The sequence below is a fragment of the Lycorma delicatula genome, chromosome 8 (assembly GCF_047948215.1).
Source record: "Lycorma delicatula isolate Av1 chromosome 8, ASM4794821v1, whole genome shotgun sequence".
Taxonomy (NCBI): domain Eukaryota; kingdom Metazoa; phylum Arthropoda; class Insecta; order Hemiptera; family Fulgoridae; genus Lycorma; species Lycorma delicatula.
Genome location: NC_134462.1, coordinates 21,100,796 through 21,172,884, shown reverse-complemented (window position 1 = coordinate 21,172,884; position 72,089 = coordinate 21,100,796). Strand labels below are relative to the sequence as shown.

Sequence of the window (72,089 nt, the reverse complement as noted above, 5' to 3'; positions counted from 1 at the left end):
AATTTCAAAGCTACATCGCTTTGATTCCTTAACCGCACCTCGAGATGAGTGAGCAGGTGCATTGTCAGCAAGAAGACGAACGTCTTTGGTGATCATCCCGCGCCGTTTTTTGATCAGATCATCACGCAATTTGTTCAGCAGTGTGCAGTATTAGGCAGTAATGATAGTATGACCCTTCTCCAGGTAGTCTGTTAAAATGACTCCACGACAGTCCCAAAAAAAAGACAGCATGACCTTCCCTGCAGATCTTTGCACCTTAGTCCTCGCTGGGGGCAGGTGAGACGATGTGCTTCCACTCCTTTCTCATCTCTTTGGATCATATTGATAGATCCAAGATTCATCCACAGTTACCAGGTGACCAAAAAAATCCTCTTCGTCTTGCTCCAAAAGATTCAACACCTCCCTTGACAGGTCGGGCCATGTTTGTTTTTGAAAAGGAAGTACTGAGTTCTACAATGGCAGCGACCTTCGAAAGATCAAGAAACGCTGGGAGAAATGTATAACTTTGGATGGTGTCTATGTAAAGAAGTCATAAGAATAACAAATAAAAATTTATTTTCTATCTCGATTGTTTTTTAGTTATAATTAAAACTTTACGAAACCCCCCCCCCCCACCACATATCAAATTTTGTTAGGTATTTTTTGTCAAGTATTTTTTAATGAAGTTCTTTTTCCATCGATCTTATAAGATTAATACTATCGATATTATTGATGTATCATTAATTGAAGCTATAATGGAATTATATATTTTATTTCACGTGAATTAGATAAACTATTTATAAAAAAAAAAGATGCGAGTAAATTAGTAAATTGCGGATAAACCATCGAAGAAAACTCGTCTATTAAATGCATTTTTTTTTCAAAAAGTCAAAATGTAATAAAAACTATTGAAAACAAGACATATCTTGGAATTCTCAAATTTTTAATTTTAGCTGAAATCCAATTCAGCTAAAAGACCTGGATTTTGATGGAATACAAATAAATATATTTTTTTTTTTAATCAAAATCCAATAAATTTTCATAATGTAAAACGAACATAATATTTTTTTCAAACCTTTTATAAAATCAAAATTCATCCTGACCTTGACACACTCGGAAGTTATCAGTTACATTTATGTGTATTTGTTTTAACCGTTTACCGATAATATTGTTTATTGTACTATTGTTTAATACTTCTTTAAACACCCACATTATTTAGTCCCACGTACGCTGTTTCAACTTATCCTAGAAAATTATTCCGTAAGTGTATTTTATAAGTTTCCTTTTTTAATACGTCATAGAATCTTTCCATCTACGGAAAAAATCAATTTTGTAATCTTAAGATTATTATTAATGTCTTTTTGTTTTCTCTCTCTTCTTATCATACTTTACAGACATTTTCTTTTTAAGATATATTTTTACGTTTTAATCGTTAATTTTTAAAATTAATTTATTTATACCGAATATTTCGTGTCCGGATGATGATAACGCGAAAGCGTTTTTTGCCAAGATAAAAAAGAAGAAATGTAAGGGTATACAGTAAAAAGGAAGTTAGTATGAACATCACATATATATTTCCATCTCTCTATTTTTTAACATTTCTTTTATGTATAAATCATTCATTTTTATAGCATGGTGAAATCATCACTTATTCATAAATATTATATGAATTATGATTTCATATAATACTTGGTTGGTTTCATACAATGTCTTTCTGGTTTTAAATAAATAATTTTTTTAATAAACATCAAAACATTTTGTATTGCTTTATATTCTTCAAATGAAATAATTTTGTTTTTTAGAATTTTTTAAAACATATCCTTAAAAAAAAAGAATTCCAAAAAATGTATTATTCAATAGATCAAAACATATTTTATTTTTGAGTAATATAATTGCGATCTATTTCAGAATACTACGGTCATGAACCCATAAACGAATTTTTATTAAAGTCTTAAATATTTTTATTAGTTTTCAAAATTTAAATTCTCTTTCGACTAATTAAATTTTTTGATAGTTAAAGTACTTTTTTTTAATCTAGTACTGCACTACAGTGTACAACGATATGATATAATAAAATTACATATAAAGTATCATGAAAAATAAAATAAAAATTTAATAATATAGTTTTTTGAGTAATTTTTTAAGAAATAAAAGTAAAAAAACCGGCAAAGGATTTTTCAAACGTTCCTGAATTTACCCTTAACAGATTTTTATTTCAAATACGCCAAGGGTTTTTAAATATTACTGATTTGATTGTGCAAATATTTAGAGTACAATTGCGAAAGATATCAAAATGTTCAGTAAAAAATTTGATTTCCTTGATCAAATGACGTTTTTACTCGAAAAATTACGTAATATTAAAAGTATAATTGAGGAAAAAATCAATATTCTTAGTAAACAATTTTTGGGATTCCCACTCGAGATCTTGTCCAAATGATGTTGTTTATTATCAAAATTATACGTATTTTTACTTCCTTGTACGAAGTAAAGGAAGTATTGTGATCGCGAAAAATTTCTGTTTTCAGATGTCAACGGAAATATCCATTTTGACCTTCCCTGAATCCATTTTTACTAGTTTTGACGTGTCATCTGTACGTACGTATGTACTATGCATGTACGTGTATGTACGTACGTACATAAGCATCTCGCATAACTAAAAAACGATTAGCGTAGTATGTTGAAATTTTTAATTTAGGACTGTTGCAACATCTATTTGTGCACCTTCTTTTGATTGGAATCGACTGAACCAAAAGTGTCCAAAAAGGCCCAAAATCCAAAAACTTTAGGTTTTGGAATTTTTCTTAATTGCAGTAATTAGCTCTCATTGAAAGCTTTTCAACGATCTAACATAAGTGATACTTATTTTCATTGGTCCCAGAGTTATAGCCAAATGAAATTTTAATTAATGAAATATATGGATCTTATAAGGGGAAGGCACATCGGTTTGAATCAGACTTCATCTTATTTTTTTTTAACTTATGTTTTTTAATTTAAATATATTGATTTATTAATAAAGTATTAACCTCTGATTGTAAAAAAAATCTTACGATAAATAATAATTCAATAATAATAATAATACAAAAAAAAAAATCAGACGTTATTAATGAAGTTAAATTTTATGTACTTTTCATTTAAAAAAAAATTGTAAATGCAATTTAATAGGCGTACAAGGAAGTAATGTGCTGCCCACATCAGATTTTTATTATATGAGTATGACTAGAAATACAATATTTTTATAATGTTTCATGATTATTGGTTATTAAGCCAATAATTAAAATTATCATCATTATTTAATGATTTTTATTACTTAATTATGTGGAAAATTGAAGTATGTATCTGTGCAAATAAAGAATTATAAAACTTTACTCTCTCTTTGAGCAATATTTTAAGATACGAAACCCATGGTGACCTATGGGAATGGTGTCCCATTCCCTTCGCCAATTGTAACCAACATTCAGGCGCCTTCGTATAAAATGTCATAAAAATTGGTTTTCCAGTCAAGCTGAACGATAACTGACAGAAAACGCATATATATATATATGTGTGTAAGTATGTAGTATATGTATAGGCTTATTATATCCCAAACCTGAATAAACTTACATAAATACATAATGAAAATGACATATTAATGCAATGCAATCATCTAATTAGTACAAGAATGTGACTTGATTAATACCTGAATTATTAGCAGAAGGGACAAAACAAAAAGGAAAAAGTGCTTTTTTATCCTTCCTTTTTATGGGGTGAATAAAAGTGTATCGTAGCTGCTTAAGAGGTTTAATTCTTTAATTATGTGAAAAAAGTACGTATCCTTTGAATAAAATTTTGACATTCGGGACCTATAAGATTTTTCCTCTCCTTTTAATTAATTGTGACCAAAATTAAGTAGCATTAATGCACCATATACAGAAATTATCGTGCCAAATCGGTCCAAATCCGGAAATATTAAAAAAAAAAATAAGCCAACATATATAGTACCTACGTATTTAGTATGTAGGTACATACGTCATTCCGAAAATTTTCAATCGTTTTTTCGTTATACATGAAACATCAAGATCTCTAAAATTCTCGACAAGTAAAATTTGCTTCAATTAGCATATTATCCCTTATTTAATTGTTTACTTTACAGCTATATATAGCTGTATGTAAAGCTGTAAATGTGTAGTATACTATACAGCTTATATAGTTTAGCTATATATCTATGTAATAGCCTGGATAACAATGTGACAAATAATTGTATCTTTAAAAGTAAGTAGAAAAAACAAAACAAAATAATTCACGCGCGTGCACACACACACACATGAATGCATCAAGTTTCAACTCATTCACAACTGTGATTCACTGCATAAGGGCGTATAAAAAATACACCACCATTACGCAATCAACATAGTCCTTAGAATAGAAAACACATACCCAGTCATCATGACCCTCAAAGCAGGTAACGCTACCTGAATACGGTGAACAATATTGCTAACAATAGATTCTACAGATAAGGAAACGTCAACATTCCAACTTGCAGCATCATAATAAACCACGCTTGTAACCTGTCCTGCTCTTTCGACCTTAAATTGAACGTAACTCAAGAACAATCTTCATAAAATTTTCATATACATAACTTCAGATACACTACTAGAACAGTGTTTCTCTACAAAACTGATACTGCGGATCAATAAAAATTTTAAGCTTGTATTGCGGACCACACAAAAAATTACATACCAAATTAAAGAAAGTGCAGGTTTTTTTTTTAGTAATTCGCGGACTAATTACCCGAAAAATTCAGACAGTACGCTAAACTCGCAGTTGTACGGTAAGTAGTGTTCGGTTTTCTCCGTTGTTGCATTATTATTGCCATTAAAACAATGAGTAATAATGCATTAAACGGTTGTAAAATTACGTAATAAATATAAAGAAGTTCACGCACTACTAACATTTTTCTGCGGACCATCGGATGAGAAACAATGTACTAGTGCATATGTAGATTTCAATGAAATTGATCTAGTAATTTTGGAGAGTTTCGAGTTAAAAAGTTTTATTCCTAGGCCTACAAACAACTCAGAAGAAGGAAAATTAAACTAGTAGAATTAGAAAAATGTACAAGTAAGATAGGATTACTAATATCATACGAAAAAACGGAATAGATTTCCAATACAAAAAGCTCAATAAGTCTAATTAAAATATCTCCTAATAAAAAGATTAAAAAACATCTAAATTGAAATATCTTGGATAAGTTATCATTCCTTATGTTCTAGAATAACAAACCGTGAAAGCAAGAGTACAAAAAATTAAAAAAACCTGTCATGTAACAGCACAAATTTATAATAAAAAAATCAATATCACGAAATGCTAAATTTAGACACTAATTAAATAAGACAGTAATTTTACCTGCAGCTTTATATGGATCTAAACCCTTGAATTTCTTTACAAAAAAAAAGAATTGGAAAAGTGGAACACTTTTCTAATTAAGTGGATAAGAAAAATTCATGGTCCGATTCTAGAGGAAGAAATTTATAATCTTAGAAAAAGAGATCTTTACAAAAATTGATCATCTTTTAAGGAAAACAATATTAAAATTTTACGGACTTATTTATAGAATGGAAAACAATAGATTAACAAAACAAATATTTAACTTTTTTTTTTGAAAATAGGAAAACTGAAACCAAATGGTTTCAAGAAGTCGTGAAGGATCCTAAAGTGCTTAAGATATCAAACGAACATATACTGGACAGATCTCTTCTCAGAACGTTGATCTCAGAAGTTAATTTTCCAGAGGAAAAAGGATCTTAAAAAGCCTAGCATGGACAGTTGAAAGAAGAATCACCGTACAAAATCACTGTACTTTTTTCAAAAAGTCGCCAAAAAACAAACATAAGTAATTATCTACTTTATTACAGACAGAAGAGTTTTAATTTGATGAAAATTCTTGAAAAAAGTTTATAATAAACTTGCTACTCAATTTAACAAATCTAGCCTCTTTAAATTTTTATTAATATACATCAAATTTGAATCGTATGATTAATTTTAATTCTTCACAAAAAATCCAATAATAGTTTGTTTTTCACGAAACGAATAAAAGTGACAACACTTCAAGATTATGTCAATTTTACTAGTAGTTTACTTTCGTTGATTTAATTTGAGTTAGTTGAAGTCTGTTATTCGTTACCGGTTGTGTTTAAAGTGTTGTATAAATAAAATTATATAAACAATCGAATAATAACGCACGCTATAGCGGATTGTTTAACCTGTTGTTTGAAAAATGAATAAGTAAACATAGTTCTACTGAATAAATTAATTTATAAATAAACAGGTGGCAGTGATCAATTTAACCTTTGTCTACTACTGTGAATCGCTTTAAAACAAAGGTGGTAATAAAATTGATAACTCTCATCTCTCACTTTTATTTATCTCTCTTTCTTTGCGAGTCAACGATTGCGCTCGCACGTTCATGAGTAGCGCGCCCCATAGCGGCACAGCTATATCAGCAATAGCAGCAGCGACTGGGCAACGGTGGTGAATGTTGTATTTTGTGGGAAGGGTATTGATATCGATCACAAAATGTTGCAAAGGGATGAGAAATTCAGGAGTGGGGATGAAAAAAGCGGAGTGGTGGTAACCGGTAGTGTTTGGGTAAAACTAGGTGAAGGACGACGATCGCTAGCCGCGACTACACGCCACAAAATATATAATCCATTTTTCTTCTTTCTTTTTCATCTGAAAAATCAGACACAACAATTGTCTATGATATGTTTAAGAAACAATAAATATCCGATGCACTTTACAAACTTATAGGTTAATATCATACTGCATGATGTTAAATTAATTTTTCTGAGATTGGTTTGCACAGAATATTAAAAATAATTTAGACTAAACGTTTATACATTCTGTGATAATTTTTTTCTCCTATTTCAGGAATTTCAAACTAGAAGAATTCAAGTAAATAAACACTTTGTTCTGATCAATATGTTATGGAAAAGTGGATAACTGCGGTATTCCATGGATAAAAGAGAGAATTGTTGTAATATTTATTTACCTGAATGAATCGAGTGAAATCATGGTAAAATTTTAATGTTAACAATATCACAAAATACACAGTTAATTACAAAATAAAAATGGTTAAAATTCATATTAGTACGTAAAAATAATAAATATATGAAATAATAGTCAAGCAAATATGTAAAGATACTTAAATAAATAAAATAAGTACTAAAAATAATAATTTATAAGATGTCAATGAAGATTATTTGAACAGATAATATTTATATTTGTTAAACAAAATTTATTATTAAATTAATATTATTTAAAAACTCAACAACTAAGTAATATTGGTTACGTAAAAGAAAACATTTTAATTTTATTTGAAATAAAGTGGTCAGAAAACTTTTTAAATGAGTTTCTAATTTGTAAAAAATGGCATTGGAAGTATTTTCACAAATTCCTATTCTGTTATGCAAATGAGAGTTATATGAAAACAATTTTTTGTCTAGTTTGAAACAAATGAATATTGTTGTTTATCAATATTCACACATTCAATACGTGCAAAATGCAATTCATATATTAAATGAATAATGGAAAAATCAATATTCATATAATTTTTGTGTTTTTTTTTTTATTAATAGGAAGGTAACACACTTATAAATATAATACTGTGGATAAGTTAGAATTTTTAATTTACTGAATATAGTTCTGTATAATTTATATTTATGGATGTAAAACAATGATCTGACAACTCATTTTTATAATTTTATAACCTCTCCTGATGTTAAGCCCCAACAGATGAAAAAATTTAAGGTAGAAAATTTATTTAATGCAAATGACCAGGTATTTCTTATATAAAAATATTTAATAATTAAAAATGTAATTTTGTAAAGCATTGAATTATATATTAAAAAAAAAGTATTATTTAATATTATGCCAATTTTTTTGCCTATTTTGCATTTGAAATTAAATAAATTCTGGAGATTAAGTTGTATGAGTATCTACAATTTTTATTACAAGTTGATAATTAAGATCTATTTACTATTGCTGATGTAATCTTTATGTGTGAAAATTTCTTCTAAAATTACTGGGAAACGGACTTTGTAATTGGCAGTACTAACTACTGAATTTTTTAATTAGCCAGTATTGCTAATTAAAAAATTAGCAATATTTTTTATGAATGAAATTCTGTTTCTTAGGCAGATGCCTCTTTTTGATCAATTAAAATCAATATTTGCAAGTTTGCAGCAGAATCTTGTAAAGAGATGAAATACTTTGGTGGGTTATATGTTAAAATGGGTCTTCAAACTGCACACTACAGACCCATGCACCCTATCTCAAAGGTTTTTATGGTCTACAAACACAAAAAAAAATACTAATAAAAATGTACTGGTTTTATTAAATACTTATATATTTATAAAGTAACTATGAAAGAATTAAAACATGAAACACTATCAGTACAAACATCTATCAACCATAAAATATAGATATCAATCTTATTTGATTTCATTCATATTTGTCGAGTATGTAGTAAATAAAGGGCAATAATAAATATCTGAAATGAATTTAGTAAATAACAGTCTAAGAATCTCCTAAGTGTTCCTCACTTTTCTTCTCAAATAAGACTTTGAATAACCTAGCTTTTTGAGTAAGTAGTATAACTTAATAAATTATAACCCAGAAGGATTTAAATACAATCACATAAAAAGAAAATGTAACAGAATTACAAAAATTTTTGATAAATCAAAACTAGTGTATTGAGATACACTCTTTTAGCTTAGGATGGTGTGTAGGCCTACAAAAGCAACATTTGTATATTTGATTAAAATATTGTTTATTCTGCTGGAATGCAGTCCTTGAGCCAAGCTCAAAGGTGAAAAAAACCGTTGAAGACCTGTGTATTAAGACATCCAGGTAATATAAGGTTATGTAAAAGTTATAGAGGACATTGGAGATTATAAAGTAGATCATTTTTTTTTTTACTCGATGAATAAATCCATAAGCTCGAAGCTTGTGTATGGGAATATGAAAATGGAAATTTTGAACATATGAAAAATACCCATGCCTAACTGGGATTGAACCCCAGACCTCCAGGTAAAAGTCTGAGGTGCTACCACTCCATCACAGAGATTGGCATTTTGTAATTCTGTTGAGGTTAAAAGATAGCAGACAACAAAAAGAAAAAGAGAAAACATCAAACCAGTTAAACGAGTGAAACAAAAAAAAAGTAGTTTTGAAAACCTACTATTATCATCATCACCAACTCAAGAATTGACATAAACATTTTAGAACAATGACAAAAAACATTACTCTTTAAAATTATTAAATATTAAATGACTCACTTTCAAATAATAGAATTTTTTCTTTCAAAGAGCAACTTCCTCGTTGAAGTATCTAATAGCTTTGTTATTAAGGCATCCTTTTCAAATGTATAGAATCCCTCAACTATGTAATCAAATAACATGTCACTTTTAGTTTAATATGTTGTTTTTCTCAGATCTTGTGCGTTGGACATTTAATATTGTTCAAGTACATTGAGACTTGAACAAAAAACCGTTCTCAGCATCATTAAAGTAACTTCACTTATAATTTTTGTTACTAACAACTGCAAAAATACATTTACTTTTTAATTTATGTAGATTCCTGTGGTCATTTGGTATACAATAAAAAGCTGTTTTACCCAGTTCATCAATGGACATCCAAACCACAAGCTTGAGCCATTTTCCTTAGAGTCTTTTACACAATGTATGAGACTGACAACCTTTGCCATTTCTCTGATGATATCTTTATGCATATGCTTAAATGGAATATAACGAAAAATAAGTCTCAAGGATTTAGATTCTTTACCTATTATAAGTTCTAAAATTTTCATTTTACAACCATCTGCCTTTCATCTGGAGGTTTATTTTTTCTTTACATAGCAGATGTTTTTCACCATCTGAAGGAGTTGAGATTAAAAATTTACCACAATAGAATTTTTCATCCCTAAATTGTTCAATTTTCTATCATGTCAGTAAATTTTGAAAAAAAACCTTCAGGATGTATTGATTTTTCTATATTAATCTAAGTGATCAAGTAGAAACAAAAAAGTAGGTGGAATAAAAGACAAATATAACCTTTAATGACATTTCTATACATTAATAATAATTTATTACTTTCATTTATAAATAAATATAAAGCATCATTGATTGAAATAGGAATGTATAAATAAATGCAGGTACTGCAAACCCACATCCAGCATTTCCTCCTGACTGTACAACACCTGAGGTGTAATTATTTTCAGTCGGCTGATCTGTAATTACTGAAGGACTCTTATTATTTAATGTTATATTTAACCACTGTTTCATACTTAAATGAATTTAAATCCAGTAAGATATTTGCATTAGATATTCTTTCATTATTATGCTGATCTCTATGGCGAGGGATAATGTCTCTGCTTTTCATCTAGAAATTCCATGTTCGAATCCTGATTGGGCATCACATTTTTTACATGCAACAACATTCATTATCATCCCATCAGTAACTGTCACTGGACATTTGTCTATTGTTGCTGTATAAATAAATAAAAAAAAGGAGCTAGTATTGCTGAATGATGAGACCTGGTATAGTTTTTTTTCAATAATGATAGTTTATTTAATTAATGACATTTCATACCCCAGATAATCAAAGTCTGACTGACTGGATCTACTAATTTTGTCATCCAGAAATGTGATTTAAAAGATCTTTACCATAAAATTCAATTGTCAAATTGCTCTTGTTTGCTAACTTTAATAAATAATAAAATTCTGAAAAAATTTAAATCACTTAAGGAATGTTTACAAAAAATAATAATTTTAAAATAGGTACTTTAATATAAAGTAATCATAAAAACAGAATTAAATAGCGACCAGTTAAGCTGTTGAGTTTTAATGTTGTTCAAGCTAACCTTTCACTTTTGTCCTGGACTTTCCGAAGCAGTACTGTATTGTTTTTTAACTAAAAATTGTTTTACTCGTAATTTTTCATGAATGTTAGAATTTTTTTATGAAGTTTCATGAGAATTCATATATATTTTGTTTATTTTTTATCTATTACTTTGTATCTATCAATATTTATTTTAATTTTTATATTAAAAATTGCTTTATTAATTTCTCTGTATCTACTGATGATAATAATTTATCAATTGAAATGTGCATTTACTTTTGGCTTTCATTATGTTTTTAAAATGAGCTAATTCACTTACACATCAGCATTACTGATGGTTATTAGCATTATGGTTACTTATAATTAATACAAAGTTATGATTTTGAAAATTTTATTAAACTAATATTTTTTTTTTTAATTTTAATTCAAATAATTTTTGAAAACAATAAAAAATAAGTATTTTCTCCTATTAGTTATTCTTCACATAACTTCCAAATTTTAAAATAATAAATATCGACAATAAAAACAATTTTCAGGCCTTCCAACCCACCTCGCTTATATCCCACCCTGCTCATAGTTTTATGGTTCTACCATTTCTGTTTTTCTTTAACTTAAATTAGCTTTTTTGTTTATAAATACCTCTTGATATTATAGTTTTTCCTGGTGCTTTAAGCTTTTTGTTTGGATTTAATTTCTTCTTGATGTTGTTTAAAATAACGTTTTTTCCTTTTTTTCTGACTTTATTCAAAAACTTTCTCACATGGAGTTTCTTTTTAGGATTTGTCTCTTTCTGTACCCTTAAAGCCTTTCACAATTTTCTTCTTAGTTATCAATATTATATGTGTGTGTGTGTGTGCACATGCTATAATGTATTGTGTATAAAGGAATTATTATAGAACACTGTATATCCAGTGTGGGCATTTATCCCAGAGTACAGTTTGAATTCATGTTCATTTTCATTTTTATTAATTACAGTATAGGAAGATAAACTATTTTTAATATGGGTGTCAGCTATCAAAACAAGTGAACATATATTAGGTTTTTTACGTTTTTATTTATTCAAAATTGATTGGTTTTAAAATAGCAACCTTTCAAGGTTGATTTTATTAAAAAATTCTGTAGGAGTAAATTTTGGAGATTAGAAACATTGAGGAGTTACAGTTGTAATATATTTTACCACTGCTCATTTATGAGGAATAACATATGAGTAAATAGAATAACCACCATTTGCTGTCTCATACTGTTCTCATTGTGTATCACAAACTTTTTATTATTATTATTATTAAATAAAACACTTGGTTGTCTACTGAAATGGTGAATAACAGGAATATGAAGGCAAAATGACCTTGGTTTTCATTGAATTTATCTTGGCATGTTTTGGTTGAGGTGATGACTTTCCCTCCTCAATGATTGTGCTATAGCTTCTACGTCAAAACTGTACACCCATGTCTCATCTCAACTGTTACGCTGTTTTTAAGAAAGTTTTTTATTATTTACTTATCCAGAAATTCCAGACAGGGAATACTGTGGTTTTGTTTCTTTGTTAGAAGTTGTGAGTTACAGCACAGAATTTGACAGATGTATATGGTTAGCTTTTAGATTAACATCAAATGAAAAAGTAATACAAATTTCTGTTTCTTCTAACCATTCACAGGCAGTTGGCTAAAAATTTTCTTGATAACTGCTTGTACATTTTTAGTCATTATTTGCATTGTACACAAGTTGGCCACCATAGTAAGCATTCATGTGTTTGTGTTGATTACTACTTGTGCCTTCTTGCTGCTCCAGCAGCCCACCCCTGCCTTGTGTGTCAACTAAACTTTCTAAATTTTGATAAGTAATAATTTCTTTGTTTTTAATTTTAATGAGATCAGTTATTTTTTTAAAAGATTAATTATAAAATTAAAAAAAATAAACATACTTAGTCTTATTTGCACTAGGAGGAATCATTGCCCCAAAAATTGACATACATTCCTATTCTCATGATTGTAATTTTGGATGGACAGCTGAAAGTTAATTTACATAGTAATAGATTAATAAAGGCTCCATTTAAGTATTATGTAAGCACTTTTTTTTAGTGATTTTTACTCATAACATCCCTTTGTAAGCAAATAATGTTCCCACTCTCTTTGCTTAAATAAGATCTTTTTGCAATTAGTTATTTTTATTTTCATTTCACTATAAATTAAGTACTTTAGATAGAGAGATTAAGCATGCTTTTGATCTACTGATCTCTTAGTAAAGAATACAGATATGTTGATATATATTCAAAAAAATTTTAAATAGCCATTGTTATTCATTTATTTATGCAAATCTTTTTAATCAGTTGCTGGAATGTAAATTAATCAACAATTAGGTTTTATTAATCAGATTGAAATAATACTTATAATATACAATATGTAAAAAATTAATTGTAATTTAATTTTACAATAGGTATAAGTTTGATACTATCCTAATTTACCAATGGCTTCATTATTCTTAGTGTTTCTAGAATTTTCCTATAACAAAACTAAACCCAACTATTTGTCAAACATATTTGAGATACTCTAGACATAATAAAACAATTAGTCTTATTAAGATATGTATTAAATATTTATTGACAATACACTTCATTTTTTTCTGTTTTATTTTATATAAGCATTTGATTAACCCCCAAGCCCATCTCCGACAAAATAAGTAAAAGTGAACATCTTCACCCTTTAAGATATTTATAATACATGTTTATACTACTCCAAATTAAATTTGAAGACTTTATTATAAATATAATATGTTAAAGGATTTTTTAAAAAAGATATTATTTTTTTGCCTATTTATGTGTTAATACAGTCAATGATTTTTTATGAAATTATTTTTAAATAAATCAAGAATGTTTGCAAACTGAACGGTTGGGTACCTTAGATTATTTAATTATATGAAAAACCTTTTATGAAAATTTTACTTATAAAAATACAGAACATGGTGATTTTTCTTTATTTCTCATGATTTCAGAAGAAGAATGACATGTAATTAATTATAATGTACATGTTCTAAAATTTAGAATCACTTTAAGGAAGGATTTATAATGATGGGGTTGACTGCTTATTAAATATAATACAAATGTAAGATAATATGACTTGATAAATCATTTTAAAAGAGATACAAATTATTTGATAAATATATGATTTATGATTTTGTTAGAAAATTGATAATTTTTTACAATCTCTTCTGCGTAGTTTTAGAATTGCAGTTGCATAATAATTATTTAAATACTAATTGGTCATTAAAATAATTTATTACGACATAATAATGATTATAATTTTGATTTATTTATGATAATTTTTGTCTATTTAAATTGTAGGATTTAAAAATAAATAGTAATGATTTGATTTATTTATCTATAATATACAGAATTAACATAAATTATTCAACACAATTTAGGGATTAATAAATCAATGAACAAAGCAATATAGCTCGCGTTGATTTTTTCAAACATTAGTCTAGGTACTAGTTACTGATGACCTTGAATGAACTTTCCGGCGCTATGTAACGACAGGGGGATTGTTAGTTGAACAATGGCTACCGTGCAGGAGAAAACAATGTGCCTACTATGGTTTCACAAAGCGGATCAGTTATTACTATTCGTAGACGTTTTCGTTAAGAGTACGGCCGTGATCCTACAAATAGAGACTCAATTAAACTTTAGTATCAGCAGTTTAAGGGTACTGCTGAATCCGAAGTCTTGCCCCTTCCAATGTGAGTCAGTCGCTTCGGCCCTTGGCAAGGATTGTCCCATGGCTAAGGGTATCAGAGCCCTTACTTCTACGTACGAGCCCTAGGACGTCGGTATCGTGAATCAGGCAGTACCTGACTCCCCGGCTTGGGGTAAATCTGTGGGAGACGGCAGACTGGGGGGGAACCCAGGCAGGATTTATGATACGGGGCACTCCCAACCGTCTCTCCGCCCGTACCCTGTGACATGTTGACTGGCGAAACCGTAGGCTATGCCCATTTTTCAACATCCGTAGTAGAGGGTCCCTCATCCTGGAGGGGTTAGTCTTTGCAGACAAAGAGAAAAAAGAGTGTTGAGTTTTGCAAATCGAGAAGACGGTTCGAACCAAGTTTCGACAGAAAGACAACGTAGTGATACCGAAATATTTGGTAATCAAAAGAAGAGAAGGAGATTTTAGCAAGACAAGTTCTTTTGTGATAATCCAAAGCATCACAGAAGGTGCTGATGGACCTGTAAAGGATGGAAGGAAGACTGCAGTAGGACTGTTTGTCAAAACTGTCAACGATTTACAATCCTCACGGTTGTTAAAGGCAAAGAAGATTGGACTATTAAAGTTGAAATATTATTGCACAGAAACCTAAATACATTGAAAGGTGTAGTTGTGTGCAGGAACTTGCTGAACTACACCGAAGAGGAGATCGTCGAGAGAACAGGGAGTTATAGCTTGTTGATGATTGGACACCCGATGCAGTGGAGAAGTACAACCGTCCGTGTCACATATATTGACATTTAACAAGCCAAAGTGCCCAGAAAAGATAAAGGCTGGCTTTGACAGACTAGACAATGGTCTTTCCGTCCGTTCATCCCAACACCATTGTGATGCTTTGGATGTCAGCAGTATGGACACACAGCGGCACGTTGCACTAGGAAACAGATCTGTGTTTGTAGTGAACTGCTCCATCCTGATGCCCCATGCAGGGATACCACCTGTATGCATCAATTGTCAGGGAGATCATTCAGTGAAATCTAGAAATTGTCCAATGTATAAAGAAAAGGTAGCAATTCAAGAGATTAAGATCATTCAAAAAGTGAGCTACATCAAAGCGTAGGAAATAGATCACTGAAGTTAATGTTATATGCAAAAGCTGTGTCATCTCCTGCATCTTCTTTCAATGCAAAGGATGTGATTGCAGAACTAGCATCAGCATTAGCAAGTATGGTTGAACGTATCATGGACAACAACTTAGAAATCATCCAACCAGAAAAGATAGCTTAAAATGAGAGAAGAAAACATCAGCTGTTAAGCAAAAGAGTTCATCTCCTTTGAGAACTGAACCTTTGACCAGCTTCAAGACAAGGACAGTGAATGCAGGCAATAGAAGAAGCCTGAACCCAGAGTTCCCTGAAAATCTCTGCATAGAGAAGTGACAAGATGACAAGAAGTGACAAGAGGCGAAAATCTTACAAAAAGAAAACTTAAAAACCAACAAAAATAGAGCCCCCAAGATCATAGAGACTTTAGCAGAGAGGGTGAGGACTTCGGTTGCCCCACATGTTCTAGTGGTGAGTGCATCTACTCCGGACTGTGATGTACTTCTCACCGTGCCACAGGAGCCTATTGTCTGATCCGAGATCCACAGCAGGAGATCGATCCTTTATAATTTCTGCCGGAGGAACTGAAAATTTCATCTCTGAGGCCTCAGATACCTCAGAATTTGACAGCAAGGCCTTTAGAAAGGTAGAGAAGAGGAACAAAAAAGGATAGTCTAAGGGAAAACCTAAGTGATAGGCATTAAGATGAAGCTTGTTTTTATGTGGTTTGACACATTTTAGGGAAGGATGAATGTTTTAATTTTTGCGTGACATGAAGAATTTTTAAAAACTTTGATTTAAGTGCTCTGTGTGTTGTTAAGTGGCTAGGGCCCTTTACACTCGTATCATTACACGTTAAATATTTTTTTATATAAGTGAATACTTTTTAATTAAGTAATATTTTGTAATGTTATTTTTGATAGCGCTTATTTGAATTGTTTTGAATATTTTACAGTGTTTTGTTAGAAATGGTTTACGTTTTTAGTGGCAAGGACTGTTTACACCCTACCTTTCCCAGCTTCATCTTTAACAGATTTTTATTTCAAATATGCTATTGTATTTTTAAATTAATGACTTTATTATTATTATTATTATTACTTAAAATTAAATTATACTATTGATCAAATCAATTGTGAAATAAAAATAGAAAAAAAATTTGGAAAATCGATTCTAGATAACAAATTTAGTAAACAATTTTAGAAACTGGTTTCTAACAATATTTCATTATGATAGAGGATGCCAAATATGGCAGTGTTTATGTCATGTAAAAATTATTAAACCTGTTGTTTAATTCCCCTTTAAGGAAATCATTTCAATAAAATTTCATGCTGTAATATAAAATCTTTTAAATGATATTAGAAGAAAACTAGTGAAATGTACAGTCTGACAATTTTGTGCCACTTTTACGCATAATTTTGCAATACACTTTAATTATTTCAGCCATATCTCAGCTGATTATTAACAAATTTGAATAAATGAGGTATAACATTGTTCACAAAAATGGTTAACGTTTTATCTAATAAAACATAATTCTATAAAATTAATATTTACAGAGCTATGAATGATGACACAATTTTAGTGGCTACCATATTGGAATTTTCAAAGGTAAAATTTTCACACTTATTTATTTGAGGATATTGTTGGGCATATGTAAACCAAATTTCATTAAAATATCTCAATCCTTCTTAAGATATAATTTTTTATTGAAAAAAAAAAACACAAAATTACCGACAAGGAAAATGAAGCAAGAAATATCCACATGAGTTTCTTTGTTTGTTTTCAGGTTTATCTACAATTATTATTACTCAAAGTCTCAACAAAATAATCTTGTTTCTGTCAAACAAAATTGTCTAATTTAATTTTTAAAATATTAAAAATAAATTGTTCATAAAATCTTTTAGAGTGTTTAGTAATTTATTAAATCAATAAATGAAACAATTAGGTCCTTTCTTGTTGGCTGAAGTATTATGTTCTCTAATATAAAAATTCTTCGGTTTTCTGCTTTGATAAAGGTGGTTGTTTATTATTAAGTGTCTCAATTAGATGCTAAGCTTGCAATTGTTATTAAATATCTATTATTCTTATGTATAATCCTGTAAGTGTATCATCACCACTTAAGAAATCAGCCTTTAAGAAGTCAGAACGAGTTTTCAATTTACAAAAATGAGTTGTCTGATTATTGTTTGGTGCAAATAAGTATGAATCATGTAGAGCAATATTATAATATTAAAAATACTAACCTGTCCTGTTTATGAATGTGCAATTTTTGCTAAAAGGAATAATTACTTATTCTTTAAAAAAAATTAATCTTTACTAAACCAGACAACAGAACTCTTCTGTTTTTATAAAATTCAACAGAATAATACTTTGGGTTATAAAAAAGGACCTTATTATGCTTCCATTGCCATTTTTAATAAATTACTAAATCATTTAATGAATATTCCCATCATTTATTTAAAATATAATTGAAATATTTTCTTTTACAAAAGCAATTATTATTACATTGTCAGTGAATTTAAATAATACTAATTGGAATTTTTTAAAAGACTCTGAATTTAATACATCCCATTTTACACATACATAAATATGAGCTCAAACAATTTTCCATAATGTCTTCTGAACTGTGTTTTTATATTTAGTATCTTCTTGAATTTACTATAAAATTTTTTATGCATTTATATTTTAAGTAATTAATATTGATTTTTAATCAGATATGTTTTTTTTATTTTATAATTAATTGTTTATACTGTGATGCTGCTCCGATCAAGATTTTAGCATGATTTTCTTGATCCAGCCATTCAAATACTGGGGCATACTGTCCCAGTAATAATTACTGGGTTCCTATTTTTATTACTGAGTTTCTAATACTGGGGCATTTTTTATTCATGGATTAGCCTACCCTGACAACCTACCTATTAGCCTACTGGATTAGCCTACCTATTCCTGACAAGAGTTATGTAATGCATTGTTTTGTTCTATCCATAATAAAAGATTTATTTCTTTATTAACTATATTATATATATATTTTTTTTTTCAAAAAGATGAAGATTGACAAATTTAAAATGGGACATATTGTAAAAATTTGCTAAAATTTTGATGCACATTAAAATAAAAAGCTTACATAAAATTCTATTAGCATAATTTATGTTAAGTGTTTATTCATTGTTTAATTTACTACGTATCTATATTAATCATCATTTTAAAAATGATTAAACATGTCAGTGAGTAATAATAACGTAATTCAAAGAGAGGAAATTTTTGATTAGTCTGGAAATAATTTTTCTGTAGTTAGGATATTTTTGAACTTATTATTTCTACATCTGAAGTGTTTGTTCTTTTATGAATTTTTTTCTGTATTTGTTAGGCTAATTAGAATTTCAGATTCAGCTCTAAATTAATATCCTGGTAAATTGGTTTTTGAACGCCAACATTTTCATTTATAGAACAACAGCTTTTTGGTACAAACATAGTAACTGTATATATTATTTCTATATTCTGTTTTCTTATTTATTCTCTATATACTATTTTAATTTGAAATTTTACCCTTCATCAACTTAAGCATTTTATTTTATTTTAACTTATTTCTATTCCTAATGTGTATGTTACAATCTAATCAGCTTGTGAAGAATAAGTAACCCCATGGACTAATGGGATGAAGGTGATACATATAACATGTAAATGGAGGAGTATTCTTGTATAAACATAGTCTGACCATTCCTGAATGTGTAATTTATTGAATCCCAACCATGAAAATACATGAGTACTGTCTAGTATTCAAATCTGTATAAAAGTAATTTGTCAGGATTTGAACCCCAGAACCATTGACTTCAAAAATCAATTGTTATGTGAAGACAATTTTACCACTAGACCAACCCACTGGGTCTATCTTTAGCATAAATGAAAATCTATTAAAATTAAAGTGGCAGAAAGATATTTAACTAAGTGATTCCATTACATTAGTATGTATTTCAGGTTATGTATTCAGGCAGTTTCATTCAGAGCTGGGAGATAATCAAACTATTTTTTTTTTGCTTTTTTGTCAGTTATTATGTTTTTTTTTAGTATCTTCAGACAGGATTAACTAATCTTTATGAAATTTTTTACGATGACTTCTGAATAAGGTAATTTTTCTATTTAATTTTGGTTAAAATTGGTCATAGGGGGTCATATGATCGTGTAGTTTCCATATCTCAAACTTTTACTCATAGAGGAGGATAATTTTATTTTTACATAATTCCTTATTTGCATACTTTCACACTTTAATGTTTCACTTAATTTTTCTCTTAAGTAATAGTCTATAGAGAGCAAAGCCCTTGGTAGCCGGAGTTGCTGGATTTTTTAAGTTTAATTTTTAAATTAACCTAATTCCTATTTTACAAATAATGTCATCTTTAAGGAAAACTAAAGGATATCTTTAGTAGTGATAAAGTATGATAGTGATGTTCACAATGTACAGCCTTAGCTGAAGTATGGCGTTTACAAGGTATGCAATTTATTTAATGGCAAATTTTCTTAACAGAGAATGAATAACTAAATCAGCCATATATAAAAAAATAAAAGATTTAAAGCAGCTGATTATATTCACTTGGGAGACCAATGTTTGCCACCTGTGAGGAACATATCATTAGATGTATTGCAGACATTTGTTAAATCATTCATGATTTGGAAAGCTCCTCTTGAACATAACATTTTTTAATTCACATAGTAAAAATAATAAATTAACCCTTTTATTTACAACTTGAGCTAGTACTTCAGAGAATATGAGTTCACTAAGTTATGCAGTATGATATTATGATGCAAGAATTTGATGAGATCCTTTTCATAAATTCAATCACATTTTCAGATATGTTTAAATTAAATGATTGTATTAGTAACAGTGACTGTCACAGCCACACAAGATAATAATCCATAATAGATAGTAAAGGCAAACATGCAATGTCCTTAAAAACTAAATGAGGGCTGGAATTATTAGCCATCATACTGTAACTTATTTATAAGCTGTTTTTCTGAAGCTGCATATAATCTTATTTGTTTCTATCATCTAATCTTACTCATTTTCCAGCATTTATAACATACTCTGTTAAAAAACAGAGAGTTTGTGTTTTATCAATATATATATATATATATATATATTTGTGTGTGTATGTGTGTGTGTGTGAGCGCATGTCCGTAAATGGATTGACAAGTTTATTTTATGTAATTCTCTTAACTGTTATTAAATATATATCTGAACTTAAATGTATATGTCTTCATACATGTTATTTATTCCTAATAATTATCAAGTTTTTTTGTGTAATTCTATACAGTTTAGTAGTGTAATATTTTTTTTTAAATAACAAGAGCTGTAAATTATTTATGACCTACAACCAGTCTTTGAAGTTATTATTTCATGTAAATAATGCTATATGTTGGATATAAAGTCTAGATAAATTGGTAAAATAGATGAATAAATAGGTAAAAATTACAAATTTTGTTTATTTAATTGCATTAGAATTTAATGTATAGGTTATCAAATTATTATTCATTATGCATTACTAGTTAACAATTTGTACACATTAAAGTTCAAATTTAAACGTCTAGCGGTTCTAAGTACGTACTACCGTACTGTTTACCAACTTATTGATTTTCCAATCTTTGTTTACTTTTTTCGTTCGTTGCATATTTTTTATTTCTACATAAATATTTACAGTGTTATTTAAAAATTTCTATTTTTTCTACCGTTTTTTTCTCTTTTCAATTATTTCATTAATTATGTCAAATTTAAATAAATTCACATTTTATTAGTTAACTATATTTTTAAGTTGGCAAGTGTAATTGTTCGCTGGTTGGCCATTTCGGTATTAGGGATAGATAAGAATGTTTGTGTTTGTGTTATAATATTTACGGTAGTATTGGTTGTCTGGACGAGTTAAATTAGCTGTTTTGTTTTAAATTTGGATAAATATGACTTGGGGATTTGTAACGTGTGGACCTAATGAAGCACTTGTCGTCTCAGGTAAGATAGCTTTTAAATATTTCTGTCTTTTCCTCGTACAGAGTAAAGGTGTAATATATTATTTACCAAGTTATTCGATTGATTATTTTATTACTTGCCATCATTTTATTACTTACATAATTTGGGCGATTATTACTTAAATTATTTATATCTGCGCACTTATTTTTGATATATCGAAACAGTATTATAGTTAATTCTCTCAATTAACTAACAGTAGGTTGTTTTAATTGGTAATGCCATTTTAAGATTGGGCGTTGCAAATAAGCTATTTTAAGATAACGTATTGCATTTATAATTGTGTATCCTTTTCACTTGTCATTATTGCTTTCCTTTCAGTATTCTTTTCTGGTAATATTTTGAAATCAAAACATTATCCTTCATTCCTAATTATTTCCATTATGTATTCAAAATTCGATGATGCGCCGTGACGCTAGTAGAAAATTTAGTTTTCTAATGGCTGTTTTCATGATTTTTTCTATTTATTATCTTAGTATACTTGGTACTAAATTGTATTACTATTTAGTTTTTCAGTTTTTGGGATGTGGATATGAGATTACAAGTGATCTGTATGATGAACACGTGTTTTGTCTGTTATACAACCGAATTTTACTTGCATTTGGTGAATTTTGACTTAAAATCAGCTCAGTGAAGATTGTATTGTATTGTATCTTAATTTTCTTGAGTTAGTAAGCTTTCCACAACTTGTTTTTATTTTTGCAAACTGTTATGCAATTTGTGGGAGTAAATTGTGATATCGTATGTGTACAATTTTCTGATGTTATGATATTCATCTTAAAAGTTAGCTATGATTAAAAACAATATATTGTGATGATGTTTCTCTTGACATTACCCATGAAGGAAAGATAGTAATGTTTTATTAAATTATTCTAATGTTGTATCTTGAAAGTCATACTTTCATGGAATTTAAAAGTAAACTGAAGATCAATGTAAATTATGTGTTGGAAATGCAAAATAAACTGCAGACTAACCTTAATAGTAATCAAGAGTCAGACACTGGATCAAACCACCAGGTTGGTCTAGTGGTAAACGCATCTTTATAAATCAGCTGATTTTGAAGTCGAGCATTCTAAGGTTCAAATCCTAGTAAAGGCAGTTACTTTTATACAGATTTGAATACTAGATCAAGGATATCAGTGTTCTTTTGTGGTTGGTTTCAATTAACTGCACGTCTCGGGAATGGTCGAACTGAGACTACAAGACTACACTTCATTTACATTCATACGTATCATCCTCATTCATTCCCTGAAGTATTATCTGACAGTTAATTACTGGAGGCTAAACAGGAAAAAGAACGGTATATTAAAGCTGTGGTTCCCAATTGATGTGTTGCAACATGTCACTCAATCCGTTGGGTATGTTGCAAAATTTAAAATTGAATTTCATCCATTCAGAAAGTATCTATACAATGTAATTTATACTTACCATGAAACCTTTAATACAGTTAAAGTTTGTGGCAGGCTGTACCAATAGTCAATACATGCAACAATGCTGAGTTTAATTTTTCTTCATGCCTTTATTTTGAGTGATTTTGTACAACCTGAAATTACATCTATTTTACTCTAGAGTATGCATTGTTGCCATGTTGAGGATTTGTCAAGACTAAGGGAAAATTTGGTAAATCAGCTTACACAAAATAAGAAAGAATGCATAAAGAAGTTAATAAAAGAACATCTAGATGCATTACAAACTTCAGTAACAAAATACTTCCCTACTTTGTCTGTTTCAAAGTTATAATAGGTAATTTCTCCTTTTGGAATATATGGTTAGATCAATATACAAAATGCCATTATCCAACTATCAACAAAAAAAATGAGCTGTTAAGATTGTCATGTGATTCTACCTTGAAAAAAGATTTGTAGAAATTTTAGTACATTCCCTTTTGATTTATGTGTGATGCCAGTATCCCACAACAGCAAAGAGGCCATAAAAGTTTTGCTGCTGTTATCAACATCATTCTTGTGCGAACTAGCATTTTCTACAAGAAAATAGTGAAATTTGAACAGAGGTACATCTTGAAGAAGATTTGCGAGTTGGCCTGTCAATCATAAAGGTCACTTGTTGACAAACTGCAGAACACATAGAGTGCAGACTACATTAATTCTAGTGGTGAGTTTTTAAAAAAAAACAGTAATATATATTTTTTTAATCAAACTTCTGGTGTAGATAGATTGCTCAGTATTCCAGGCACTTACCTTTGTCTTTCTCCGATGTCACTGGACATGCTGCTTGTATTTAGAAGATTGCACCCGCTTGTGTGTTAACACCGATCTGTGTATACCAGATATGTGATTCTTATAATTACATACTACATATTGTTGTTATTACTGGTATTATCATTATTATTAAAAACAAATGTGTCACGATATCACGGGCATTTAGTAGAGTTTGTCATTGGTCAAAAAAGTTTGGTTAATGCTATTGTTTTTTCATTAAATTAAAGTTTTTTGATATATTTTAGTCATAATCTTTTATATGTTATCAGCTTAATGCTAGACCTTTTTGCACTAGAATAATCATTCCTTCCTATTTTTACTTTTACTCCAGCAGTTGTTTGTGCTTTTTAAATGTATAATATATTCATTTTCTCCCCACAAAGTTAAATTATATACAACAGATTTAGTTTAGACTGTAACACTTTAGTTACTGATAGTACTTTTCTTTTAAATTGTGTAAGATGCTAATATATTTAAGTTCAGAGGATGTATTGTTGAAATATGTGTTTAATTTTTTTAAATTTTATATACATTACAGCAGTTTTATATTTCTGTTTAGGATGTTGTTATACAAAACCATTGTTGGTTCCGGGTGGGCGTGCTTTTGTCTGGCCTTCTATACAGTGTGTACAACGGTAAGTTATATTATTTTGGTAAGGTGTATTAAGAACTTATAAATATTGTATGAAATAATGAGTTTACATAACTTATTTATATGTTTAAAAAGTATCTACTTATCTAGTGCAAATTTATTGAATTAAAACAGATTTTTGGTAATTTTGAGCAATTACTTGACCAACTTTAATTTTTTCATCTTTAATATACATAATATATATTTTAAAATCTCTATAGATTCTATTATGGAATATCCATATAGATATTCTTAGAATACTGTAGTATTGGCTGGCCAAACAATTTGTATGTTTTGTTTTTATCATAATTGACGTCAAGTTTTTATATATGTACTTTAATTACAATAATTTTAATTAATATTAACTTTTAACATATTTACATTTCATTTTTAAAAGTTATAAATTTGAAATTTAAAAATTTTTAATCATAATTTAATTTAAATGTTATATATTAAATTATATTATATATTTTAATTATCATTTTGAGTTTAATATGTAATTTGGTAATAAACATTTTATAAAGTAGAATTATGACTGAGGATGTCGTTTGCCATGAAAGTACTATTATAGACATGAAAAAGTAAGGTGAGTGACATTTTACTTCATTTAATTCTGTACTTGGGTAGATCAATTTGAATTATGTATATAATAATTAGTAATACAGAGGTGATACGGGTCGTGAAAAGATAGATTTTATAATTATATCTACTTTGGTATATTAAAATATGAAAAAAATTTTAATTGATCAAGTAATTGCCCAGAATTACCAAATTTATAAGTCAAACAAGGAGGCAGCTGTAGTCCTTGTTCGTGAGGACTGTATTACAGCTTGTTGTACACCTGGATCATTAGACACAAGGTGGTAGCTATAAAATAGTGTTCAGATTCCAGGATAATTTTGAATTGAGTTAGAACATGAATTAAAATGATGAATAATGAATATTTTTTAGTTGCTGTCGCTTGACCCTTTTTTAAAGAATAATGTCTGATGAATTATTTAAGATAAAAATGTGAGAGTTCAAGCAAATGTGTAAAATTAGTTGTTTTGGACATAGTGTAAGCTTTACCATTCACCATATAAGTTGATAATGTGAAGTTAAAATTTAATGTGTTAAATTATAGTTTCCAAACAAAAAATGAAAATTGGGGAATTTTTTTAAGGAAAACAGATTATTTTGTTAAGTTTCGATTTTGTTAATCTACCATACAGTCTAGACGTAGCACCTAGCTACTTTCATCTCTTTTGAAAATTGAAGACATGGTTGGGCGGACAACACTTCGGCACCAATGAAGAACTTCAGGAGGCTTTCAAGACGTACCTTACCTCACTGGCAACAAACTTCTTTGAAGAGTGCATTGGAAAGCTTGTGTCATGATACGACAAATGCCTCAATTGTTTTGGCGATAATGTCAAGTGATAAGTTAGGTACTACTCAAATTTTAGTGATAAAATCATTTTTTCATGTCAGTGTATCTTTTTTATATATCCCATTAAAGGTTGAAAAAAATACAGCTCTCATATTTATATGCCTGTATGGTCATCTATATATATATATTTTTTTTTAAAAGGAGCATTCTATCTAGCCTTATTTCAAGCTTAGTATTAATAGTATCTTTGTATCTTTCCTAATATTACTTTTCTTTTTTTTTTATTAATATATAGATTTCTTGCCTTTACGAGTAGTGTCTTTTTTGTAATGTTGAAAATTTTAAGCAGTATAAAATTAAAAAAATGTTATTTTTAGAAAAAAACAACAGAATAAAAATAAAATAATGGCTTCAAATTGAAAGTTAATAAATAATAAGTGAATGTTTTTCATGTGACTTAATAAATTTGAAAGTTGAAGAATTGAAAAAGTATTATATTTAGTCTGTAGTACTGGTGTTTTTGCATCAATCTGGTTTTATAAAGTTTATTTTTTTCTATTAATTTTTTTTCTTATTAATGTGAAGAACTTAGTAATGTTACTTTGTTTTTATGTAATATCATTTGAGTTAGATTTTTTTTTGTATTAATATTTTATTTTTCTTCCATGAATCATATTAATTTATTTTGAATTATTTATTTATTAAATATTGATTTTATTTTGCGACTTCACTTAATCAGAAATTTGCTGATCTAATTGATTTTACATTGTGTTTTATATTTTAATTCATTTGAGATCTATTACTTATCACTATCATGTATGTGTAATGGTTATGCAAATTAAATTTTTTTTTCTAAGGATATCACTGAATACCATGACATTGCAAGTTGACAGCCCTACGGTATATACAAGCCAAGGTGTACCAATATCGGTTACGGGAATTGCCCAGGTAATGAAATAAATATTTATTTTAAAGTTTATACCTTTCTTGCTGATATTTTTGATGCAGTATATTTTATCATTTACATATAGTTTTATGAAATATTTGGATAGGTTTGAGTATTTGTTTTTTTTTGGTCAATTTTTGCTAAAAAAACTAAATTAAGTTGGTAAATTATGATTTTTTAGATGTAAGGTGTTAATTATTTATTAATATCTAATTTATCCAGCCTGAAATTTTATGTTATTCAGTTAAGATTCTAATGTTTCAGATTACTGGTAATAATATATTATCTATTTAAACAATTATATGTTTACTGGAATTGCTTACATTTGGAATCCAAGTGAGTGGGGTTACCCACTACCCACTAACCCAGCTACTGCTGAAGGAAAGCTCGGTCCAATTCCAGTGGATGAGCTGAAACTCCCGACTACCATCCACCAAATTGAGTCAGCTTTGCCGGAGACTAGTACCAGACTCAATAGTCTTTCTCAGGACTATCTCATAAACACACAAATGGACCTTTCAAAACCTTTTGGACCTTTCAGGACCTACTACAAAACTTTTCAGGGCTACCACAAGTTCTAAGGTGCCATGTGCTGTTGAAGCCATTCGGCAACAGCATACATTATTTTTATTTATGGATAGAGTAATGGAAATGTGCTAATTGCATGTTGAATGTCAAGAAAAATTCCCTAACAGTTGTAAATCTGAAAACCTTTACTTCAATATTTCAGTGTATGTACAAATAGCTCGGGACTCTGTACTAGACAAATTTCAAATTGCACTAGTTTGTTGTGCAGTACAACATGATGAATACTTCGCAAAGAAAAACCCTACTCAAACCACTGGCAGGAAGTTCAAAATTTACTACCTGGAGACTTTCTGCTGCATCTAAACGTTTGCCTCTGGCTTCAAAACAACCATCCCAAAGTAAGCTTTGTTTTATTTGCTGATGTGGCAGTTTTTTTAAAGAGATGAAATTGATAATAATTGTGAAATCGTCATTAGAATTTTGAAAATCCACATGACAATAGAAAATATTCTCCAACACAAGTTTTTAGTAAATGCATGATTTGGTGTTATTTTTTATGGTATTACTGGACCATTTATTTTTTAAGATAGTCTTATAAGAAATGTGTATTTAAATTTATTTCTGTAGATATTCTGCTACTAAAAAGACAGGAAATGATTTTTCAATGTGACACGGCTCCTCTACATTTTTCTCAAGCAGTTAAGAATTATTTGAGTGTAAGGCTTACAAGCAACTGGCTCAGGCGAGGTGAATCAATTAATTGGTGCTCTCATGTCACTTGACCTAACACAAATTGACTTCTGTGTGGGAGTCATATGAAATTATTAGTATATTGTGGAATCTCTGCAGTTACATATTCATTGGATGGTTTTATTTCTGATTTAGTTTTTTTTTAGATTTTTAGATTCAGTTACCTGTGGTTTACTGTGGTCCAGAAATATCAAATGAAATATTCAAAGAAAAATCAGTTCATAAGCTTCAAACTAAATAATTTTCATTGAATAGTTAATGTTCAATTAAGTAGGCAGTGATGTATTCACATGATTTTTTTTTTGTTTTCACTATATTTTAGAATGTATTATTCACAGATACTGGGAAATCCTGACCCCAAAGAGGAAGACACCCTCCATGTGGCTGTTACGGTCACCATGCCACCCTCTCTGTACCTAGCCCCCTTATGGGCTTTACTGGAGGTCATCTTCAAAACCTCAGCAAATCTCTCAGCCTTGTACCACCATCATCATCATGGTGCCACCAAAGGATGGTGGCATCCTTAAGATGCCACCAAATGTCATGTGTGACTCTGATCAGTGTACTGCTGTTATTAAGAACTCTCAAGAAAAGAAAAGAAAACACATCTAAACTAAGTCTCAAACAAGACTGAATAACAAAAATAAGGAACTGAAATCTACTACCTACAGATACTGGGAAATATCACAATTTGGTACCGTGATGAATTCAATATCTTATAGTATAAAATAATTAGTGTCATTTGTCTGACTTTAGCATTGTTTCTTAGCCGGTCACATTATTTAAAAAAATCAGGAGGTATATTGAAAAAAGAGGATGGTTGAATGTAGTCTGTAATGATACTTTGAATGGCCCTATTATAATGTATTAAATTGAAGATATGTTTAATTTCAATAAACTATTTTTATAGGTTAAAATACAAGGTCAAAATGAAGAAATGTTGTTGGCTGCTTGTGAACAGTTCTTGGGTAAATCTGATGCTGAAATTCAACATATTGCATTAGTTACACTGGAAGGGCATCAACGTGCTATTATGGGCAGCATGACTGTTGAGGTAATTTTTTTGAATTACTAAAGATAACTGTATTAATAATAATAATAGTAATCCTATATTTCCTTAGATCACTGAAGTTAAGGTGGGTAAAGTTCATTACTGTTAGTATTTTTTATTGGTTCAAAGTCAATGCCACATATATTAAAAAATATCTATTTTTAATCATTTTGTTGTTTTATAATAGCATCTAGCTGTTATATCTTAATGAAACATGTATGGAGGCATTATAAACATCAAAAAAATTATAATTGTCCGTTGAGTAACTTCAGAAGCTCCTTTGGGAGAAAAACGGATTGCACATGTACATACGTGTTTGTTTTGGTAGTTTATGTAGTATCTTATTTTCTTTTTTCTTTTGTATTGCAATCTGAAATATAAATGTAAATGTTATGTACCTCATATAAATGTTTCGTATGAGGGCCATTTGAAAACTTCTCACGCTGACAAAGAAAACATAAGATTTTTCAGGAATTTTTTTTATTTCTCAACATTGTCACCTAGGATTTGAACATGTTGACACCAATGGCTTTCTAACTTTTTAATACCCTCCGTATAATTCTATTTGTCAATTATTGTTATAAAATGTCAAAGAAACTCTGTGGAATCACATCTAAATACTCTTGATAAATGTTGAGTTTAATGTGCTTCTGGTCAATTAATAAGAAACGTGGCACCCATTGAACAGAAAACTTTTTCATACCCCAAAGATCATGTAAAATGTAGTGGGCAAATATGTAGAGATGTTTGTAATGTCAGCAAGCTCATGTTCCATCGGCTGGTGATCATTTAGTAGGCATATGGATTTTTGTGACAATTTGGTTGGGTGTAGCGGTTTTTGGGCATCCAGAGAGCATTAGGTTCAAATTCAGCAGTCCATTTTTTTACCTTGAAAACGAAGGGGAAGAATCTTTTAAAAATCTTTTTTGTATGTTCGTTGGGGTTAAATCTTTTAAAACCAAAGTAATTAAACAATTGAACTTCAATTTTATCCATTTTTCAGAAAATGTCAAAACTGCCACAAATAACTGACTAAACGCATATGACTGAAACTTGGCACCACCCTATCTAAAGGATTATGCTTGACAAATATAGTCAGTTTGTCATACATGCGCCATCTCTGTCAGGCTGAAACTTTCTGAATGACTCTCATAAGAAAAGAAATACTAATAGGCTATAAGGAACCACATATATTAACACTGTATGGTCATTTGCTGGTTGTGTGAAAGTTAGCTATATAAAACAAGTATTTTTATATGGTTCCCCCTTGCAAGAAGTACTAAAAATTCATATTGAAATTTTTGACCTAATTACTGCAAACTGTAAATCTAAGGCAATCATATGATGTTAATAAAATCCTTGCTGTAACTGAATGTATAAACATGTATAACAGTGTATTTACAGATTTTCAAGATCCACTATTTATATGACTATTTTATAAGTCCTATATTATAAGTATGAGTATTCTATTTTATTTATGTAGCAAAATATGTGGAATAGATGATTGTTACAAATAGGCTGTATATCATCATGTTGATAGACAAAGGAGGTTCAGCAATATACCTTACTGATGTATTGTTCATCACCTTATATCTCATGTCATTTAGTTATTGTTTCTAATTCCTCTCATCTCCAATTTATTCTGGATTTTGTTTTCAGATTTTCTTCACTATTTCTGACTTGTGAATCTTGTTTTATATATTTTTTTGTTTTCATCCAAACCAATCTCAGCTTTAATTGCTTAGAGCTCTCTGCCTGTAGAATCCACCTTCACTTCTATTAATGTTATCATTTGTTGCTGCCCCTTCTTCTACAACACTTTTACCACTGGTGATGTTTGTTGGATAAACCTTTTATTTTTTTAACCCCTGTCCCTGTTGGAGGATCAAGGATCAAAAGGAGTTCTCTCTAGTAGAGAATTCCTTTTCTTCAGACTTCTTTGACTTATTTCAATTTACCTATATGGTTGATGTTAGAAAGGGTGTAAAATTCACTACCAATACTACATGTAGAATGTTTGTGAATAAACATAACTATCTTATCAGTGTATCTATCCTGTATGACAACAATGTACAGAGAAGATATCGAGAAGTAATCTCGTCTTGCGGACAAATTGAAAAGAGTCTGGCACCCAGCAGAAAGTATGTGTTGTCAATATTATTGATAACAAGACAGGATTATCCCTAAATCTATCAAATATTTAAAAAAGCTTAAATTCTCACTATATATCACTATTCAGGGTATTGATATTTTTATATTATATACAAATATTATTATTGTAATATTTAGAATAATTAAAACATTATCGTATGTTGTTTCTTATCCAAAGGAATGTTACCTTGCTTCTTGATTTTGATTATAAAATCAATGATAATTTATCACCTTCATGAAATGGTGAATTGCTGAGTTAAGTTCATTATCTACAGTTATTTTCTATATAGTATCTTAATTGTATTAATATATCTTATAATTATCAAATGATACATGTTCTATAAAATTTAGAATTCATATCATATTAAAAAACAAATAAAGGAGAATTTTAAGAACAGCATTCTAATCTTTTTTCAGCATTTTTTTGGCAATTAATAAAACAGTGTTGCACGTTAGAGTTAGCCATAAACTGTTTTTAATGTATTATTAGTCATTATTCTGGAGCAGTTTAGCTGAAGTGGAAAGCACTTCTGAAATTTTTAGTATATGCTTAAGTGAAATAGTAAATTTTGTTTTTCCCCATGTTATTTTATAATCACAATTACTTTTTATTTGGTAGATAAAAGAGGTTAAAAGTTTCCTAATGAGCGATCCTAAATGCTTAAGTATTTAAAAGTGGTATATTCTATTAAAAAAAAGTATCAAAGATTAAAGCACTTCTAATAACTTATATCAATATATTAGCACTTCTAATGAAAAACTGAGTAAAGATAAATTTTTTGGAATTTGACCAGAGAATGTAGTTTTCAGCTGTTAAAGTGATTTTCCTTTGTTTTTTATTACAACAATTTACGATAACTATTTTCAACTTATTGTTTTGTAATCTTATTTTACCTTTATTGCAGGAAATATATAAAGATAGAAAGAAGTTCAGTAAACAGGTATTTGAAGTGGCATCATCTGATCTTGTTAATATGGGCATTACTGTTGTGTCGTATACATTGAAAGATATCAGGGATGAAGAGGTAAGTTATTTCTCAATCATCGACTAGTTCAATATACTTTTCCCTTCTTTTCAGTTTTTTACTAATCATTTAATCCTAAAATATCATTTAAATCCTACATCCTCAGTTAATATTATTATTGTTTTTTTTTTCATTGCTTTTACTGTCTGTACTTCTTTCTGGAACTGAATTCTTTAATCCCTGGTTGCCTTAGTAATTACCTACCAGCTTTGTCTTACTTTTTAATTGACTACAATAAAGGAAGAGGGAGGTTCTCATTCAACCTCTTCATGATTATTTTTCTCAATTTTCAACCTCTATTCTTTGAATACAATTTTGATGTTTTTTTGTTTTTACTCCAGAACAGTTTCCTCTGGTGGTTAGCTTATACATTTTCCTTGATAACTTTATTAATAAATTTTTAAAGTTAAACAATAATAAATCTTGTATAGAGATTGTATGTGAAGGTTTTTTGCTATCTACTTTAGTATTGGGTTGTAGAATAACGATGTACTTGATGCCATGCTGATATTCAATGAATTATTTCTCACATTCCAGGGAGCTTTGGCTCATGCACAATAGCAGTCTGTCAATTCTCCTGAATTCTGCTTATTTTTATGAAGACAGGTTTTTCATCTTAAAAGGTATTTGTTGCCAATACCTTTTTTCATATGGCAATATTTTTTGTAAGCCTTTTTATATTTTAAATAAAAATAAACTAAAAATTAAATAAAATAAATGAAAAAAACTTAAAAAACCACCCTAAAGTATAAGAAATTATCCCTTTTCTCACCTTTTTTAAATTTAAATTCTTTTGGAGCAAGTGTCTAAGTAGGAATAAATTAGTTTTCAGAAGTTTATTTAATTTTCTGCTGATTTCTTAGTCAAAATTTAAAAAAAAATATTTTTTAAGCTGGTTTTACCTTTTTAGGTTTATTTTATTATATATACTATTCTGCAGCAAACTTCTTTAATTTGTGGTAAAACTTCATTCTTTATTTTATGCTTTATCATTGCATCTAATTTTCAACATTTTCTAATAATCATTTATAAGAAGCCTCTTACTGTTAATCTTACTTCAATGTTACATATATTTTGGTGCCATTGAAGTGCTACAATGCATATAAAATATTTCTAAAATGTTCTTTTTTAATTCATAAGCATTTTCTAATTTTTAAATTTCTTTGCTGTCATAAAGCTGTTGTAGTGTTGTTGCTTTTAGATCTTCCTTAATTTGCCCATCCTGTGTAATTTTACTACAAAAAAAAACATTAAAAACTTTCAGTTTTTAATAAGTTCTCATATCTGAATGCTAATTCCTTATTTTATTAGTCTCTTTTTTGTTGCATTTTCTTACCTGTGTTTTGCTGTTACTTATTTTAAAAATTTTCCACAAGCAGTGAAGGTATTCATAATATCTTCTGAATCATTTTAATTGCAGCCAGTAAAACAATATTATGCCATTTTTATTTTCTCTTCCTGTTGTTTCTTGGATCTCATTTTTTTACTTCCTTGTACATGGAAGTATTGTAATCGTGAAAAATTTTGATTTTCAAATTTCAACAGAAATATCCATTTTGACCATCCCTGAATCCATTTTAACTAGTTTTGGCATGGTTTCTGTATATCTTGCATAACTCAAAAACAATTAGCTGTAGGATGTTGAAATTTTGGAAGGACAGTTTTAACATCTAGTTGTGCACCTCCCCTTTTGATTGCAATTGACTGAACAAAAAGTGTCAAAAAAGTCCAAATCCAAAAAAATTTGGATTATGGACTTTTTTTAACTGCAGTAATAAGTCCTCATTGTGAGCTTTTAAATAATATATCATAAGTAGTACTTATTTTCATTGGTTCCAGAGTTATAGCAAAATAAAATTTTAATTAATGAAATATTTGGATCTTACAAGGGGAAGGCACATCGATTCAAATCTGATTTCATTTCCTTTTTTTATGTAAATATATTGATTTATTAATAACTATTAACCTCTGATGGTAAAACGTTTTACGATGAAAAATAAAATCAATAATAAAAAAATTAAAAAAAAGAAGTTATTAATGGAATAAAATTTTATGTACTTTTCATTTTATAAAAAGGTATATGTAATATGATAGGCATACAAGGAAGTCATGTGGTTCCACATATCAGCTTTTTTCTTTTTGGTTCGTATTAGTTCTTTCATTTACTAAAGTAGAGGAAAAGGCTCCTGCATTCTTGTCTTGATCTTTTTTAAACTGCAGTTTGCTCTTCATTTTCTATTCATATAGAAAGATTAAAAATAATAATTTTAGAAGTGTTTTTAATGCTTGTATAGATTAGTAGCGCAGAAATATTGTTACTTACATTCTATGTATTGTATCAAAGTTGTGTTTGAATGTATACAAAATAGTGTTATGAAATTGTTTAACAGAATTTAGCATTTTTTTTAATGCTTGTTTGATAAAAAAAAAATATAATGCTGTTAAACTTATGAAGGATATAAATATAACTAAAAAGTTTTTTTTATTTATATAAGATATTATTCTTAGGTACACTGGTCAGTTCAAAATTATCAGGTTACAGTATGTTGAATCTAAAACCTAAAAATATTCATTAAGCGGACTATAAACCCAAGGGTAGTTCATCCGTTGGTTGGATAAATAAAATAAATGCGTAACTGCACAAAATCTATTATAATAATAATACAAACACTTATTACAACTAACACATAAGTACATACAAAAACATAAAATCCGAACGCCTATCGTTCGAGCAGCGACCTGCCGCCAGCACATCCCGCAGCCGAGTGAGTAGTATTAGCCAACCTAGCGGCCAAACCCGGAACTAGCAGGGCGCGAAACACTCCAGTAGAAACATGCTGAACACAGTAGTCAACTTGAAGAGAGCAATGCGAGACAATTCTTTTCTTAACAGGAAGTCAAGAATGCCAGTAGTTTTAATGAAACATTTTCTTTCACAACTGAAATTATATATGGATCATACTATTAAACATAATTCAGTTCAAAATAAATTTTTTTTATTTTTACCCAAAAGCTGAATATCATGGTCATTTTAGAAATGATACCATTTTAAAACTGACAAGAAATTTTTTATTATTTTTTAAAATATTCTTTATTTTATAGCTGAAACTTGTTCTTAACTATATTTAAACTCAACTTTTTTAATAGTCTTAAGAAAGTTATGGAAAATAAAAATTGCATTACCACAAAAATGAGTACTTTTCGTAGATAATTTGCTAAATTTGTACAGTTTTTATTAAATAGAATCTCTCAAGAAAAATGCAAAAACTAACATTTTTGTAAACTTTTTTGCTGAGTTAGTAATAACATACTGAGATTAGCCACCTTTCTTTTGTCAGATGTGCTGGCAGAGCTTTGATTTTTTGATGTGATGTGAAGAGGTAATGTATTTAAACTATTGAGTATCAATTCAAATGAATTGAGAATGAAAACCATGTTTATGGATTTGAGGGTCATTACATGGCAGATTATAGGCCCATATACTAGCAGACAATGTCAACTTATAAGATCATGTACTTATCTTTTTTGGGTATACAACAAATTGAGCTTGTTGAATTTTAGCAACTAGGCTCAATGATAACTGCTGCTTCGTACTGTGAGACCTCAAAGAAATTGCATTGCACAATTCAGAACACAAAATGAAGTATACTTACTTTGTGTTGCATTATCAACTTAAAGTTGATAATATAAGTTGAAACAACAACAGGCATTACGTTATTGTCTTATGACAATGCTGCTGCTTGAACCTGATCATTCATGTCATCATTTGACTAGAATTAATAGATCTTCCTCATTTACTCTGGACTTAGCACCTAGTAATTTTAATCTCTTTTGGAAGAGATCTCTTTATGTCCATATTTGATAAGAATATCAATGCCAAGAGAGCAGTTTTCACAGACAGCTTTATTCTAGGAAGAGAGAAATGCTCCTTTATGATAGTGGTCTATAATTGTGGGAACTGTTTAAGTATGGCTAATTAGATGAAATAGAGAGGTTAGTTTTTTATACCCTATCTACCAAATAATTATATTTTTAATTTTGTTTAGTTTCCAAATATGCCTTGTGCGTATGCCAAATTGAATTCAGAGGTATTCAGAGGTAGCTGGCATATATAAAACCCATATTAATTATTATTAATGTTTGAGAAGTTTCTGAATGTCTAAGATACATATGGTGTGTTACATGGCTGAGAACTTCATTCTGTCTCCGTTTACTCAGAATTACTGTTAATTTTTCTATTATGACTGTATCATTTTTGAACGCTTCCTAGCACTTCTGAGTAGGGATTTAATTAATTTATTTTTGTTAATAATATTAATTATATTGTATCCAAAGTGCATTCTTGTTTGTGATTGACCAAGAAACTGCAGATTCTTTAAGAAGATATATATAATTAAACCATTATATTGTTCTTTGCTGTTAATATATGTAGACATGTAATATATTGTAGATATGTAGAATAATTTTTTTATTCTGTTATTTCTGTGCTTGTTTATCTTTTTAATTTGCTCATCTTATTCAGTACTTGCATTTTAACTTATAATAAATAAATTTGAATATATTATTTATTGAAGATGGACAAATCTAATAAACTAGAGAATAATTACACAATTGAAATATTTACATTATATAACAAAGAAACATAGCAGATGCTTTATTAGGAGGTATTAAACAGAATTGATATAATGTTATTTAATATTATTTCAGTTCTTTTTGTAGTTTTTTTGTGCCTTAATTTAAACTGATATTTTAATTTTTTTGATTTTATGTAAAAGTTACATTTTTTAAAATAATTACAGTTCTGTTTGTTTACTACGTTTGGCTTTGATAAAAACTGTAAATTCAAAAGATCAGTAGCTAATTTAATTATTTTAAAATCAATAATCTACAATATAAAATAATACAATCAGTTAACACTACATCTTTAGACCAGTTGATGTAAAATTAATTTTGATAACTATAACTGAAAATACTTAAACAAATCAACACAGTTAAATTATTTATTATTGTAGAAGGTGTAATTTAAAATAAAAACTGCATTTAAAAAATATAAACTTTACTACTGCAGAATAGTTTTTCTCTATTATTTTAATCAGTAGGTCCTACACTTCTTTTTAAAATTTAATATAGTTTTTTAAAAAATATATCCTCCAGTATTATTATTTACTGAAGTAAAATAATACTAAAATACTTCATAATAATAATAATAAAAATAACTATAATATTATCACATATGTTACATGTTTTGTAACAAAATTTGATTACCTACTTACATTCAAACCCAATCACTCTTATATTTTTATTCATTAACTGAATAAATATTTTAATATAATTACACTACATGATTGCACAATCATGGAACTTGGATCATGCTTATTGTTTTATTGCAGTCTTTAAAGTTTATTTTTTTTGGAAACTATGAAAGGAAAAATCTATCCATTCTAAAAGAGAATATTTTGTAATCGGATGAAGAGGCATGGAGGAAAGTATTGGCAATGTTGAATGTAAATTGGATTTGGTTGTAGTACACCAAATGAATGGTAACTTCTGGCTCCAGAACTTATGAAACCTGAAAATTAAAGTATATCTCTTATGTATCCTTTTTTAATATGACTTTTTTTGCATAAGAATGCAACCACCATGTATGTAATTTGATTGATCTGACTGTATGGTCAATCAATTAAATGATACAAGAGTTCTGTTACATAAATTTTGGCTTATCCTTATGCATATTTGATACTGAATTCAAAAATGACCTTAAAATTTGCCCTAAGGGCTTCTTTTTTTTGTTGTAATTCTTTTGTAAAAAATGGAAATTGTTAAGATCATTATTTCTCTATTAAGACTAAATAGGTGTAAAGACTTGTTGCGAATCAATATTTATATTTATATATATGAATGTCTGAAAATATTTGTAAATGGACCATATTTATAAATGGCTCAGACTGGGATAATTTAGAGGAATGACCAGTGTGACTTATATGGTGTTACATCATAGAATGACATCAATGCCGTTACTATACTTCCTAGTAGAAATAAATTTGTCACAGTAATATGATTTAATTTATAGCCTTTATTTATATCATTGTTGCGTAGTTATTTCAGCTGTTACTTTTACTGTGGAATAAGCTGGATCAGAGAATCTGTGTTGTTTTACTTTCGTGCGAATATGATCATGAGTTTGGTCTTTAGTTTTATTCCTACTTTTTCTGATACAGACTTGTATTGATTTTATTGTGCTTCATACGTGTTGGGTTTTTGTGCATTGTTAGTAATTTGTATAAAATGCCCTGTTGTATAAATCATCCTAATAGTTTTTGTGAAGTGTGTGACAAATTAACTTTTAAATCTGAAAGAAGAAAAATTACTCCTAAGGTAAAAAATTATATGAGCTCTATTTTGGGTAAACTAGGAGATCGGGACAAGTTTTTAGCTCTCATATCTCCTGTAATTCTTGTGTAATTTTCTAAGCTGTTGGCCAAGTTGGAAGCTGCAACATATACCTTTTGCTGTTCTTACGGTATGGAGAGAACTGAAGAACCATTTGACTGATTCCATAGAGCTCCTCATGCAGGAATAATTTTGAAAGGAGGTTATTATTTGCCATTTGTGAGTAGAGCACACTATGCTCACTCATGGATATCTCAACTGAGATTGATGCACCCATTTGTGTTCGCTGCTACTGTCAACTATTGGTACACCGCAGCCTTTGAGATATGTCTGTTATGCGGCATTGTATCAGAGGTTTTAAACTAGGGGTTAACATCTCAAATACCTTGGAGAACAGTGAGAGGATGTTATCAAATGTTTTATGATTTTCTAAGGCTGTCTTGTTTGTATTCAAATATTTGATTATTACTATAGTGTGTTTAATGTATTTATGCCATTTGGTGTATGGCAGATGTTAATGCTATTGTTTTAATTAAAATTTTTAATATTGTATTTCATTGTGGATTTATTTCGTCTTTACCATACACCACAGGTACTTAATGACTATGCTGTACTGTATTAGGAATATTTTTTGTTATGATAGTGTTCATTTTTGTTTTATAATAATGTTACATAATTTTGTTTAATTAAGTTTATTTTTAATTGTTGATTTTAATTATTTTATATTGCTATTATCTAAATTTTTAAGTTTGATATTGTTTGGCTACTGTAGTAATTTTGTGTTTGGGTGTTGATAACGTAACACTAAAATTTTATGTGCAAAAAGAAAAAAACAACTATTATTGTATTGCAAAAAACAAAAGCATCACAAGTAAATTCAAGAGATCTGTTGTGTAGCGTTCCTTTACCCATAAGACCTATTCCACACAGTGTAGACTTACCTGTTCTAGTTCAGCCAGAAACATGGAGTTTAAAAGAATCCAGATTTCCAAAGTGAGAGTATTGATCCTAAAGTTACTCAAGTGGAACATATTGAACTGGTTTGTGATCTTAAATGCTGACAAAGTTGTTGACTTCAAGGATAAAAGGCTGGAGCCTCCTTCAAAGTTCAACTAAAACATGTTTTTTGCATTTGAGACAGCAAGAATTTTAGTTTCTGTACTGCTTATAAGATAATGTAGTATACTGCAATGATGTAGATTATTTGATTTATTAGAACAGCATAACAATCTACAGAATGAAGATTGTGTTTATAAATTCTTCTAAAATGAGTTTGAAATTGTACTCCTTCACATTGGAATTGAGAACCATCAATTCCTCTTGCTAATGCAGCATAAACAAAGGAGATTTATAATAATATGAGATTTTTATTTTTACAATAATATATTTTATTTAGGACTGCAGCTTGATTGTGCTAAGAACTGTTGTTTCTTATGCAAGTAGGATAGTAGAGATATGAATTAACCACTAAAAAAGACTGGTCAAAGAGAAAAGCACTGATTGCTGGTGAGAAAAATGTTATAAGCTCTTGTGAAATCGAAGAGTGTTTATCTTTTTCCACCATTACATATAAAACTTCATTTGATGAAAACTTTTGTCAAAGTAATAATTTGTTATGGCTGAGGTTTCTTATACATTAAGAGCAAGTTTCCCCGAAACACTGAAGCAAAAGTCTAAAGAAGAAATGTTTGTTGGACCTAGATACAAATGATGCAAATGAAGGATTTAGACTTTGAGAGGAGTTTGAATGGATTGGAGAAAGCAGCATGGTTATAGTTTCAAAATATTGTCAAATCACTCCTGCGATAAAAGAAGGCTGAGAACTATGTAGATTTGGCGAGTGAAATTCTTGAAAAGTATAAAAAACTGATATGCAATATGTCTCAAAAAAATACAAATGTTACAATCGCATTTGGACTTTTTTCCATCTAAAACTAGTATGAGTATGATATTTGGAATGAGTGGTTTGATGAGAGATATACTTTATTGTGGATATTATTTTTAAGTTCTGTTGCTAGTAAAATTTTTGAAAAATATAATAAACTGAGATGCAATATGTCTCAAAAAATATAAATATTGCATTCACATTTGTACTTTTTTCCATCCAACCTTGGCGATATAACTGATGAATAAAATAATTGATGAGTGTTTTTGTAATGAATGTTTTTGTAAGGATATACCAGTGATGGAAATATTGGGCTACCTGGTTAAATGGAGCCCAAATATTCTTGCCAATTACTACTGTAGGCTGAATACAGGAACAAACTAAAGGAAAATAGATGTTAGGTAGGTTAGATTATATCATGTTATAGGCTATAGAATTCCTTAAAAATCAGGTTTTCTTTAAATTTGTGTTACTATAAAAGCCTGCCCTCCAAAAAGTACCTACAAGACCTTCCTTATTGAATACATGCAGCAGAAAAAAATATTTTTTTTTTTAGACCAGTGTAATTTGTGGTTAGTTACTTGATAAATAATTTATGAAATTTGATTATACAGTTGATATACCGCATCCAGCATAAATGGAATATAGAATATATATGAATTTTATTATATTAGTTTTGATTTTATTTATTAATAATGAAGTATTTATAACTTATCCAAATTTATAATTTAACTATTATTTAATATAAAATGAATTGCTACTTTTTATAAGTAGTTTATTGTTATTTTCTTATTGTTTCATGTATCACAAAGGGGGCTAAGGTATGTTGTACTTTATTTTTAATAATATTCTTCTTTATTGTTGTTATTTATTGTGAATGTTGATAATTGTTATTGTTGTTATGAAATGTATTTTAGAGGTAAATTGATTATTTAATGTGGGAAAAGATTTTTATTTGCATGATGGCAGCTGAATAAAAGCCCGTTATAAAATTTGTTATTTTATTTGCCTATTATTTTTGTCTAGATTAGTGGCATATTTGATTTAATATTAAAATATTGTTTATAGGAATGTATACTTAAATTTTTCAGTTTTAATTAAAATTATATATTAGTATTTAAGTGCATTTTAATTATAGTACATTTATGTTGGCGTTGGTATATTAACTGTTTCTTTTTCATTGTGCTATATTGTGTATTATTAATATTGGAATAATAGTTATATAGTTATTTGCATTTATCATTGCTTTATCTTTATTGCTAACATTGTATCTTTTAATCATAAACAGCTGCTTTTGTTCATTTAACACATTTTTTCCTCACAAAACAGCATCTAAAATAAATTCACAGAATAACATATAATCGATAAATATATACATTGTATACATTTGGAATAATGTATTCCTCAGGAATCCAGTCCAAAACCTAGCAAAACATTTTTTGTGACTAGAAAAGTTTGCACTTTCTAAAAGTAGTGTCAGTAAGGTATTTGATAATATTCATTTTATTTGCCATTATATTAACGATTTCAACCCAAATAACAGGTAATGCTGTTCACTGTATTGAGCTGAGGGTGTTCAGAAGTGATTCAGTATTACATTAAGATAAGTTTATTTATATATATTTCTCTTCATAAGTGTTGACTGAAAAAATTTGATTTATTAATATATATTGTATTTACAAAGGTCTCATTATAATTTATACAAAAATTATGAGAATGGATTTTTTGGTCAAAGCTGGATAAGCAAAATATTAGAAAAAAAAATTTTCTACGTTATATATTTGGTACTATCTTATAATCTGAACATTTCTGTGTCATTTATTTTAAAAAAAATTCTTGTATGTATATAAAGAAAACAACCTGTGAATAATTTGATGCAGTTAAAATATGGTCCTAATGTATAAAAAAATTAAATTAAATCTGGAAGGATATAAAAAATTAAATCTCGGATATTAAAAATTAAAATTATGTTTAAATATATGCTTAAATGACGTGTAATGTTAGAATTGAAGCAAATTGTATTAGTATTTTTATAAAATAAAAACAAAAAGGTAAAGAACAAAAGGCTAAAAAAATTAGTTTGATACCTCTACATAATGTTTGTTATGTGCAGGTGGTATTCAGCCTAGTTTTATATAATTATTAATAAATTGCTTTCAATGAAAAGAAAGTTACAAAAAGAAATATTACATTTTTGTCTATGTTTGGATTATTAATCACTGTTTGACAAATTTATTCTAATCCCACTTTTTTATATTTAAGTTCATGCTTTATCTATATAATAGAGTAGCCAGATAGCTACTCCCGTAGCTAGGCAGGTAGCTACACCCATCTAGCCAGGGGGAGATGGGTCCCCCTGGCTAACAAACACAGCCCCTCTGCTGTGTTTGTTATCTTTATGGTTGTGAGAATAATACTGGTAAATAACACTTAAAGCCTGAAAGCTCTCTTTCCTCCAATGTTTCCTGCATTCTTGACATAGAAGCTCCTGCTGTTAAGCTCCTGAACATATCTCTTTTGGGATATATTACACCTTTATAGAATATCTTACAGGGTAACCTATATCTTGGGAACGGGTCAAGGTAGAGAGCTGAAAAATGGATATCTTAAAAAACACATAATCTATTATTTTTATATGAGAAAAACAAAATCAAAAACTGTGTTACATCATTGTCCTTTTGGAAAAATTTACAACTTCTGTGCAAGGGGGCTAGAGCCTAGTTCTAAAAACCTTCTATGAGATAACTAATTTATCTTGAAAATTTGAAAGTAATCTGTTGGTTGATTCTTATGTGATGCTGTTGCAAACATTCAGAACTGCCACAAACTTTCGCATTTATGTATTAGATAATCAAACCCAGCACATTGAAAATGAAATAAATACGTTTCTAAAAATCTTAAGCCCCCCAGTTCCTATGTTATAAAGTGGTCTTCAGAATCTTTGTAAAGTATGTGTTTAAAGAATATGCATTTATAAAGTAGTAAAATAGTCACTCTGTTTACTACAATGTTAATGTTGATTGATTTTGGAGAAAGAATAAGCTCTTAACTGCTGTTTTTTTATACTAGGATGCTTTATGTGTAGCGCAACTAATAGGACAAGGCTAGTTCTTTTTTTTTGGCTAATTTACCCCTTTTTATCATAAAACATTTCTTCAACATTATTAGTACTTAGTAGGGGAAAGAAGATATAAATAAGGTGAAAAAAAAATTCTAATTAGTTTCTTTTACCTTCATTCATCCTTAATTTCTTTTACTTACATTCACCCCTTTTGGTGGTATCTTTATTACAAATTTATTTTTTATTTTCAAATTACATTAAAGTTTTTTACTTTATTTATTATTATTTGTGAGATTTTATAATCGCAGCTTTATATATAAAAAAAGCTTGTTGTTAGCTATGTATGTGGAGCTATGGATTTTTTAAATGAAGCATTTCTATAATCTTATAATTTTGATTCATCGAGTAATTGCAATTGAAGGTTTGTTTGGTGTATTATTTAGCTTGAATGTCTATCTTCTGTATTGTAATTTATGGTAATATTTTATGGCTTACTGGTATGGGACCCAAAGAAGAAATTTAGGATACAATCTAATTAGATCCAGACTCTGTTTGACTTTGCTTATGTGAACTTATGTGCTAGCCTATTGATTGGATTTATCTGGAACATTGAACACAGCACTAGTCTCTGCAGTATTTGTTGGGTTGCTATTTGAGTTGTTTCTTTCTTCCTCCTGATTAACTGCATGAGTTTCTCTTATGTGTTGTCGTGCATGGTTTTTGATTTTAGTGTTATTTTCTGGCTTTCTAGCATTGTCAGTCTGATAATTGTAGTTGCTGCATTTTGGAGTAAACTTTCCATTCTCAAAACTACTTTAAACACACATGAAACTTTTGGGAATGGAGGTTTCAAAACATGTCAGCTGTAATTTTAGAGTGATACTGTTAGGAAAGTTAGAAAATAACACTCACATCAATTAATGATAATCTTTGCGGAAATATAAAATATTGTGGGAATTTTGCATCGTTTTTTAAAAATAAATTAGGGATTTGTTTATTTTGTTAAAATTTGTAATTTATAAACTTGTGTATGTACGAGGGTAAGTCAATTATTATCCACAATGTAGTAATAAATTTTATTGCAATACAAAAAGGAAACTTGCATGTACATAATTTTTCAACATAGTCCTCTTGCATTTCAACGTACTTGGTCCATCGTTGCACAAGCTTCCTGATGCCCTATGGTTTTCGGTTGAGCTGTGAGCCAGGAATGCACTGTTTCGTCCGAGGTAAATAGACGGCCCCTTTATGCCTTGAGTGGACCAAACAAGTGTTAGTCAGAAGGGGCAAGATCAGGACTATACGGAGGATGAGCAAGTACTTCAAAGTTGAGTTTCTGGAGCGTTTCAGCAGTATGTGAATGGGCATTGTCATGCAACAACACAACACCTTTCGACAGCAGTCCTCGGCGTTTGCTTCGAATTGCAGACTTCACTTGGCAGTAAGCATTTCACTGTAACGCGCACTGTTTATTGTCGTGTCTGTTTATGTGTCAATGTTCCAGTACTGGGCCTTGTGAGTCCCAAAAAAACCATAAGCATCAGTTTTCCTGCTTATGGTTGGGTCTTGAACTTTTTATTGCATGATGAATTTGATGCTTTCATTCCATACTCTGCCGTTTACTCTCAGGCTCGTAATGATGGATCCATGTTTTGTCACCAGTGATGATTCTGTCTAATAAGATGTCCCGTTCATAACCGTAGCGATCCAAATGTTTTTGGCAGATGTCAATACGCATTTGTTTATAAAACTGTGTGAGTTGTTTTGGGACCCATCTTGCACAGACTTTATGAAACCCAAGTCTGTTATGGATGATTCTGTAGGTAGAACCATGACTAATTTGCAGATGATGTGCCACTTCATCAATAGTTACTCATCTGTCAGAGAAAACCATGTCACGTGCACGCTCAATGTTTTCCTCATTTGTGGCAGTAAACGGTAAAGTTTTCGATGAATTTCGGCCTCCGATACACCTTCCGACCACAAAAAACGGATCACTGAACATTGCTCTTCTTTGGTGCAAACAGAAAGCCATGGTTAACGGCAGGGCAGCAATAACAGAACTAATGTAGCAGCATCAAACCTGCACAGACATAACAACAATTAAACCACGCATGCGTCATCTACGCAACACAACAGTACTACCAACATAAACAAAAATATAACAAAATTGCAGATAATAATTGACTTACCCTCGTATTACTTGTCAAAGCTTAAAAAATATAATTATGTAAACGTATAGTACTTCTATTTGGGGTGTCTGAAGTAGTGTTGGAATTGCTAGTAGAAGTGTTGTTGGTACTGCTAATAGTGCAGTAGAGGAGATAGTATACCAAGGACATATAGTACAAGGAGTTGGTATAAAAGGACATTGTAGTTATCAAGAAACCAGTCCAGCATTCATCCCCATCTTTGCATCAGCTGAGCTTTCTAAACTTTTACAAATAATATTAAATATACAAAATATGACTTTGTGAAAACAATTAAAGTAAGAATTTTAATATTGTATCTAATTTATTTCCTTATCTTAAAGTATTCATCAATTTTTATTTTTTATATTGACATTTTATTGTTTTTTTTTATTTATATCTGCAGAAATTAAATTACAAGAATACAAATTAAATTACAAGAACTAATGTAAATTTGTTAGTAGTTACACATTTCATCTGGCTTTTTAAAGCAGCTCCTTGATCTAAACAGTGAGAAAACCTGGATCGAGGTGTTGCTAATCACTTTTATTAATATTAAGTGAACTAAAGAAATTTATATACTTAAGCTACTCATAAAAATAACTTATAATGGAAATTATAAAATAATATGCGTTACAGTTTATGTATCAAATGCCTGTCTCGGTATTAGTGAAACAGTAGAGCCATTGTGTAGGGAATTTTCTAATTGAGTGTGTCTGGTGACAGCGCATGACTGCCTGCTGGTTTAGGTAAGTATTCCTTCCACCAATTACTGCTTGCCAGTTTTATACTGTGCATCTGGAAATCGTGCTAAGTTAACTTTGAAGAAAATTGATATAAATTCTTTGGTTGTAATACTTTTGCTTAACGTATACCTCACTGTGTCCGTCACCTTTCATTTTCATCAAACTTCATGATTAAATTTATCCTTTTGTATATATAATTAGATAATCTGAAATCAGATAATCTGTTACTGAATCTGATAATCTGATACTGAATTTGATAATCAGTTGAGTGATTATTCGTATTTAACATTACTATAAATTAATCATCTTCCTTTATAATGAAATCAGTCAATTAAGTAACAATGAAGTAATTGTTATAATGAAACCCAAAAATAAAATATAAAGCTCTTCTCAATGTTAAGCTGATCATTTTTTAATTATTCAGAAAAATTTCTTCTATTAGTTCTGTGAAAAATAGAACCAATTCATTGTAAATTTAATTTAAGAAATTGTGCTCTACTGTAAAATTGCATTAATAAAGTAAAAATTAAAATGAAGTTCACAGAATTGTTAATTGCAATTGATTATGAAAGATTTAGCCAGTATCAGCAAATATTTGTAATTGTTTCCAAAAACAGTAACAGTTGTCACTAATGGATAGTTATCAAGGAGATATATGTCATGGTATCAGTTTTTTTAATTTTCAAAATTTTAATTGCATTATTACAGTATCAACAAAGCAATATTTAGAAAGTAGTAACTGAGTGATGGCTAATTGAAGGTGTTCTCTCAAATATCTATGCTGACTGCCATTTTGAAATGGAAAATTTAATGAAAAGTTGTTTCGCACTGCTCTTTATGGTAGCAAGGAACTTAACTGAAAAATTTCATAAAAATTGAAGATTTATTACATCATAACTTGATATTACAACACAAACAAAAATATGAATTCCTGACAATTGACTTAAAATAAATATAACTTTGATTCGCACTCAGTCATTTATGCATAGAGATTTTTAAAGAAAATATACATCACCAAATATCAAGTAATTTGAGATTGATGGTAATCATTAATGTAAATCTGAATGTCTGTAATGTATGCATTATTGTTTCTTTATATATATATATATATAAAATAAAAAATATCTATGTACATAGATTTTTCCATTAAATTCAGGAATTATTGTTGTGATCTGACTTATTCTTCTGTCACTATTTTCATTGAACTGTGAAGCATAAATTTATCTACGTAACTTTTGTCGTTTTTTTAGTATATCATTTTTTGTTTATTGGTATTTTGACTTAAGATTAAACAATTTTCTATGAGATATAGTTATATGGTAGTTTATGCGATTATTGTAAGGTTCCTATGAATGAAATCTGTAAAATAACTGAATTTTATTTTGTGATTTTATCTATCAAATTGGTTAACTTATCTTCATTTATAATTGATGAATAGAAAACACACAGTTTCAGATTTTTGTAGGTAAACATGATGTAATTTTTTATAATGAACATTACCTATGTATTGTATTATAAGAGTATATAATTAAATTTACATCTCTAAATTGTATAAGGTATGTTTATTTTTATATTATTGTGTTTTGTAAAAAAAAAAATTCTTTTTTAATCTACTCTAGTTGCTGTAAAGAGGAAAACATCAATTCACCATTTAAAACATTACATATGTTAGTAATTTATTGTACTTGAAGTCCGATTTTTTTTTTTTATATCATATTATATAATTATCAGTGCTGTAACTAATTCTTTATAAAAGTTTCTCATAAAATCAAGATAATAATGTTTATAAAAATTATTATTCTTAATGAATAATTTTTTTTTTTTACTTTAGTGCGTGATAGTTTCTATTGTTTACTTTTCTATTGTACTTTATATCATTGATATTTATATTAATTTAATTTATGTTATGTTATAGGGCTACTTAAAAAGTCTTGGTATGGCTCGTACAGCAGAAGTTAAAAGAGATGCTAGAATAGGTGAAGCAGAAGCCAGACGAGATGCACAAATTAAGGAAGCTATTGCTGAAGAAGAACGTATGGCTTCTAGGTAATTTTAATTTTTTATTATGGGATTTTTTTAAACTGAGTAGTAAATGCTGTATTCTTTCTTTTATTGTCCATTGGAGACTACAAACATTTTGAATTTTTAAGATTTATTTTATCTAGATCTTTTGTATTATATTATTAGAATGTTTTAATCTTGAACCAAATCGTAGACTTTGAATTAACATTTTCTCTTGAATTTTTTTTACTAAGCTTTTGAATTTCATATACAGTAAAATTTCCCCAAACTGATACTTATCTGAATACTGACATTTTAAAATCATAACACTTTTTTATATTGCCTGTAATAGGTAATATAAACCTCTTAACACTAGAGTAACAAGACCACTATTATTCACAAAAATTTTAGATATAAATTATTTTTTTTATCGTAATTTCACAGTACTGACTAATAAATTAAGACTAATTTTTTATACTTTATAAACCATTTTTCTATATATCAGTAATAAAAGCAATGTAATTTTTATGACTAATTGTTTGTTGTCTGTTCAAGTTTGTTGAGAATATGTACAATAATTTTTTAAAAATTGTTTTTTTACTGTATTATTCTTCAGCACTAAAAATGTTTTAAAAGGATTTAATATTAACATCTCGGATGTTAAAATGCATCATGATCCAATGATGTACATCTTATATAGTTTGATGATGTCTTCAGAATATTACATTTTTCAGTTGCCTTTTGTCGTCGTTAAGTTTTACTGTGTGAAATTCTTATCCAAAAAAATTGCAATGAAATTGTAAACCATATGGTACGCATCTCACAAATATCATTTCTTTCACTCAAAAAACAACAATTTCTGTAATATAAATAAAATTGTTTTTAACAAAATGAAACTGATATCAAAAAAGGTAAGACACTACCTTTCTGTTATCAAAATTTGTTATTAATTTAAAATTTTGTTTACCCTTTCAGTTAAAACAGTTACCCTTTCTGAAGATTGTATGACAGATTCGCCTATTTTTGGCTTAGATTTTACTATTACTTTTTCTTGGCGTATCTTTTTGATCACCATGTAGAGTGCCAGTTGTGTAAGTTTTTAATTCTAATAATTTCTTTGATAAATGGTAAGAATTATAGAAACTATCCATAAACAGTGAGTGTCCAGCATTTATTTTTTCTTTCATTAAATGCAAAACTACATTTGACTCATATCCTTTACCACCTAGGTCATCCGTAGCATTACTGTATGTATGCAAGGAGTTTCAAAATGGCTCTTTTGGGCCATTCTCTTCAGTAAGAAGATAGGGTTTAATCCTGTATTTATGTTTTTTATTCTTAATATACTGTCAGTAAATTAGTCATCCAAGCCATAAAACTAGACTCATCTCTACATAATTCCTTTTTAGGATAGTACAAGTTAGCCATTTTTTCATTAAAAAAAATCAATTAAAGCTTATATCTTATGTATATGATTAGCCTGCTGCTTTTTCATTATTATAAAAATGAAGATCTCTCATAATTACTGTAAATCTATTCTGGTCTTGTCATAGTGAGGTCCTTGTCACCATCTTTAAACAACAATTTAAGAACACCTTTTTTTCCAGTGAAATAGCCAGCAAGAGAATCCTATTAAAAACTCTAGTAAAAGTTATCAACACAAATTCTGACAGAACAGACAAGGAGCTCCACCGTGATTCCATAGAGACCTGGGGCTTTATTCAGAACTTCAAATTACCTGACATACCTCTTCCTCTCTAATTTCTAAAGATAAAACAGAGCGAAAAGCAGCAACTTCCTCTCACTCACAGTTGGTAAGAGGTTTCATTAGTCATAACATCTTCTGGCAATAAATAATTCAGTAGAATATTTAAAATTTCAGCTTTATTAGAAACAACTTTCTTCTGGGTTGAGAGAGCCAACAAAATAATATTCTTTCTTATGCTTATGCCCTAGGACTCGCCCAATAACAGTACCCTAAACATCCTTATTTCCTTACTCTCTAAAAAAAGAATGGCAAGAATCCTTTTTTGATGCCTTGACCAAATGAAAATATTTAGACCTTTGCCTTCGATAGTCATCTACCAAAACCGCTTGCTGTTCAGGATCTCTATACTTCTGAACAGCTCTCCTGAACAGTTCACAGACTTTCAACAAAGAAAACTGTATAGTCCACCAAGGGGCAATTCTCTGTCAACTCGAACAGCAGGGAATTTAATCCTTAGTGGCATCAATGAAAACCAGAAAAAATCTTTCTACCAGAACTTCCAAATTGAATATCATCCAAACTTTTGTCTTAAGTTACGGTGTGTAGCAGAAAAAATATTAACACTTTAGACCACCTTCCTGAGCAGGATGTGCCCCAAAGAACAGGGACATTGCGTCTATAGCATCTCGCAACTCCCTAACCAACTCGGAGATAATTAATTGATGATCACTAGAACAATCAACAACATACCAAGCATCAACCATCTACCATTCCAGCATATGTTGGTAACTCACTGAAAACATTAAACGCCTTTAATCCATACTGCACAACAAAGCCTAACTAATTCACCACCATCATCTGTGTTTCCACTATGCCAAAGAAGCAACTTAGCATTTACATCAGTACCTAGTATTGCAGGACAGTTACCAACAAGACCAATAATTCTATCCCACTTTTCTAAAGTTCCTCAGTGTAATCTCTAAATTGAAAATACAAAATAACAACACAGAAATCAGACCATCAACAAGTTGAACAGCAACATGATGAGCAGTAGAAACCTGCCTAAAAAAAAAACAAAGGCCAATGTTCTATACAGAACTGCAGACATATTGTTACTTCCAGTTTAAATTTTTGCTAACTAACCTGGCAGATTGCCATGTACCATGTATGGATGTTGCAGAAGAATTATGTCAAGGGACCTCCTTTCAACAGTTTCACTTAACTTGATCTGAGCAATGTAAGCACTTACAGAATTTCTGTTCAAACTTAAACTATGCATAAATTAAAATACATCTAACAGCTTTCAAATAACAACCACAGACCTTACTATTGACCAAGTGCTTGCAATCCATCCACAACCTTATGCAATTTACACAAGTATGAGCTTCAGACTTTTTAGGACATTCTACAGGGTTGTGAGCCTCGTCTCCACAATGCGCACAGAGTGAAGCATATTGACAGAATTTTACCAATGTACTCCTTGACTCTACAAGAAGAGAAATCCACAAACAACATACTCTCAGCAACAAACCTATTAAACAGAGTAAGCCCAACTTTGAATATACTGTGGTACCTGTAGACATCACAGATACCAATTTTGAACAAAAACCTGTACTCAGACTTGAATGTCACTGCATCCAAGTTAGTGTTGTGCTCCCGTATGAGAGACACAATCTGCTCCTGGGACATGTAAGACTGTTATTGTCTGTCTGTATTATAGACAATGACGCAAGCCTCTTTTTAAGTTTCTGATCCACCTTGACATCCAACCTTTTACTAACAACAGAGTTTTAAATGATTCTAACTGCCTCTTTGTCATCCACTACGACAACCAGACCTTTCCTAGTATCTTTTATATTCCTAATTTTCAAATTTGACCTCTTGCCTTGAATGGGCAGTCTGAAATTCTTCTCTAATTTATTTAATTATTTTTATGGAGCCCTCCTTCCTATTTAGGAAGGTTAGAAAGGTCTTCTGGCTGCTTGCGGGCTAAACTGGCCTCCTGCTTGCCTTTAAGCACCTTGGCGAAGTGTTTCTGCTCCACCCTGATCGGCACAGGTACTGTTACCAGGACAGAAACTGCCTGAACCTCCTGGACTTAAGTTGACTTAGAGACAAGCGCCTCAGATCCATTCGCCAAAACAGAGAAAGTTACTTTTAAATCATTAAGGCTTGGGATCACTTTTCTACAAACCGCTGCAGAGGCACTTTGAGGGCCTTCAAGAAATCCCAACAACTGCTTACATCTTTTTCAAATTGTGCTACTAGAGGAACAGAACTTCCAGCACTGCCCCTAGCCTTAATGAAATCACTAATAATCTTTCACAATTTCACTCCCAACAGTAATTATATTTTCTGATGTAATGTTGTAAGTGGTCATCCTTAATGTTCGTTGTCATCAACAGAAAATTGGCCATTTTTAAAATGTTAAACCAGTCATACGTTTGCAAATGTCCAAACGCATTGTTGAATGCTTGTACTAACATTTTGTGTGCTTCTTTGGTTGTTTTACAAAGTTTAAAACAGAATTTACTCAGATAACTGTTCTCTCAGATCATTCATTAAAAGATCCATTCACAAGCAAACATGACACCAGAAAACTAACCTTACAATAACAACTACAATCATTTAGATCAAAGCCCCTTTAGGTGTACTTATACATGAAAGATGTATTACATTGCTACTAGTGCCATTTGTTTGTATTTGTGCTCATTCATTTGCATAATATAAATTTTTTAAACTCCTGGGAAGCATCTTGTGTATATGGACACACACCATAGTATGAGGTTGTCAATTATTATTAATATTTTATCTTATTCTTTTTAGTTAGGGGTTGATTTTGTTGTTTCAGGTTCTTAAATGATACAGAAATTGCTAAAGCTCAGAGGGATTTTGAATTGAAAAAAGCAGCATATGATGTTGAAGTTCAGACAAAGGTTTGTGAAAGATATACTTTCTTTTAGAATCCTAGTTGAAAAGCATAGTTGTAAGTGCATTTAATAAAATAATTGTGTGCAACTAAAGTTAGTCATTAGTGTTTGCTTTTTGTTATTATGAATTTTCATTATAGTTTCATTTTACATTATCTGACTTATCATTAGCGTAACTTAGTAATTCTATTGAACAAATTCAACAGAAATTTGAAGATTAAAATCACTAAGAAGTGGGAATTCAGAATTCATTTGCTATTGTTTATGTCTTCACTGAGTTTATGTATTAAAATATAATTTTTTTTCAAGATATTGTAGTTGTCTATAAATTTAAAGTTTAATTTATTAAATATTTATAGTTAAAATGGCTAACAATAATTATTTTACACTGAAAAAATGTTGACCATTACTTTTAGATTATACTGTTTTGTGTTACTTATTTTTTGATAAGTATAGTTCTGCCTTCCTCTTGCATGATTAATGATGGCCATATTGTAGTAATTGGAAGCTGCTGAAATGATTAAATGTATAAATATTATTGAAGTAAATGATTAAATTAATAAAAAAATTGAATCAACTCAAGCTGTATGTAAAATATAGTATACTAGGTTAACTCTTAATTTCCTCTTGTCTTTGGGTGATACTCAGATATGTTCATGGGGGTGGTGGGGTAGATAGTTTCTTTGGGGTCAATTCTCTTACAATTTGCAAACATATTACCACTTTATATTAAGCTCAATACATGCGTACATTGCTTATCTTACCATTTAAAAAAAAATTTCCCCCTCCCCAAAAATCAAAAAGCTACTTTTTATTTATTGCATATTTTTAACCAATTTTTTTTTCATAGTAGTACTGCAGGTTGCCCAAAAAAAGTACTTTGAGGGAACCACCTATCAAAGTTTAAAAATTAAATTTTTAAAATTTTTTCATGATTATTTTTCCACTATATACGAATAAATAGATAACTAATGCCAGGAAAGTTTAACAATGTTGTCAGCTTTATTTGTATTGAATGGGTATAAATGAAAAAATCTTTTTTTATTAAACAAAATCATGTATGAGATTATTGCAAAAGGACTCAGGTCTGAATAAGAAAACATATTTTTCTGAGTACATTTTGGTTTAATTTTCAACATGGTCACAAATTAAGGTCTATACACTTAACCCAGTGTTCTACAAAAGCATGTATGCCAGTTTTGTATTGTAATTTATCTAACTCCTTAAAATAACCATCTGTGAGGCAATAACTTCATTATTGGTTGAAAATCTTCTCTTCAAGCCATTTTTTTTTTTTTTAGATTAGGAAACAAGTAATAGTCACTGGGAGCCAGATCAGGTGAATATGGAGGGTGTTGAAGCAATTCAGACTGTAATTTGTTGATTTTTGCCATTGCAATGATTGAAGTGTGACCTGGAACATTGCATTAATGGAAAAAGCACATTTTTTTGCCAAATGTGGTTAGTTTTCTGTAATTTCGCTGCTGAGTTGCTGCAGTAGGGTTGCCATTTATTATTTCACCCTTTTTAAGATAATCAATGAAAATGATTCTATTTGCATCCCAAAAAAACAGTTGCCATAACTTTGTTAAGGTATAGTCATTTTCACTTTTTTTTTAGAGCAGGTTGACCTTTACCAGCTTATTGTTTATACTGCTGTTTTGCCTCAGGAGTTAAGTGATAAGCCCAAGATTCAATCAACAGTCACAAATCAGCATAAACATTTCTCTGGATTGTGCTGAAAGAGCCCAAGACAATCACTTAAAATGTTTTTTCGGAATTGTTTTTTTGGTCTGGGTGTGAGCAGATATGGCACCCATCTAGCGCATAGCTTGTTCATGCAAAATATTGCACACACATTCTGTTGACATGCCTACTGAATCTAACTTGTTCATCTTGTCGATCTGCCAAAACAATTTTATACACTTTTTCTATCATTTCTGGTGTCACTTTAGAAGGGTGTCCACTGCATGGTTCATCGCTAGTGTTTGTTGGAATTATTTTAAACTCTGCAACCCAGCGTTTTGATGGAGAGTAGTTTCCATATGTTGTATCATGCCCTTCTTTTATTTCCTTTGCACTTAAGCTTTTCACAGAAAAGTATTTAATCACTCAATGAATTTTCAGTTCTCCATTTTCTAAGAAAACACACTAATGCTTCACTTTGATAGACTGTAAATATTATACTAAATGATGCAGCAACAATTTCTTTTGGTGCTGAACTAGAGGTTTAATCTGCTGTATTTTTTTTTTGTATTATCTTTATTACTTAATACAAGAATTTTAAAATGATATATTTATGTTATCAGAAAGCTGAAGCAGAGATGGCATATGAACTGCAAGCTGCAAAAACAAAGCAACGGATCAAAGAAGAACAAATGCAGATTAAGGTGGTAGAGAGGACACAGGAGATTGCTGTACAAGATCAGGAAATACAGAGACGTGAAAAGGAATTAGAAGCTACTGTACGAAGGCCTGCTGAAGCTGAAAAATTCAGGTATGAGCCTCTCTATTTTTCTACAAAAGCTATTACTCTTAATTTCCCATATCCGTATGGAGATAGTACTTGTCAAACATAACACTTCTTAAGATGCTTCTAGTCTAATTCAATCTTTCTACATAATACATTTTTTCTTTCTGTTAAATGCTTCTTCCTTAGTTATGGCTATTTGTATTTTAAACTATTTAATTCTGGAAATAATATTTCAGTATTATTTCCTTGTCTTAAACTGTTAAATTAGATCTTTCAGTGAGCATATATTTTGTAATAATGAAACTTATTATTTAAAAAAAAGAAGGACCCATTTTATGTTGATATTATTCATAAATGGTGTTAATATTGTAATTAAAATTACAAACATAAAACAAATTTACTGTTTATTTTTCTTTTTTAAAGTAATTAATGCTGGATTGTAGAATTTATGATTTTTTTTTTCTGTAAAATGCACTTCTAGTATCTTTATTTTTATGTTATAAATCATATTGTTTGGTGAAAAAATAAACTATTTTAGCTTTTCTTTTTTTAAACATTTTTTTACTTTTATTTCAGGATTGTAAAAAAGAGAGAAAGAAATTTTCTTTGTTGGTTTAGGCTTTCTTTATTTTACTTTTCAGATTGGAAAAACTAGCTGAGGCAAATAGGAATCGAGTAATTTTGGAAGCAGAGGCTGAAGCCGAGGCCTTACGAGTAAGAGGTGAAGCTGAAGCGTTTGCTGTTGAAGCTAAGGCACGTGCTGAAGCTGAACAAATGGCCAAAAAAGCTGAAGCATTCCGAGAATATCATGATGCTGCAGTGATCGAAATGTTATTGGAAACATTACCGAAGGTAATTTTATTGGTCGTAAAGTGTTAATCTCATTTTATATGCAAAATGTAAATGTAATATTAATATTTAGGGGAAAAATATTAGGGTGATAAATGGTTTTATACCAGTTACTGATTTCATAAAATGTTTTCTTGTTTATTTTTTATCAAACAGTAAATGTTTTTCTGTGCTATTGCCAGTTGTACGTTGGATAAATATCTTTGTGCAGTTAATAATAATATTGGTGTTTGTTATGCTTATTAATTTTTTAATCAGTTGTTACTGATGTTCTATTACATTTTCATTAAAATTGTTTGGTTTATCTTGAAAATGCCTGCTGGTTTGATATTTTCATTTGAAGATACTGACATTGCGAGTTGACTCTTATGTACTGTTTGCTGAAATATTAAAATCTAATTCTCCACTTAAAATTTTTTTTTGCAACCTATTAGCAACATGCAGTTATATATATATATATATAATTTTTTTTTTTTACTTGTATGGTTTATGATGTGTAGATGTTGGTCATAATTTCAATATGTTCATTCGTCATGATTCATTAACTATACTTGTAGTGAATATACTTTATGATGAAGTCATGCAGAACATTGAATGGTATTACTCTAAAAATTACTGAGTCAATCTGACAAGAGTCGTATCATATTGTGTAAATATACTTGGGCAGTAATCTTTACTGTTACAGGTTTATAATCTTGTTACAGCACCAATTTGCAAATGGCTTGCTGAGCATTCACTTTTCAAGATCAGTAGAGCGTCTGTGGAAAACATTCATTGCTCGGTGTGACTAAGCCTCAGAAAGTTCAAAAAAATTCAAAAATTGTGTATGAGGATCATTAAAAAACTATCCATCAAATCGGCTAAAAATTCTCAATTGCATCATGTTGCTAAAATATTCTTTTTTATTTATCAAACAAATATATTAACAGACTTTGTATATATATATATATAAATGTAATGTTCATATATGTGTCCACTATAGAGTTAAAAATTACTGGAGTGATTTACATGTAGGTTTTTGCAAAATGGTTACGTTGTCTGGAAAAGGTTTAAAGCTATTGAAATCTCTCCATCTGACCAAAAGAAAGAAAGTTAAAGGTGTTTTGAATAAACTACTATGTTTAGAGAATCTATGGTTTGAATTAAATCCGATAGGTAGTGTTAATTTGACAATTGGATTTATTTACATTCTGACTTATAAAGTGAAAGGTTAAATTTTGTGAAGTTCCGTATTGCTCAGATTTTTAGTGTTTTATCAAAATTTCAATTGTGTTCATTTATCTATATATACACTTAAATCTAGCAGTAGTGAAGCATTGCTGGGTCTGCTACTATCTCATAAATATTTTTTTTTTAGCAATACATTGATCAAGTTTGCTAAAATTAAAAACAAATTGTATTATTTCAAAACATAATTTTTTAATGTAATAACTATTTTTAAAGTTTTTGGTTTAAAAAAAATTGTTCAGAATTAAGAATAAGTTAGATATGTCTATTATATTTCTGAATCTGTATGTCAGAATTAAATTAATAAAGTTGTCATATTTTAATTTTATTGTTTTAAGGAATTTTGTTTGTCTTTATTGTTTAGTGTTTGATATAAAGCATTTTAATTTTTTTTTCAAAAGCTTTATCTGTTGTTTAAAATTTAATTGAAAAATCTGTATATGTTTGATGACAAACAACAAATTGTGATTGATCTCATTAATGAAGAAATGAAAAAAAATATTGTAGAGAATGTGACTATAAAATTTTGGAGTATTGTTGAAATTTTTTACATAAACTGGCAGATTACATTTACAGCAGATCTTTATGTTATTATGTTATTTTCCTTTCAGCTTTGCTAATCATTTGGGTTTATTAAAATTGTGATCTTGTAAAATTACCTTACCATACCCATATATTTAAAAGAAATAAAGTTAGCAATAAATACACTAAAAAAATAAGATTTCTGAAAATAACTATGGTTCCAATATCATTTTATATAAAATTTTCCACTTAATATTAGAAAAAATTAAAGTCTGGTAACTGACATATTTCTACATACACTGATCTTTACTAATGAATGCTATTTCATGGTGTAAAATTCAGGTTCAAAATAAAATAACTAGATTAAAACTGCAACTTTTTTTTTTTTTTTGTCTTCAGTCATTTGACTGGTTTGATGCAGCTCTCCAAGATTCCCTATCTAGTGCTAGTCGTTTCATTTCAGTATACCCTCTACATCCTACATCCCTAACAATTTGTTTTACATATTCCAAACGTGGCCTGCCTACACAATTTTTCCCTTCTACCTGTCCTTCCAAAATTAAAGCGACTATTCCAGGATGCCTTAGTATGTGGCCTATAAGTCTGTCTCTTCTTTTAAGTATATTTTTCCAAATGCTTCTTTCTTCATCTATTTGCCGCAATACCTCCTCATTTGTCACTTTATCCACCCATCTGATTTTTAACATTCTCCTATAGCACCAGATTTCAAAAGCTTCTAACCTTTTCTTCTCAGATACTCCGATTGTCCAAGTTTCACTTCCATATAAAGCGACACTCCAAACATACACTTTCAAAAATCTTTTCCTGACATTTAAATTAATTTTTGATGTAAACAACTTATATTTCTTACTGAAGGCTCGTTTAGCTTGTGCTATTCGGCATTTTATATCGCTCCTGCTTCGTCCATCTTTAGTAATTCTACTTCCCAAATAACAAAATTCTTCTACCTCCATAATCTTTTCTCCTCCTATTTTCACATTCAGTGGTCCATCTTTGTTATTTCTACTACATTTCATTACTTTTGTTTTGTTCTTGTTTATTTTCATGCGATAGTTCTTGCGTAGGACTTCATCTATGCCGTTCATTGTTTCTTCTAAATCCTTTTTATTCTCGGCTAGAATTACTATATCATCAGCAAATCGTAGCATCTTTATCTTTTCACCTTGTACTGTTACTCCGAATCTAAATTGTTCTTTAACATCATTAACTGCTAGTTCCATGTAAAGATTAAAAAGTAACGGAGATAGGGAACATCCTTGTCGGACTCCCTTTCTTATTATGGCTTCTTTCTTATGTTCTTCAATTGCTACTGTTGCTGTTTGGTTCCTGTACATGTTAGCAACTGTTCTTCTATCTCTGTATTTGAACCCTAATTTTTTTAAAATGCTGAACATTTTATTCCAGTCTACGTTATCGAATGCCTTTTCTAGGTCTATAAACGCCAAGTATGTTGGTTTGTTTTTCTTTAATCTTCCTTCTACTATTAATCTGAGGCCTAAAATTGCTTCCCTTGTCCCTATACTTTTCCTGAAACCAAATTGGTCTTCTCATAACACTTCCTCCACTCTCCTCTCAATTCTTCTGTATAGAATTCTAGTTAAGATTTTTGATGCATGACTAGTTAAACTAATTGTTCTGTATTCTTCACATTTATCTGCCCCTGATTTCTTTGGTATCATTACTATAACACTTTTTTTGAAGTCTGACGGAAATTCCCCTTTTTCATAAATATTACACACCAGTTTGTATAATCTATCAATCGCCTCCTCCCCTGCACTGCGCAGTAATTCTACAGGTATTCCGTCTATTGCAGGAGCCTTTCTGCCATTTAAATCTTTTAATGCTCTCTTAAATTCAGATCTCAGTATTGTTTCTCCCATTTCATCCTCCTCAACTTCCTCTTCTTCCTCTATAAAACCATTTTCTAATTCATTTCCTCCGTATAACTCTTCAATATATTCCACCCATCTATCGACTTTACCTTTCGTATTATATATAGGTGTACCATCTTTGTTTAACACATTATTAGATTTTAATTTATGTACCCCAAAATTCTCCTTAACTTTCCTGTATGCTCCGTCTATTTTACCAATGTTCATTTCTCTTTCCACTTCTGAACACTTTTCTTTAATCCACTCTTCTTTTGCCAGTTTGCACTTCCTGTTTATAGCATTTCTTAATTGCCGATAGTTCCTTTTACTTTCTTCATCACTAGCATTCTTATATTTTCTACGTAAAACTGCAACTGCGCATTTAAAAATAACTTATCTTGTATTTTTCTTGCTTCTCTCATAAGAAATGATTTTGTTTCCATATATCGCGTAACTACAGCATTCTTTTATAGACTTAAAAATTTTAATTTCTTCTTTGTGAATGTTGTGTATTAAGTTTTATATATTGTCGCATCATTCATTCAATGGTTTTAATGATAGGTTGATACAATGTTTTAATGATTTTATTTTAATCCATAATTTATGCGTAAAACTTTGACGGTGAAATGAATAACAGCACTTTCAAAATAAAAAAAAATAAATAGTAATAAAAAAACTAAAACCAAAATAAAAGTAACATTTATACTTAACATTAAATAAGAAAATGCTCTGCATCATTAGTAAACTTTTACGGTCTATGAATCTGCTTATTTATGCCTTCAGTAAAGAAATCTTTGACTTGATGTTATAGCCAATTTACATTTTTACATTAAAAAAGATTTAACCAAAACCAAAATAAATAAAATAAAAATTAAAAAAAAAAATTAGCTAAATTTAAAATAAAAAAAAGGACCAAAAAAAAGTAAAATAAAATAAATCATGGTAAAGGCATTATGTTGCTGTCTGTGAGACTAACTAATTGCTTTGAGGGTTGATAAAAAGGCTTTCTTATTAGGTGTCTGGCTAAATATTTTTAACTTTAAATTCATTTATATTTCTCATACGAGGGTCGAACATAAATTTCTGGCCTGATAAAGAAAACAACTTTTTTTGGTTTTTTTTGGTTTTATTTTTAATATAATCTACACAAAGACTAATAACGAAGTTTGTTAGAACTTTACCATTAAGATTCTGCAGAACTGGACGGCATGACTAAGTCAACGAACTATATTTACAGTTCTAAACATGACCTAATCTAAAGGTAAAATGAAAATGGGGAAAAAATTACAAAAGTAAGCATGAAAACATATATTTCAGTTCAGTTCGATTTGTAATATAAAATACTTCGAAAAAATAGTTCAGATTTTGTTACACTACGCTTTTTTCTTCCATGTGATAATCCATGGGATTCAAATATGTCACTTTTTCCTTAAAAATGTTTTTTTTGTCTTCAGTCATCTGACTCGTTTGATGCAGCTCTCCAAGATTCCCTATCTAGTGCTAGTCGTTTCATTTCAGTATACCCCCTACATCCTACATCCCTAACAATTTGTTTTACATATTCCAAACGTGGCCTGCCTACACAATTTTTTCCTTCTACCTGTCCTTCCAATATTAAAGCGACTATTCCAGGATGCCTTAGTATGTGGCCTATAAGTCTGTCTCTTCTTTTAACTATATTTTTCCAAATGCTTCTTTCTTCATCTATTTGCCGCAATACCTCTTCATTTGTCACTTTATCCACCCATCTGATTTTTAACATTCTCCTATAGCACCACATTTCAATAGCTTCTAATCTTTTCTTCTCAGATACTCCGATTGTCCAAGCTTCACTTCCATATAAAGCGACACTCCAAACCTATACTTTCAAAAATTTTTTCCTGACATTTAAATTAATTTTTGATGTTAACAAATTATATTTCTGACTGAAGGCTCGTTTCGCTTGTGCTATTCGGCATTTTATATCGCTCCTGCTTCGTCTATCTTTAGTAATTCTACTTCCCAAATAACAAAATTTTTCTACCTCCATAATCTTTTCTCCTCCTATTTTCACATTCATTGGTCCATCTTTGTTATTTCTAATACATTTCATTACTTTTGTTTTGTACATGTTTATGTTCTTGCGTAGGACTTCATCTATGCCATTCATTGTTTCTTCTAAATCCTTTTTACTCTCGGCTAGAATTACTATATCATCAGCAAATCGTAGCATCTTTATCTTTTCACCTTGTACTGTTACTCCGAATCTAAATTGTTCTTTAACATCATTAACTGCTAGTTCCATGTAAAGATTAAAAAGTAACGGAGATAGGGAACATCCTTGTCGGACTCCCTTTCTTATTATGGCTTCTTTCTTATGTTCTTCGATTATTACTGTTGCTGTTTGGTTCCTGTACATGTTAGCAATTGTTCTTCTATCTCTGTATTGGAACCCTAATTTTTTTAAAATGCTGAACATTTTATTCCAGTCTACGTTATCGAATGTCTTTTCTAGGTCTATAAACGCCAAGTATGTTGATTTGTTTTTCTTTAATCTTTCTTCTACTATTAATCTGAGGCCTAAAATTGCTTCCTTTTCCAATTTTCCTGAAACCAAATTGGTCTTCTCCTAACACTTCTTCCACTCTCCTCTCTATTCTTCTGTATAGAATTCTAGTTAAGATTTTTGATGCATGACTAGTTAAACTAATTGTTCTGTATTCTTCACATTTATCTGCCCCTGCTTTCTTTGGTATCATGACTATAACACTTTTTTTGAAGTCTGACGGAACTTCCCCTTTTTGATAAATATTACACACCAGTTTGTATAATCTATCAATCGCTTCCTCACCTGCACTGCGCAGTAATTCTACAGGTATTCCGTTTATTCCAAGAGCCTTTCTGCCATTTAAATCTTTTAATGCTCTCTTAAATTCAGATCTCAGTATTGTTTCTCCCATTTCATCCTCCTCAACTTCCTCTTCTTCCTCTATAACACCATTTTCTAATTCATTTCCTCCGTATAACTCTTCAATATATTCCACCCATCTATCGACTTTACTTTTCGTATTATATATTGGTGTACCATCTTTGTTTAACACATTATTAGATTTTAATTTATGTTCCCCAAAATTTTCCTTAACTTTCCTGTATGCTCCGTCTATTTTACCAATGTTCATTTCTCTTTCCACTTCTGAACACTTTTTTTAATCCACTCTTCTTTCGCCAGTTTGCACTTCCTGTTTATAGCATTTCTTAATTCCCGATAGTTCCTTTTACTTTCTTCATCACTAGCATTCTTATATTTTCTACGTTCATCCATCAGCTGCAATATATCGTCTGAAACCCAAGGTTTTCTACCAGTTCTCTTTATTTCGCCTGTTTGCTTCTGCTGATTTAAGAATTTCCTTTTTAACATTCTCCCATTCTTCTTCTACATTTTCTACCTTATCTTTTTTACTCAGACCTCTTGCGATGTCCTCCTCAAAAATCTTCTTTACCTCCTCTTCCTCAAGCTTCTCTAAATTCCACCGATTCATCTGACACCTTTTCTTCAGGTTTTTAAATCCCAATTTACATTTCATTATCACCAAATTATGGTCGCTATCAATGTCTGCTCCAGGGTAAGTTTTGCAGTCAACGAGTTGATTCCTAAATCTTTGCTTAACCATGATATAATCTATCTGATACCTTGCAGTATCACCTGGCTTTTTCCAAGTGTATATTCTTCTATTATGATTTTTAAATTGGGTGTTGGCAATTACTAAATTATACTTCGTGCAAAACTCGGTCCCCTCTTTCATTCCTTTTGCCCAGCCCGTATTCACCCACTATATTTCCTTCCTTGCCTTTTCCAATGCTTGCATTCCAATCTCCAACTATTATTAAATTTTCATCTCCTTTTACGTGTTTAATTGCTTCATCAATCTCTTCGTATACACACTCTACCTCATCATCATCATGGGCGCTTGTAGGCATATAGACGTTAACAATCGTTGTCTGTTTAGGTTTTGATTTTATCCTTATTACAATGATTCTATTGCTATGCGTTTTGAAATATTCTACTCTCTTCCCTATCTTCTTATTCATTATGAAACGTACTCCTGCCTGCCCATTATTTGAAGCTGAGTTTATTATTCTAAAATCACCTGACCAAAAGTCGCCTTCCTCTTCCCACCGAACCTCACTAATTCCTACTACATCCACATTTATCCTACCCATTTCTCTTTTTAAATTTTCCAGCCTACCAACCTTTTTTAAACTTCTAACATTCCACGCTCCGACTCGTAGAATGTTATTTTTTAATTTTCTGGTGATCCCTCCTTAGTAGTCCCCACCCGGAGATCCGAAAGGGGGACTAGTTTACCTCCGGAATATTTTACCAAGGAAGGCGAGGCGCCTTCCTTCGTAAAATATTGATGGTAAATATGATGGAGGCCATCATTGCTATATGAAAATGCAGAGAGCCACATTTTCTTGGAAAAAAAGCAGCTGTAGTTTTCCATTGCTTTCAGCTGCGCAGTACTCAGAGGACTGAGTGATGTTGATATGGCCGTTCAAGTCATTGTAACTCACGCCCCTAACAACTACTGAAAGAGCTGTTGCCCTCTTTCAGGACTCATTCCTTAGTCTGGCTCTCAACAGATACCTCTCCGATATGGTTGCACCTTTGGTCCAGCTACTCTGTATCACTGAGTACTCAAGCCCCCTCACCAACAGCAAGGTCTCATGATTCATAGAGGAGGCTTAAAAAGGTGGATTTACAAATCATGCTGCTAGGTAGCAGTACTTGATACTAATAGGTAGCATACAAAAAGTTGATGATGTACTTGAAATACTAAAATTTAAAAGAAAATTTACGATAGCTTGTTTTAATAGTAAATGCTCTTATGTAAATGAAAGTACTGAAGGTGTAACAATTTTTTTAATTTCCAACACTTCATTAAAAAAAAATAAATTATTAATTTACAAGAGATTATAGCTGCTAATAAAACACTAAAAACACGAACAGAAGGAAAGTATTGCAAATGTAGCAACAAAGATTTGTTACATAAAACAGAAATAAATTCGATCGGTAAGATATTTATTCTACAATTACAACTATTTGAACTAACTGATGGAGAAATAAAAAAAAAATGAATTTAATAATAAAATAAAAAGTGTGTCCACAGATATGATAAAAAATTTAGGGTTACACTGACAAAGTAATAAGTGTAATATTAGTTTTATTAAAAAAGGGAAATATGATATGAAGTGAATGATATGACTATCAACAAAAAAGATTTTCCGAAAAATTTAAAAAAAATATATATTTGTTTGTCTAGAAAGACAATAAATTTTAAATCTATAAAATAACAATCAGTAATTCATTAAAAAAATAAAAGAATAATCTAACAGAGTGCCGTGGTATCCAAAAAAGATTATAATGAAATTGTAAACTGTGTGGCAAGAGTCTTGCAGATATCATTTCTTCTGGTCAAAAAACAAAAATTTCTGTATTATAACTAAAGCTGTTTTTAACAAAATAAAAAGAGTAAGACACTACATTTCTCTTATCAAAGTCTGTTATTAATGTAGAATTCTGTTTAAAAAAAAATACATGTTAAGTGTATGTAATAGACAATAGATATACTGTAATAGATAATAAACAATGTTTAAGCGTTCCATATAATAAGCAAAAAATAGAAAGATTTGTTACAAAACTCTTATCGGCCTGATTTCATTTATATGTAATAGATATCACATTTACAGAAATAATACAATTCTTGTGATTATTCGTTGTTTAATAAATGAAATCGGACCGGTAAGAGTTTTGTAACAAATTTTTCTTTTTTTTGCTTATGATATGGAACGCTCTTAAACATTGTTTATTATCTATTATGTATATCTGTTGTCTATTACATATATTTAACAGGTATTTTTATTTTAAACAAAATTTTAAATTCATAACAGATTTTGATAATAGGAATGGTAGTAGTATCTTACCTTTTTTGAGATCATTTTGTTAAAAAGAGTTTTATTTATATTACAGAAGTTTTTGTTTTTTTGAACGGAAGAAATGATATCTGCAAGACTCTTATCACACGGTTTACAAAATCATTGTAATTTTTTCAGATACATTTTCATACTGGTGCTGCAATTTATTTATACCATTTTTATAATGCGATTTGACAAGCTCTTCAGAATATCCATTTGCAACATCAGTAACTTCCTCGTTGCTCTTAAATCATTGTCCACCAAACCATTTTTTGTTTACAAAATAGGTGGTTGTCGCTGGGTGCTAAATCTGGCAAATAAGGCAGATGAGCAAGCAGTTTGAACTGAAGCTCATTGATTTTAGCCATTGTGACGACTGACTGAGACGACTGTGCTGGTGCATTGTCATTATGAAACATAATTTTTTTTGCTAGATACTGTTTTGACTGTTGTTCACTTTCAGGAGTGTAGTGGTGGACACAAGTCTCATCCACAGATATGAATCGATGCAAAAATTCATTAGGGTTTCCTCTTATAGAGCACCAAATTCTCAGTTGAAACTGTTTGCCATTGTAACTTTTGCTTGGACATTTGCAGATGTGACTCCCACTTTACACAGAGTTTCTCCAAGCCCAAAAAATTGTGTAAAATATGTTATATTATTATATAAATATGTAAAATATTATATGTTATTGTTAAAATTTAAATTTTGATATTTTAACAGTCTCGGCTATCTCACACATTTTTAATCTGCTGTCTTCTAGCATGATTTTATTGATATTTTCTATCATCAGGAGTTATCTCAGTAGGGAGTCTGGAGTGTGGTTTGTCCTCAGTGCTCTTATGTCTTTTTTTAAATTCAGAAATTGTTGTTTTATCGTTGAATTTGATGAAGAAGAGTCTTTTAGTGTTGAGTCCATTTCTTGTTTGATTTGAAACTCCATTAAAACTTTTAAACGGAGGTATTTTATAGCTGTGTGTTTTTGCAATTTTTCTATTTTCCATGAGAATAACAAAGGCATCTCTCCAAACGCTGTCAAACATATACTAATCAAGCTATTGACCTGAAATTATGAACTTAAGCTAGTGAAGGACAATACTATAGAATACCAATAAGATATTAGATCTGCTGGCGCCGTCTCTATATCAGGTCATTGACTTATCAGCTTACTCTCACATATCATATGGTTCTGTATATGAGGAGGGATTTACTTTAAGGAAGATAAGTCCTGCCTCAAACGGCTGATAATATGCTGCTACCATCATAAGAGATTGTGTTGTATGAATATGCACTGCCTGTAGGAGGGCTTTTAAAATTAACGTTTGGTTGGTTTTGAGGGTCTTGTGTGAGTAGATTGACCTACTCTCTTACTATCATAGTTTTCTTATCCTTGATTTCTTTTTCCCTGTGTAATGAATAGTTTTTGGCTCTATAGTGTGTGTTAGGGACATTTGGGACTTTTAGAAGTACTATCTTTGGCATTTGCTTAGTACAATGGGTGTGGGTTTGTTGTAGGATCTATAGAGGGATTGTTTCCATAATAAAAAAATCCAGCCTAAACTGGAGTTGTGCAGCTTATTCAGTACAGTTGGCCTTTGAATCCTTTTAATTAATATATATATATATATATTTGGTATTATATACTTTGATAATTTGTTTGTTGTGTTTTTCTCTATAGATAGCAGCAGAAGTTGCAGCACCTTTGTCTCAGGCAAAGAAGATAACCATGGTGCAAAGTGGTTCTGGTGAAATAGGAGCTGCTAAACTTACCGGTGAAGTTCTTGACATTGTTGCCAAAGTTCCTGAGATGGTTAAGAACATGACTGGCGTTAACATTATGAAGGTAATTTATTAATTAAATGCTTAATGATTTGTCTTATTTTGCCTATTTATTAAATATTTTGTTTAAATATACTGCGCTCCATCAACCACTTTGGAGATCTTGGTCAGGCTTGGCAGTTTTCAAATGCTGAAGAATTCTGTCATGTTTTGTAACTGTGATTGGGTTTCAGTTAACCTAAAATATTAGGGTATCAGTATGAACCTTAATAAATAAATAAGTATGTAATGATTTAGGTGTTATTGTTAACATTATACAGTTAATTACATTAACTGTACATTACATTAACTGTTTTTGTTAATCTTTGTACTTCATCTGAGCCACTGACATATTTAATTAATATATGTGTGCTTGCATTTTTTCTTTTTTTATTATACAAGGATTACTCAATAATTAAAGACAAATTTCTCTGGAGCTAAAAACAGTTTATTTAATGAGTGTAACTTTTTAACTTTTCAAAGAAATCTTCAATATAAAAACACTTGTCCCACCTCTGAATCGGTTTATTTTTGCCTTCTGCAAAGAAATCTTTGACTTAATGTTGGAGCTAATTTACATTTTCATTAGTATTTTACAATTTTGACATTTTCTTTGATGTTGTTGTTACCATTAAACTTCTTACCATATAGTGCCTCCTTGAGTAGAGCCCTTGAGTAGACCAAGCAAGTGGTAATCCAATGGACCAAGTCAGGACTGCATAGAGAATAAAGTATTATTTTTCGATGCAGTTTGTCGATGGTTTCTTGAGTTATCTGACCTGTGTGAAGCTGGGTGCAGGTGTTATCACGAACTAGATTGATGCCTTTTCGCTGAGATCCAGGGTGTTTTTTAGCACTGCTGGATTCACTTTGTTAAGCATGTCACAGCAGTATGCGCTATTTATTGTTTGCTGATCTCCTTTTGCATCCCAAAAAGTTGTGATTTTTTCTGCTAATGTATTTAGAATTTTTTCTTGACTGTTGAAGTTGTGTGCTTCTACTCTATGGTCTGTGTTTTGATTCCAGTTTATAACTGTGAATCCATGCCGCATCACAGGTTAGGGTTGTAAAAGATGTCATCATCTTCCCATTTATATTGTTTCAGCTCTATGCACTTGTGAAGTTTTCTCTCTATATGGTGATATATTGCAGAACAAATGACTATTCTGAAAATATATTACATATAGGTACCTTCTTATCAACTGTTTTTCCTCTACAGATATTTGTCTTTAATTATTACTGAATTACCCTTGTTTCTGTTTTCATGTATGATAAGTATATAAATGAAAGTATTATTTAAAAAACCAATTTTCTGAAGTTTTCAAGTTTTGTTGAAGTACCTGAATCCAGAGATATTGTTTAAAATATGCTAATCTGTTTTCTATTTCTGTTTGTGGGTTTTGGCTGTTAAATCAATGGGACCAATTTCATTTAAATTTCAGAACTTTGTTTTCATATTGCTTAAACAGTCTTTTGGTTTGAAAATAATTGCTTTAATATCTGGATAGAAATTTGTTTACTTTTTAACTTACCCTAAAAGAGTTAATTTTAGTTCTGTATCGAGTTTATTTTGTAACTCAGTACTTATTCATAATACTGAACACTAATACTTATTCATGGTACCATACACTAATGTAGCATCAGCTGTCAGCTCGTAGATTGCAGAGAATATTCCTATAATTCAAATATTAACCATAGGTTGCAGAACATTGTTTAACGTGGTCATCAGTAACAGTATCTCCATTCAAAGTCCAGCATGCTGACTAGAAGGACATTTTGATTAAACCTCCACACTTCAGTAGAACTTGATTTAGAGAACATCAGATTTTTGTCAGAGTAGACCAGGTTTGGGACTTCTCGTTGGCTGTAGGCATAACCAATTCCTTCTCTAGTGCAGTCATCCAATTCCAACCAAATAATCACATAAGAGTGTTCCTCCAATGAGGAATTATCTATAGGGATGTGACCCAACCTGAAATATCTGCTGTATAGCGTAGTACTTGGGAGGCATGTAGAAGGCATCATGAGACAATTTGTGTTCAGTAGGCAGTTCAGCTTCTATCAGTGGTGAATGATTTATTTTATTTCTACATCAAGATGGTATCAAGAAACTCAGGTCAATAGCAGATCATTATAGCCAAGCCACATTATTTCAGAATTCAGTCAAGACATGACTTTAGGCAGGTCTAGATACTAAATGAATGGTTTAAACTTTTCAAGCATGTTCTAAGCACATCTCTTTCTAACCAAAGAGGACCACCAGCAATGTCATCATCTGGTTATTACTTTAGGAAATGGTAGCACAGTCACTAAAGCTGGTTTTTAAAGCAGTTGAAACCATTATGATGTAGGTTTTTTAAGTATTGTATTTTCATTCAGTTTGCTGTAAAAAAAGTAATTTTAAAAATTACTGTGTATTCCCATTTCAGATTTTTTGTTTAATAATTTATGTTCTATCATAAATTGTAACTTTTAAAAATTTTATTTTCAGCCTGTTCATGCTGTATAATTGATGATGAGGACAATTGATAATTTACCGTTGTGTGCCATTCATACCAGTTTGTTTCTCTTCTACAGTTTACTTACATCACTTTCAGCATAATACAAGTATTTAATGCTACTGGAGCTGCCACATGTATGATAACTAATATTGATATACAAATAATAATAATAATAATAACAATAATACTGGTTATTATTATTTAATAAGTAAGTTTTCTTTATTAAGATGTGTTCTGAAATTGTTAGCTTTCATTATATAATGTATATTATTAATATTTACATTATTTGAGGCAAAATGTCTATAAACGCTGCTCTGATTATTAAAAAATAAATTTAAAAAGTGTTCATTATTTAAATACATTTACTGTTTTAAGCATATTATATCACAATTAAAAAAGTACAATTAATAATTATGATCTTAATAGCAACAGTATTATTGTTATTATTATTAATATTATTATTAATATCATTATTCCACTTTTATTATTTAAATTTAATTTGTTATAAAATCAAATTATTATTATTATTTAAGATTGCACAATGTTTTCTTGAGTACTTAAGTACCAGTCTGATGTTAAAAAGTTTGTAATTCTGTTGTTTGAAAAAATGAAAACCATTATCAATTAATTCATTGAATCTCCGTGTATGTGTAACTTGTTTTTATTTTATTTTTATTACTATATTAGGCTATTTTAATTTGTTATCATGGTAATATTTCATTGTTTTTTTATGTTATATGTTTATATGTATATCGCTGAATCTGTTACACTGTATAACATGTGTAATTTTTTTACTGCATCATGTTATAATTATTATTTTAAGTGTTATTTTACCTGTCAATAAATATATTTGATAATATTATTATAATGTTATTGCTGTTACCATATTCTGCTCTTTAGTAATTAAATGTGTTATCTGCGGCAACCTCTTAACTTTGTTGAAGGCTAGCTGATGGCATCTGCTAACATTCACCTAGAATTCCTTTACAGGATTTTTTCAGTTTTTATTTTGTTACAATATTTGTAGTTGTACACATTTTTAAGGCGAACAGTTCTCAATCGCTCACTCAAATAATAAATTATTATTCACCCTTTTAATTAACTGTTTCCTCAAGTCTCCATTCTGATCCAAAGTAGTGATACGTCTGAAATTATGAGGGGATTTGTAAGCGAAAATTTAGCCAGCAGTAATCATTTTAAAGTGAAAGGGAAGAAATAATGCCATGAAGTTTTACATTGTCCAGAGTGTAAATATTATTTGGAATTACAGATTTGCCAATATTATTATTGATAACTAACTATATTTACTGACAAAAAATTCAGTCGATTACTCATAGCATGAGGTATGGTTGATAAATTTGTGCAAAATCAAAAAATAGTGCTTATGGTACATTATTTAGATGATTCTTATTCTCCTACACCTCCATTAGGGGCATGCAAAAAGTTTCAGTATATTATATTCATGATTCTAATGTTGGAAATCATTTGAGTTGATTGTGTACTTTGATTTGTGAAAAATAGTATTGTGAATAGGTGAAAGAAAATTTTTTATGTAGTTATCAGATGTTCATTTTTGGATGGCAAAACCATGACTAAATCTTTTGGT

At 29.8% G+C, this 72,089-nt stretch overlaps 1 protein-coding gene across 1 annotated transcript; it reads left to right on the top strand.

Moving 5' to 3' along the window:
• The first annotated feature begins 21,459 nt into the window (after nt 1-21,459).
• Flo1 (flotillin-1) lies at nt 21,460-71,345 on the top strand. The gene is made up of 11 exons (XM_075372607.1): nt 21,460-21,650; nt 24,444-24,519; nt 26,742-26,832; nt 29,019-29,162; nt 32,216-32,335; nt 48,522-48,652; nt 53,167-53,251; nt 55,555-55,742; nt 56,360-56,570; nt 67,843-68,007; nt 70,474-71,345. The coding sequence occupies exons 1-11, from the start codon at nt 21,599-21,601 to the stop codon at nt 70,489-70,491; spliced, it is 1,281 nt and encodes a 426-aa protein (XP_075228722.1). The 5' UTR covers nt 21,460-21,598; the 3' UTR covers nt 70,492-71,345.
• The last annotated feature ends 744 nt before the right edge of the window (nt 71,346-72,089 follow it).

Excerpts from the sequence above, each read along its gene's own strand:
- Flo1 (XM_075372607.1), top strand. The coding sequence starts at position 21,599 with ATGACTTGGGGATTTGTAACGTGTGGACCTAATGAAGCACTTGTCGTC. Across the intron at positions 26,833-29,018 it reads CGGTTACGGGAATTGCCCAG|GTTAAAATACAAGGTCAAAA; the intron begins GTAATGAAATAA and ends CTATTTTTATAG. Across the intron at positions 48,653-53,166 it reads GAAGAACGTATGGCTTCTAG|GTTCTTAAATGATACAGAAA; the intron begins GTAATTTTAATT and ends TTGTTGTTTCAG.